Source organism: Salvia miltiorrhiza, unplaced genomic scaffold (assembly GCF_028751815.1).
Source record: "Salvia miltiorrhiza cultivar Shanhuang (shh) unplaced genomic scaffold, IMPLAD_Smil_shh original_scaffold_414, whole genome shotgun sequence".
Lineage (NCBI taxonomy): Eukaryota > Viridiplantae > Streptophyta > Magnoliopsida > Lamiales > Lamiaceae > Salvia > Salvia miltiorrhiza.
In genome coordinates, this window is record NW_026651544.1 from 57,535 (window position 1) to 121,357 (window position 63,823).

General features: G+C 37.3%; 4 protein-coding genes and 2 long non-coding RNA genes across 15 annotated transcripts; 4 read left to right on the forward strand and 2 right to left on the reverse strand.

Annotated features, from left to right (window-relative positions):
• The first annotated feature begins 1,115 nt into the window (after nucleotides 1–1,115).
• Nucleotides 1,116–9,802, forward strand: LOC131004510 (uncharacterized). Of its 10 annotated transcripts, none has more exons than XR_009095045.1 (5): nucleotides 1,116–1,385; nucleotides 3,240–3,304; nucleotides 6,898–7,087; nucleotides 8,870–8,934; nucleotides 9,568–9,802. XR_009095045.1 is itself a non-coding variant. In XM_057931214.1 (3 exons), the coding sequence occupies exon 3, from the start codon at nucleotides 5,006–5,008 to the stop codon at nucleotides 6,068–6,070; it is 1,065 nt and encodes a 354-aa protein (XP_057787197.1). In that variant the 5' UTR covers nucleotides 1,116–1,458; nucleotides 3,240–3,304; nucleotide 5,005; the 3' UTR covers nucleotides 6,071–6,294. The 10 variants fall into 10 exon arrangements, 2 of the variants coding, with proteins under 2 accessions (XP_057787197.1, XP_057787196.1); XR_009095043.1 differs by having other exon boundaries at nucleotides 1,118–1,458; nucleotides 6,898–7,014; XR_009095040.1 differs by having other exon boundaries at nucleotides 1,123–1,385; nucleotides 6,898–7,014.
• Nucleotides 9,803–11,662: 1,860 nt separating this feature from the next.
• LOC131004511 (uncharacterized) lies at nucleotides 11,663–12,679 on the reverse strand. The gene is made up of 2 exons (XR_009095048.1): nucleotides 12,025–12,679; nucleotides 11,663–11,918 (listed from the first exon to the last, which is right to left on the reverse strand). It is a non-coding gene; the product is annotated as an uncharacterized LOC131004511 (long non-coding RNA).
• Nucleotides 12,680–15,661: 2,982 nt separating this feature from the next.
• LOC131004512 (E3 ubiquitin-protein ligase ATL42) lies at nucleotides 15,662–17,364 on the reverse strand. The gene has a single exon (XM_057931216.1). The coding sequence runs from the start codon at nucleotides 17,074–17,076 to the stop codon at nucleotides 15,910–15,912; it is 1,167 nt and encodes a 388-aa protein (XP_057787199.1). The 5' UTR covers nucleotides 17,077–17,364; the 3' UTR covers nucleotides 15,662–15,909.
• Nucleotides 17,365–25,943: 8,579 nt separating this feature from the next.
• Nucleotides 25,944–28,516, forward strand: LOC131004513 (uncharacterized). The gene is made up of 5 exons (XR_009095049.1): nucleotides 25,944–26,521; nucleotides 26,659–26,875; nucleotides 27,173–27,220; nucleotides 27,822–27,898; nucleotides 28,254–28,516. It is a non-coding gene; the product is annotated as an uncharacterized LOC131004513 (long non-coding RNA).
• Nucleotides 28,517–42,187: 13,671 nt separating this feature from the next.
• LOC131004516 (pentatricopeptide repeat-containing protein At1g08070, chloroplastic-like) lies at nucleotides 42,188–50,277 on the forward strand. Its single transcript, XM_057931218.1, has 3 exons — nucleotides 42,188–42,325; nucleotides 43,257–43,318; nucleotides 47,789–50,277. Exon 3 carries the CDS (start codon nucleotides 47,876–47,878, stop codon nucleotides 50,090–50,092), a length of 2,217 nt encoding a protein of 738 aa, XP_057787201.1. The 5' UTR covers nucleotides 42,188–42,325; nucleotides 43,257–43,318; nucleotides 47,789–47,875; the 3' UTR covers nucleotides 50,093–50,277.
• Nucleotides 50,278–56,522: 6,245 nt separating this feature from the next.
• LOC131004514 (uncharacterized) lies at nucleotides 56,523–57,515 on the forward strand. The gene has a single exon (XM_057931217.1). It carries the CDS (start codon nucleotides 56,523–56,525, stop codon nucleotides 57,513–57,515), a length of 993 nt encoding a protein of 330 aa, XP_057787200.1.
• Nucleotides 57,516–63,823: the final 6,308 nt, after the last annotated feature.

Below are 63,823 nucleotides of genomic sequence, written 5' to 3' on the forward strand. Positions count from 1 at the left end.
TATAATTATATGAAGGATTTATAACATATATAAATATGAATATATATATATATATATATATATATATATATATATATATATACTCTCGATATAAGTTTGTTAGGGAAATTAATTCTACCCATTTCCCTAGCCTAATTAATTGAATCAATCTATTAATAGATCGTGTTTTTAAACATTTCTTAAATTCATAACATAAATTACAGAGAAGTGCATGTAATTGGAAACAAATCTTGCTCCGTACACGTAAAGATATTCTAAGGGAGAGTGACACGAGTTTTTAAAAAAATTATATTGTTTATTTAGTGAGTGGAGAAAGGGGTCCCAAAATTTAAAAAAGTGAAAAAAAATTAATTAAGTTAGTGAGTGGTGAAAGGGCCCACAAGTTAGTGAGTGGAGAAAGGGACCCATAAATTATTATTAAAAATAGATTATGACATCTTTTTGTAGACGGATCAAAATAACAAATTAGGACTTATTTTCGTGAACGGAGTGAGTATATCTTTGATTTTTTCTTCTAAAACTTAAAGAAACTACTCCCTCCGTCCACAATATCGCCTTTGCCACTTTGGTCCTGTAGTAGCCCGCTCTTTTATTTATGATAAAAACTAGTAAATGCAATTTTTTATAAATGAATCCAGTTTATGGTTCTGATTTTTTTTATCAGAGGCAGAGTTATTATTTTAGCGTTATATTTTTATAACGTATGAAAAAAAAAAAAAAAAACGCGACGAGGATTATTGAGCAATCAATAATTATTATTTCCAAGTTATAACTGACTTAGCAAAGTCATGTTATTTATTAATCGAGAAACAGAAGCAGTTATATTTTATTAGTGCTACTAGAAGTCGAGAAATTATTCCGACTGCAACGCAAATTCAATCTACGGATTTAATCTAGATTCATATTACTGTATTAGCATCACCAAGGCATGAGGATATAATTCATTTATTCATCAATCTCATTCTCATACTTTACAAACTCTTATAACCAATTACAGTTTCACCTATCAATGCTATGAAGTAGATACATGAATATGCTAGACATATATGTAAGCATACAATCATCATTATTTTTTTCCACTCCCTAATGTCTCCTACACTATACACGCATAATCTCCACTCCACCAACTATCTCCACCACCTTTTGCTTTCTTCCACTACATTTTTTTCTCACCACCCTTTCCACTCCACTAATTCCACTACACCAAACTTTCCACCTACTCCCTTCCCCACCACACGCAAGAATGCATCTAACATTCCATTATACAGGCAACAATCTTTTCATCATCTTCATTCTTCACTAAGGAACCGAAGAGCAGCCACGAGTTCTGCCATAAGCACACTGCTCCGGCAGTGTTTTGCAAGGCGATTCCAGCCATCCAAAAGGTTCCCAAAAATTCCCAAATTAATTGTGTATCATCTTTCATATGTTTTCTATACTTTGGCAAAATTTCAGAAGGTTTGAAGCTCTTATGATTTAATTATGAATTTGTAAACATCACTGCCCATCTGGAATACATTTTTGGTAAACAATCTTTGGGAGGCCATAAGTAAAGTTTCAATCGGTGAAAACCTTTGAAACTTGAATATGTCACTCTAGACTCCCGTATCTTTCTTTTGACATCGGCCTCACCATTTTTGAATAAGGGAAACAACCGGTATAAATTCTTGAAATCTAGTTCTTATTCCATGTACCATCCAGTAGATTTTACAAACCTACGACTTTGAGGTGGCAAAGCCCGACTTAAATCTTTGATTCTCAAGCCTAGCTTTCTACTGAATATTCAATGACATGTTGGGAACTTACTTGCTTAGTTTTATAATTTTTGGTGAAGCCTAAAGTTGGTTTTCTGATTTATGTTATGAATCTGCCAAACTTGAACGCTTTTTGTGCACTGAACTTTAGACAGTCATATCTTCTAAACCATGAATGTTCTTAGAGTAAATCCAACTGGAGAGTGTTATGATCTCTCCCTAGTTTCCAGATTGACCCTTGGGGTTCCCATTGGAGTTTTGTAAAGGGAGATATGAATTTTTAAAGAAAGCCCACTGACTTGGTTGTAATCTGGAAATCTGAAATTTTCAGATTTTTGCTTGTTAAATACCCATCTTTGAGAGGGCATATCTTGCTCGTTTGAATTGTTTTTCATTCGATTCAAATTGGAGAATGATCCTTGAAATGTCTAGTTTCCAGAATGTCTTTTGGAGCATCATTTGGAGATCCGAGGCAGATTTGGTGTCTGTTGCAAAACAACCCCTTAAGAGCTCAAGTTGTTGAATTATTTTCTATGTATCAAAGTTTATTTTAAAGGATGTTTCATGAAAGATTTCGTATATGTGCGTAACAAGTTTGGGACTATTTATTTTAAATGAGGTCCGTTCTTTATTTAAATTATGATGGACTTTTAATGAATATTTTTGGGATTAAACTCTTATTTCTTGATTTATATAAATTATTTTTTTAAGGACTTATAAATATGAATTTCGTAGGCCTACTGACCTACTGTGATCGACGGTTTGTCGATGTCTAATAGCTTTGAAAATTTTATAGCAAGTCCTGACATGAGTCTTGAGTACCCTGGTAAAATTTCAAGCCATTCCAACTTCGTTTGATACTTATTTAAAATGCAAAACCTAAACTGCACATTACTACCGAGAATTTCAGAGAACAGATGAAAGAGTCATTTATTTCAGTAGCTTCCTGTGTGATCTAGCTTTCCAAATTTTTATGGTATTAACCTTATTGTGTTAGCTAGATATCCACCAAAGTTGAGCCCAGTTTGACAACGTTTACTATTTTTCAAAAATCCAAGTTTTCGATTGTTCAAAACTGCCGAACATGGTAGATCGTGGTAAAAACGTCATATCTCTCAAACCACTTGGAGTTTTCGACTCTACTTTTTTTTATATGAAACTAGATTCGAAGATCTTTCTTTCGGTATGAGTTTCGAGTCCAGGAGATGTCGGAGTCAGAACAGATTAAATTTTGAAGTTGAGTCAGTGTAAAAACAGAGCATGTTTTGATGATGTTTGATTGTGATTCTTATGTGCCTTATGTGTTTGTGTTGCCTATGTGTTTGAATGAGATTAGACGAGGTATGATTGATTTTTGACTGTCTTTAATGTAACGAATTATGGATGCTAGAACCCTAAAACACTAAAAGATACCCTAGGCACGTAGAATTAGACTTTGTCTTATGACAATTACTTCACGAACTTATCGACTCTTCATCAATGAAGGTCCGGGCGACAGAAAGTGAAGCCGAAGAAGAAACGACTCCACGCCAGCTTTAAGAACAATTGAGGTGGGCAATTTCTTACGCGTAAATAAAATGCTATGCATGTGTTATGCTTTATAATGCAAATTGGATCTTCAAGTATGGTATGCTTTATTATGCTTTACGCTAAATGATTTACGCTTGATTACGCTTATTTACGCTTGAATGCTTTACGCTGATAAGTTTATGCCTGTGATTGATGATTGCGTCTGTTGGGGGAGGCCTTCCTCAACAGTACGATGCCGTGTCCGTTGAGGAGGGCCTTCCTCACGGCGCGATGCCCGTGTCCGCTGAGAGAGGCCTCTCTCGCGGCGCGATGCCAGTATGCCAGTATGCCAGTGTTACAGCGTCTATTGGGGGAGGCCTCCCTCAATAGTACGATGCCGTGACCGCTGAGGGAGGCTCCCCTCTCACGGTGCGATGCCCGTGTTCGTTGGGGAAGGCCTTCTCCACGACACGATGCGTGTTTATGATTGTTAATGATGAAGAATGCGCTCATCCTGTTTATGAATATGGAAATGTTTAATGAGCAAAGGATTTGAAAGAAACTCATGCCTCTTATGCGATATTGTGAAATTGTTAATGATGTTATGTTATATGCTTGGCACTGCCCACTGAGTACTCTTGTACTCAGCCCTTCGTATGTTTATGTTTGTGCAGGTTGAGCTGTGATGGGCGATGAAGTGTTGTTGCTGAGTGGAGTTTTTGTTGAACTTAAAGTAGGCTCAGAAAGGATACATGTCTTCATACATGTATCTCAGTTATGCATTCCGCTGTAAACACTGATTATTTCAGTTACACCTTCCGTTGCAAACTCTGATAATGTTTTAGCCAAGCCCCTAACGATGCCTTTTTCCTTTTAAGGAATATAACGCTTATACAAGTTCGTTGAGTACCCTTTTTATGCGAACTATGCCTTTTTCCTTTTTAAGGAATATTTCACGCGTATTCAAGCTCTTTGAGTATTCTTTTATGCACCCCTTTCTAAACCCGCTTCTTAATTTCCCTTCCCCAGTCATGGTTTTCCCGGATTAATTATCCTTAATTAAGGCCGGTCGTGACAGAGTGGTATCAGAGCAGTTCGTTTGCTCTGAGCCTAAGAGTTTATTTAAGCCAAACTTATAATGGATCACTAAAGTGTCTAGAATTCAATCGACAAAGCTCAGCACTTCATCGCATCACACTCAACGAAGCAGAATGGTAAGCTATTTCAAGTTTTGAGATAATGTTTACAAAAAGTGACAAGTGTGTAACTGTTAATAGCTATGTTATGTTGTTGAATGAAATGATTTATGCAAACACGATTAAGTATGCCTATGGAATGAATTCCTATGAACATAGAGCTATTAAGTTATGAGATCACCACTACGACAGAACATAGAAGCAAACATAGAAGAAATTCGACTGTATCTTTTGGTGGCTATAGTGAAGGCAGCAAGATAAGTGATACGTATAGAATAATTTTTAAGCTCATGATTTTATAGCCGCTATAAATTTCCATGACTTATGCCTAAGTATCCAATTTAGATGATGTGATATTATATGCTTAAGAATTGTTATGACTCATAGATTTGAGATGCTAAGGACCCTTAAAGCTTACTACATCAATGCTGTCATTGGAGTTATGACTTGTTTACAAGTTATAATAAGTTGACCTTACAAGAATTCTTTTGAGGTTTGTATTAGATTATGCTAGAGTGTACTAATTGGCACATATTTGCTACCAGAATGCCGCCTAAGAGAGGACGCCCTGTGAGAAACAATAACAATCGCAGAAACCGTAACGCTGTACCCGAAGAACCACAAGATGCTCGAGGACATAACCCATCCCCTCCGCCTCCGACTAGGAGAGTCGAAGAACTTTTTTTAAGGCAAAATCCACCTACGTTTGACGGAACGAGTGAACCGGCTGAAGCTGAGATTTGGGTGCGTGCAATGGAACGCATTTTCAACTTTCTACGTTGTACTGATGAGGAGCGCCTATCTTGCGTCTCTTTCCAACTAACAGGATCAGCTGACTTCTGGTGGGAAGCACGTCGAAAAATTCTGACACCTGAACAATGGGCAAGTTATACTTGGGAAGATTTTAAGACGGGATTATATGATAAATATATTCCGAAAAGCTATAGGAAGAAGAAAGAAGCTGAGTTCTACGAGTTGAAGCAAGGAAATAAATCTGTGGTTGAATACGACAAGGAATTCTGCAACCTGTCTAGGTTTGCTCCGCAACAAGTGGACACAGATGAGAAGATGGCAGAGAAATTTTGTGCCGGTCTACGGTACGAAATTAAGATGGCTCTAGCAAGCCACGGAGGACTCTCATACACGGAGTCTCTGAACAGGGCACTTGACGTTGAAGCTGCAATGCCGTCGGACAAGTCAGCCCCATTGTTGATCTCAACGCCAAATGATCCACCAGTAGCCTCACATACTCTCAAAGGGAAGCGCAAGTGGGACAACAACGAAGACAATATCAATCTGACTAGTAAGAAAGTGTGGCAAGAATATGAACGGGCCGAACAGTTTATTCAACCAAGGCACGAGGCACAGACTAACCTCGAGCGAACTGGGGGTAACCAAGGTCAGAAAGGAGTTTTACCTTGCCCAAATTGTGGTAAGATGCATAGGGGTATTTGTCGGGCTGGAACTAACGGTTGTTACAATTGTGGCCAAAAAGGTCACTACTCCACGCAATGCCCCAATAGACAACGAGGTTCAACAGTTGGGAACACCCGCACCCCCTTGCCAGCAATACGTGGACACTTGCGAAATCAGCCTCAATCACATCAGTGAAAATCTTATGGAGACACCGCAGACAAGAAAAGCTACGTGGGAGCTTGAAAACAAGATGAAGGAAAAATACCCCGAATTGTTTTAGCAGAGATATGCAAATTTCGGGACGAAATTTTTGTTAAGAGGGGTAGTATGTAGTAGCCCGCTCTTTTATTTATGATAAAAACTAGTAAATGCAATTTTTTATAAATGAATCCAGTTTATGGTTCTGATTTTTTTTATCAGAGGCAGAGTTATTATTTTAGCGTTATATTTTTATAACGTATGAAAAAAAAAAAAAAACGCGACGAGGATTATTGAGCAATCAATAATTATTATTTCCAAGTTATAACTGACTTAGCAAAGTCATGTTATTTATTAATCGAGAAACAGAAGCAGTTATATTTTATTAGTGCTACTAGAAGTCGAGAAATTATTCCGACTGCAACGCAAATTCAATCTACGGATTTAATCTAGATTCATATTACTGTATTAGCATCACCAAGGCATGAGGATATAATTCATTTATTCATCAATCTCATTCTCATACTTTACAAACTCTTATAACCAATTACAGTTTCACCTATCAATGCTATGAAGTAGATACATGAATATGCTAGACATATATGTAAGCATACAATCATCATTATTTTTTTCCACTCCCTAATGTCTCCTACACTATACACGCATAATCTCCACTCCACCAACTATCTCCACCACCTTTTGCTTTCTTCCACTACATTTTTTTCTCACCACCCTTTCCACTCCACTAATTCCACTACACCAAACTTTCCACCTACTCCCTTCCCCACCACACGCAAGAATGCATCTAACATTCCATTATACAGGCAACAATCTTTTCATCATCTTCATTCTTCACTAAGGAACCGAAGAGCAGCCACGAGTTCTGCCATAAGCACACTGCTCCGGCAGTGTTTTGCAAGGCGATTCCAGCCATCCAAAAGGTTCCCAAAAATTCCCAAATTAATTGTGTATCATCTTTCATATGTTTTCTATACTTTGGCAAAATTTCAGAAGGTTTGAAGCTCTTATGATTTAATTATGAATTTGTAAACATCACTGCCCATCTGGAATACATTTTTGGTAAACAATCTTTGGGAGGCCATAAGTAAAGTTTCAATCGGTGAAAACCTTTGAAACTTGAATATGTCACTCTAGACTCCCGTATCTTTCTTTTGACATCGGCCTCACCATTTTTGAATAAGGGAAACAACCGGTATAAATTCTTGAAATCTAGTTCTTATTCCATGTACCATCCAGTAGATTTTACAAACCTACGACTTTGAGGTGGCAAAGCCCGACTTAAATCTTTGATTCTCAAGCCTAGCTTTCTACTGAATATTCAATGACATGTTGGGAACTTACTTGCTTAGTTTTATAATTTTTGGTGAAGCCTAAAGTTGGTTTTCTGATTTATGTTATGAATCTGCCAAACTTGAACGCTTTTTGTGCACTGAACTTTAGACAGTCATATCTTCTAAACCATGAATGTTCTTAGAGTAAATCCAACTGGAGAGTGTTATGATCTCTCCCTAGTTTCCAGATTGACCCTTGGGGTTCCCATTGGAGTTTTGTAAAGGGAGATATGAATTTTTAAAGAAAGCCCACTGACTTGGTTGTAATCTGGAAATCTGAAATTTTCAGATTTTTGCTTGTTAAATACCCATCTTTGAGAGGGCATATCTTGCTCGTTTGAATTGTTTTTCATTCGATTCAAATTGGAGAATGATCCTTGAAATGTCTAGTTTCCAGAATGTCTTTTGGAGCATCATTTGGAGATCCGAGGCAGATTTGGTGTCTGTTGCAAAACAACCCCTTAAGAGCTCAAGTTGTTGAATTATTTTCTATGTATCAAAGTTTATTTTAAAGGATGTTTCATGAAAGATTTCGTATATGTGCGTAACAAGTTTGGGACTATTTATTTTAAATGAGGTCCGTTCTTTATTTAAATTATGATGGACTTTTAATGAATATTTTTGGGATTAAACTCTTATTTCTTGATTTATATAAATTATTTTTTTTAAGGACTTATAAATATGAATTTCGTAGGCCTACTGACCTACTGTGATCGACGGTTTGTCGATGTCTAATAGCTTTGAAAATTTTATAGCAAGTCCTGACATGAGTCTTGAGTACCCTGGTAAAATTTCAAGCCATTCCAACTTCGTTTGATACTTATTTAAAATGCAAAACCTAAACTGCACATTACTACCGAGAATTTCAGAGAACAGATGAAAGAGTCATTTATTTCAGTAGCTTCCTGTGTGATCTAGCTTTCCAAATTTTTATGGTATTAACCTTATTGTGTTAGCTAGATATCCACCAAAGTTGAGCCCAGTTTGACAACGTTTACTATTTTTCAAAAATCCAAGTTTTCGATTGTTCAAAACTGCCGAACATGGTAGATCGTGGTAAAAACGTCATATCTCTCAAACCACTTGGAGTTTTCGACTCTACTTTTTTTTATATGAAACTAGATTCGAAGATCTTTCTTTCGGTATGAGTTTCGAGTCCAGGAGATGTCGGAGTCAGAACAGATTAAATTTTGAAGTTGAGTCAGTGTAAAAACAGAGCATGTTTTGATGATGTTTGATTGTGATTCTTATGTGCCTTATGTGTTTGTGTTGCCTATGTGTTTGAATGAGACTAGACGAGGTATGATTGATTTTTGACTGTCTTTAATGTAACGAATTATGGATGCTAGAACCCTAAAACACTAAAAGATACCCTAGGCACGTAGAATTAGACTTTGTCTTATGACAATTACTTCACGAACTTATCGACTCTTCATCAATGAAGGTCCGGGCGACAGAAAGTGAAGCCGAAGAAGAAACGACTCCACGCCAGCTTTAAGAACAATTGAGGTGGGCAATTTCTTACGCGTAAATAAAATGCTATGCATGTGTTATGCTTTATAATGCAAATTGGATCTTCAAGTATGGTATGCTTTATTATGCTTTACGCTAAATGATTTACGCTTGATTACGCTTATTTACGCTTGAATGCTTTACGCTGATAAGTTTATGCCTGTGATTGATGATTGCGTCTGTTGGGGGAGGCCTTCCTCAACAGTACGATGCCGTGTCCGTTGAGGAGGGCCTTCCTCACGGCGCGATGCCCGTGTCCGCTGAGAGAGGCCTCTCTCGCGGCGCGATGCCAGTATGCCAGTATGCCAGTGTTACAGCGTCTATTGGGGGAGGCCTCCCTCAATAGTACGATGCCGTGACCGCTGAGGGAGGCTCCCCTCTCACGGTGCGATGCCCGTGTTCGTTGGGGAAGGCCTTCTCCACGACACGATGCGTGTTTATGATTGTTAATGATGAAGAATGCGCTCATCCTGTTTATGAATATGGAAATGTTTAATGAGCAAAGGATTTGAAAGAAACTCATGCCTCTTATGCGATATTGTGAAATTGTTAATGATGTTATGTTATATGCTTGGCACTGCCCACTGAGTACTCTTGTACTCAGCCCTTCGTATGTTTATGTTTGTGCAGGTTGAGCTGTGATGGGCGATGAAGTGTTGTTGCTGAGTGGAGTTTTTGTTGAACTTAAAGTAGGCTCAGAAAGGATACATGTCTTCATACATGTATCTCAGTTATGCATTCCGCTGTAAACACTGATTATTTCAGTTACACCTTCCGTTGCAAACTCTGATAATGTTTTAGCCAAGCCCCTAACGATGCCTTTTTCCTTTTAAGGAATATAACGCTTATACAAGTTCGTTGAGTACCCTTTTTATGCGAACTATGCCTTTTTCCTTTTTAAGGAATATTTCACGCGTATTCAAGCTCTTTGAGTATTCTTTTATGCACCCCTTTCTAAACCCGCTTCTTAATTTCCCTTCCCCAGTCATGGTTTTCCCGGATTAATTATCCTTAATTAAGGCCGGTCGTGACAGGTCCGTCCATAATATCATTTCTACTTTCATTTATAGCAGTAGAGTCTACAAATTACACTTACGACAATAGTGGAATCCAAACTCCATTCACAATAATACCCATTATTATTAACTATTATTCACCATTATTTTAAAACTTGTGCCGTTCATATAGAAGAAACGATATCATGGACGGAGGTAGTATAAAATTAAGTGGGAAGCTATAGCATTTTCCAAATGTTGTTATAAAAATAAAGATTAAACACGAGACACGGAAACAAGCAACAATATAATGTGCATTAAGACCTGCAAGGATTCCTAATCCTATAATCAAGATGAGTAAAGCACAAAATAGACGCGATGCTTCTCAATAAAAATAATAATAGTCTATACATTATTAGCTAACATGGACAAGACGTGATCTTTATTTAATTATTTAGAGTATTTATTTTGTTGACAAATGTATTCAACGGAATAGACAATTTTGGGTTAGGTTTTGTTTTCGCATCACTTTATCACGATTAGGAAAATCATCACGCAACTTCTTGGACAGCAAGCTAGATTTATTTATTGAGTATTTGTTTTTTCTTTTCATTTTTACATTTTCTGACAGGATGGAAGTGTCATGGTAGATGAAGTTTTACTTGCTCTGGGAGTCGGCGGCGGATTTAGGGGAACTTTTTTCAACAAAAAAAAATATACATATATATATATAGGGAAGGGATCAAAAAAGAAAGCTAAATGTAGGAAGAATAAAGAATTAATCACAAGCTTCCATTTCAGTTAATCAAACGATCCATATATTTAGGGATTAAATTATTATATTAATTTCAAAAGGGCTATAGTGTAATCCTTTAGCTTGAGTAACGGATTCTGCATTGATTCACAAAAGACCATATCTTTTTTATATTAGGTAGGATTAATCTATCCATAAATATATTTAATTATTATAGGTCAACATTAGTTACTTTCATTCACCATGTGCCATTCATAAATTTACTTTTATTATTATTATTATTATTGCATTTTGTATATATGTGTGTTGCTGTATTTTTTTCGTTTCTATGTATTTTTCATATTAGTATTTAAAATTCGTGAAATAATATTTATCTAATTCATCATAATTATTTATTTATTTAACTGAATTCAAATTATTATTCGCACAATTTGAAAGTTTATTCAGTTTAATATGTTAAATTATTTAGATTAGTTAAACGTTAATTCAACAGAGTCTGTATTTCATATTTTGTAACATATTCAGTACATTTTTCACTTTATTCGCAAACATTGAAAGTTTATTCACTAAGTACTGAATAATATTGAAAATTAATCGAATACCACTTTATTATTAATCGAATAAGTTCTGAATAAATAATGTGCAATTACGACATTATTTCAAAAACAAACAATTAGATATGTAATGAATTTTTGTATTTATTTATTATATTTGTATCATTGAAGAATTGAATCTATTCATTACATTTATTTATATATTTATTCATTATAATAACTTATTTATTCAATTAAATGTAAACAATATTCAGCACGTATTCATTAAATTAACAAAGTGTATTCATTAAGTAAACGCTTCGATTTCAAGCATTAATAAGTACTGAATAATCTAGTGTACCTTTCGAATAACTACTATTCACTTATGAATAAGTTTTGAATAATCTAATGTACCTTTCGAATAACTACTATTCAATTCCGAATAAAATAAATAAGTTCTGAATAAATAGTATTCAGTAATGAATATCATTCAATAAGTTCTGAACATAAGTAAACAAAAGTAATCAAATATCTACTTTAACACTCTGAATAGTTGTTCAACTCATTCTGAAGACATAAATCCTGCTTGCATATCTTTTTTTTTCGCACGATCACGCATCCCACCTTGATAGCTTTCACTAAACCAATCATTTTGTCTTGCTCACGGATTTAAATTCTTCCATATACACCAAATGCAGCCTAATCAATAAATCACAAATTAGAAAAAATCGAATTCAAATACATAATAAGTTAATGAACAAAGATCAAATCTATCTGAATAAACTAAAAAAGTTAAAGAATATACTTAGGAAATTTATGAATAGATTTATGGTGCATCATGTGCAGCCTCAACTGTCTGATTCGAGATGTCAAACACTATGCACCAGGAGCTTGGTGAATCTCCTCCTTCCTAGACCCCATTCTCTTCAATACCCCTGGGTCCCTAGATCTGCAGAGAACTTCTGCTATAGCTGGGTCCCTAGATTAGCAGATAACTTCTGCTATAGCTTGCTCGGTTTTCATCCCCTCTATTCGTCTAACCATAAAGCCGGTGGTGGCGACTTCCATTATTCCTGAGCAAGAGTCAACCAAGTTTGCTTCTCAAGATCAGATTGTCTTCAACCAGCACGTGAATCGTTTTTTTGGACGTGAATCTGAGGTACCAGAAACGAGAATTAAATCTAGAGGTCTCCTCCATTATTCAATACACCACCAGAAAAATTCAAATTTTATCAACAAATCTTCCATTATTCTACAAAAATGAGTCGTCGTTTCCAAAAAGATGAAATTGCAGGTTGCTTACACCATTTTCATTATCCAAAATATATATAAAATAAACAAGCAACAAAATAGAGTAACAACTCACCCTCTTTTAACGGATCGTCTCCGTAAATCACATGAATCAATTCGTCGTCGAAGCTTATGGGGTGGGATCGCCGCAGCTCTGTAGGTTTGGCGAGGGGGGGGGGGAGGAGAGGGTCAACGCGGCTAGGGCTAGAGACGTTGATGAAGGAAGATTTGTGGATAAATTCCTTAATTACCGCCGAGTTAATTTAGAACGGTTATTCAGTGAATTTCCTATCCCATTTTTGCCCCTCAGCGTGAAGAATTATAATTTTCTGGATTTTTAGTTGATTTTTTCTCTTAATTAAACGGATCTGAATTTGTAATCTAGTCCGTTGATTTCCTCTAAATCAATGGTTAAGATATGTTCCTTATTCTCTACTCTAAGAGCCTTCTCCATAGATCTCAACCCTATATATATATATATATATATATATATATATATATATATATATATTTAAATGAGAATTTTCATTTAAAATGAGAACCGAAAATTATTATCAACTCTTCAATCATGAAGATCTACGGTGGATACATCATCTTGATGTATGAATTCAGCATAACACCTGAATTCAAATTTCGGATGAAACAAAAATTTCATTGTTTTTCCATCGAGCGTAATTAATTTCATAGTGAATGTTGTAACTTTATGTATCATTGAAATGTTCTCAATTCTCACGATAAAATATGGTTTTCCCGATAATCAATCCCAGAATTATATGTTAGTCTTGTGATCCTTTTGACATATCAACATTAGAATATAATTCAAATACTATCAAACACCTTCAAAATCATAAATATGCATGTAGTAATATATAAATTTGAATCCAAATATTTGATTGGTCTGGCGTATCTTAACCCGTCAAACTATTTTACATAAGTATATGTTACAAATTGTTGCTTAATTATCTACTATAAATCCAAGGTATGATTCCATTGAATGTGGGCAGTGTAGGTAGTATCCCAATTAAGTTTGTCTAGGTAGTGGTACATCCTATCAATGTGTGGAATAACAATGTAGACACTTAATTTTATAGTTTCGTAAAATAGAAATATATGGTAATAATTAATCCTGCTAAATTTCAAATTTCAATAATTTTAGTGATTTTATGGGGGAATTAAAAGGCTGAAACTTTTGCCTTACGAAGTTTGGGACTAAATTTAAAAATGGGAAAAATAGCAAATAGCCCCTATTATACAATCCCCTAACACGTTTACCTTCGTATGTTTTGATTTTGGGCTGTTAGCCCCTCAACATGTCATAAAGAGTGCAAAATGCCCCCTGCTCTTAACGGACACTTAATATTGTTAAGTATTTTTCATTTTTTTTATTTCTTCCTAATATTTCTTACTAGCTATAACATATATATTTTTTTTAATTTAAATTTAAATGATTGTAATATTTTTTAAAATAAAATCATTTTTGAATACACACACACACTTTCACTGCATTCTTGTAACAATTAAAGTTAGATGAGATTTAATATACATATATATTACAAACAAAAAAAATAAATCGTACCAATTAATATATAGTATATAAAAATAAAATGTAACAAAGATAACCTTGTACTATTAATTAAGAACGCAGTGAAAATGTGTGTGTATTCAAAAATGATTTTATTTAAAAAAATATTACAAACATTTAAATTTAAATTCAAAAAAAAATTACATGCTTATAGTAAGAAATATTAGTAAGAGATAAAATCAAATAAAAAATACTTAACGATGTTAAATATCTGTTAAGAGCAGGGGACATTTTGCACTCTTTATAATATGTTGAGGGGCTAACAGCCTAAAATCAAAAGATAAAGAGATAAACATGTTAGGAGGTTGTATGATAGGGGACTATTTGCTACTTCTCCCTCTAAAAATTGCCACAAACTAATTGATCATGTGCTACATTCCAAGTGCAGCTTCTTTCGATTATTTATGCACCACCAAAACTACTAAAATCGTGTTCATATTAAATAAAAGTAATAAATTTCAAATCTATAATTATTTTTTTGAGGTTGGAATCTGTAATAAATTCAATCCAAATAACAACCTCCTTAAATTGTTATTGTGCAATGTGCATTATACACACACACATACAATCATATAGCATTTGCTCTTTTTTTTTTCTTCTTTTTTGATAAATTAACGATATCCAACACACGCACACATTTCCCCACTTTTCTTATTTACTCTTTGGCGAGTTTTTGAGTTAAATATGAATGATTAACTATTGCGATATTTGTCTCAAAATTCACGAAGTTTGGATCGCAAACCTTAAATTCTTTTTTGGTTTTGCACATACATACATTAATTTTAAAAATTGTCTAGAAATATACAGACTATTTTATTTATTTTTGAATAAAATTCTAAATTGAATTGAAATTGACATGGCAACTAAGTAAGAAATCAAGATTATTTTTATTTTTTTAGGGGAAGAAATCAAGATTATTAATTGTATGGATTTGGACGTTGAGATAAATTCTATAAATTCATACGTCAAACCAGAAACGATTCAAAATAAACCTTAATTATTTCATCCAAGAGAGAAGCATATTAAATAAGCGATTAAGAGGTGAAACTATAATTAAACATAAATTTATAAGCAGGCTTATTTAAGAAGACCGTAGAATTGCGTGCTCAAGTTACTTGTAATTTACTGAACAGAAAGTTAAATTGAAGCAATATTCTCAAATATTCTGATTCGCTTTTGTCAGAGCCAAAAGAGATTCTTCAAAAACATGTCCTAGAATAATAGTAAATCTAAAAATTGCTCTCTGATTTACATAATTAACTAAAAATGTAGTAATAGATTAAATATAGGGGGAAAAAAAAAACAGGTTGGCAGAGATTGGTGCATAAGTTCAAAGTTGCCCTCAATTTAATGCAATAATGTCGTCTTAACTGAAAAATTAAAAAAATGTAGCTTTGCCAGACTTGCATCCGAATTATTAAAATTAATTCTTTTGATAGCTCGGTTGTTCAAATAATCAAAAACTGAAAACAGGTGTGCTAAATTCCAATCTTGGATTTTATTCATCTGCAAAATGAAATGAAAAAAGGTCTCTCATAAGGCATAATAATCTCGTAAGAGAGAGGCAAAGTATCGAATCTCATTTCCTTTACATGTAAGAAAATGTACATCAATATATATTTGAAGGGGCCGCTGCCCCCTCCGTGGACTTTTTTCATGTACAAAAATGGTATATTAAATTTGTCGTATCCTTATGTCAAACAGTAAAAATAAAACAACTCATCCCAGGATATATTTGTAACTGTAGAGAGAGAGAGAGAGAGAGAGAGAGAGAGAATCCTGTTGATGGAATGGAAGTAAATTTGATTTTCGTTATGATCATATATTTAACCTTAATTCTTGAGGCTGCGGAGATCTTCTCTCTCTATTTGCAAACCACTGGACTGTTTTTCGTGCAATCGAGAGCCAAAGCCTTCTGGTTGTTTCCTCCTTCACATTAATTTCTTCAGACGACGAATCTTTCCTCCTCAACTCTGTGAATCTCGGATGAACTACGATTTCGGACATGGATCTCTTGTCGTTGGATTCAAACCCTAGTTTCCGCCGATTAGAATCCGTTTCGAGAATATTCCGGTCATCACCACGCGACGCTTGATTGATTTCTCTGACCTTGCTCTCCAACGCTCTCTTCCTCTCCATCTCCTCCTTGATGCTCGTGATCGCCTCCGCCGCCGACGACATCATCTCCGAATTCAGGAACATGATGTCGGAGGAGCTCACGTTGCTCCACCGGTTCTTCAGCACCGCGTCCGCCACCAGGATCTTGTGGTTGAATCTGTGGAGCGGCGGCGGCGGCGAGGAGTCGCAGTCCATGCTCTCCGGTATGGGCGCCTCCTCCTCCTCCTCCATCTTCCGGAAGCTGCCGCCAATGCAGAATCGGGAGGATCCGTGGCGGCTCTCCTCTCTCTCGACGTAGAGCTCTAGATTGGAATCCTGGCGCCCTAGCTCGGGATTGCATAAGAATCTCAAACTAGTGGAAAACTGCAGCTGCGAGAGGTCGTCGGCGCTGACCTTGCGGCGGCAGAGGGGGCAGGTGGAATGCTTCTCGAGCCACTGATCGATGCAGTCGATGTGAAAGGCGTGCTTGCATTTGGGGAGCAGCCGGAGGATGTCCACGTCCTCGAATTTGGCGAGGCAGACGGCGCACTCGAGGCCGTCGCGGGACCCGCGGAGGTAGGAGAAGCGGAAGAAGGGGAGCGACTCCACGACGGTCTTGTCGACGCCGGCGGCGAGGGAGCGGGAGCGGGGGAGGCCGTCGTGGATTTGGTGGCTGTGGACGGAGGCGGCGCGGTGGCAGAACTTGGCGTAGAGGAGGAGGACGAAGGTGAGGGAGAACATGATGGCGAGCATGCCGATCACGACGGCGAGGCTCGGCTGGAAGTTGCTGACGGAATCCGGTGTGTTAAGGTCGGTGTTGTCGGAGGGGCTTTGGGCGTTGGCTTGAATGGAGAAGAAGATAAGGAGTAATGGTGGGATGATTTTCATGCTTGATGGGGAGTTTTGGGAAATTTAGGCCATGGGGGTATGATGCCAAGTAAATACTTATCTTCTATAGACAAGAATCCAAATTTGTGTATGTGGGCACTTTGACAATGCCTTTGTATGTAACTACTCAAAGAATATATATGTGTGTATATATTAATTTAAACAAAAGCATGCGTCACTTTTCTATCCATCAACTCACTAGCTTTTGGGTTGTTTAGAAACACAACTCTTGGTTTCATAAAATATACCAATCATGTATGGAGAGCCTGTGTTACAGGTTGGAATATCTAACACAACTTCTTATGTTTCAATACATGCATAATTATTTATTAATTCTCAACGTATACATTACTTTTAACGTATTCTTATATTTCATCAAGTGCTTGAAGGTGGAACGGAGGTCTAGTTATGCATTGGTATGAGTTGACTTAATAAATTAGTCACATTAAACAAAAATGCTTCTGCTTCTATTTTTTTTATTATTATTACAAATTTTCTTTATAAATTACAAATTATTATATAATTATGAATTCGTTGGCAAAGATAATGAATTTATCATAAATAATAAGTTCAAATCATTTAATTTTCGCCCTACGAGATTTGAACCTGAAATTACGAACATTCAATAAAGTGATGAATTTATCATAATTTTTTACGATTTAAGTAGTAAGAATGATTCATGTTTTAAAATATATTTTTATTTATATATAAATGTATATGAGTGATAATAGTAAACATGTATAGATAATATTGAAATAAAACTCAAATTGATATGAAGGATTTTTGAACACATGCAACATTTATATTAGTAGATGAGACGAGAACATCAAATGAAAGTATGAAACACAACGTAATTATGAAGCACATCCGCAGCTTCCTATACTATAACTTATTATGTGTCATCATGTTCATTCTTAATCTCATTATTTTATAGTAATTAATTGTTTGTAAAATAATAAAAAATATTACTACTCCGATTCGCTCAATCTGCGCCGATGATTCTCTGAGTATTTGGAGTTGAAAATGTAGCATCTTTTGTTGTTAATTTTGATTTGTATTTCGAATCTGTGGATGTTTCTCTGCATTTTGATTCTCTGAGTACTTGGAGTTCGGATCTGTGGATGGATTTGGGGGTGGAGGGTGAAGGGAAGGCGGCGCCGACGGCTGCAACGGATAATTTTGGAGGAACAAATGTCTTTTATTAACAATATTCAAAACTAATTAACCATAAATTAAATATGTGAAGCATACAACTTATCTACTAATATAACTCTTCTTAATACTTGTGTCGAAAAGAAATGGGCCATTAATACTAGGATGGAGGGAGACAGGGAGTATTATATAATGACTCCAATTAATAATTATCACTAAATGTCATACAATGAATTTCAATTAATTATATATATATATATATATATATATATATATATATATATATATACCCTATCTTTGAATTAATTAATCTAAATAATTTATTATTAATTTAAATAAATATAAAAATAATTATCAATTCTTATTGGACGAGTAAATTCAAATTAATTAATATAATAACTGAAAATATAAATAAAAATTACGACTAATTAAAAGTGGAACTCAATGCATTATGAGATTGGTATCCCACCGAAAAGTCTTATCGTCAATTAACTAAGAAAAACAATTAAGAATTTGAAACAAATGGACCTTGATTTGTGCATTTGTCTAACGTCAGTAACGTGTGACATGGGCAGGCATCACCACTATTTAAAAAAAGTTTTGCTATGTTGTAATCTACAAACAAGTTTCCTTTATTATTTTTTTCAACCGACTGAAAACTAGCTCTATACGCAACCGTTTGATTAAGAAGACTTAAATAATTGCATCATGTTTTGTTTATTTTGTGATGACTTTACTTTAATTTTTTGGGGTAATTGCATAAACTAGATGCAGATATGCAATCAATCAAGTTGACTTGAAAGAAAACAGTCCGTCATCATACAATTACCCCTAACCTGCCTAATAGCTAAGAAAGTCGATCGTACTACAATGGTATTTAATTTAATGTGCATCTTATTTAATGTGATTATTTATTTCTCACATAACCTATAAGTCAGTTGCAGTCCATTCTATCTATGTTTATTTATTAATTAATTTGTACCACTATAATTAATTAACACTTTCCATTCCATAAAATTAGTCATCTTTCAATTTTCACACAGATTAAAATACATTTAATTTTCTTTAAAAAAATATTTACAATTATTTTATTTTATCTTTATTTACTTCACACATAATTTTACAGATATTAATAAAATAATACTTTAATACAATTTTAATTAAAAACTTAGAGTGTATTTTTTAAAATTTTCTAAAAGAAAAAGAAATAACTAATTTCGTGTGACGTACAGATGAGCATTGATTATTGATCAAATTAATAAATGCTCTTACTTTTTTTTGGGTACATATCCATCAATTGAAATCAAATTGGGGGGAGGGGTGGGGGGTGATGGTAATACTATAAAATAAATATGAGATTCGATAGTTATAAACAAAAATAAAAGGGCAGCTACAACAGGGTTGGGTCGAGAGGCTCGAGTCGGCTTTCAAGAAATGTGGGACGCATGTACTGCACGTATTCCTTTAAACATTTTAATTGTTTTTTATTTTAAACGAGTCTTAAAATTTATTTTTTTATTTAAAAATAATAATTTTAATTTTAATTAAATGTAGCTTTTGTCAAGAAATCTACAATTTTCGATGTGGGATTCAATTACAAAATTAAATTAATGTAATTTTTCTCTTTATAGTACACTTCACATTGTAGAGAAGCATACACTCTTTGATGTAGGACTCAAAGTGTATGTTTTTAAATAATTTTCAATTTTAATATTTTGCTTGTTCTAATGAAATTTTCTATTTTATTTTTTGATATTTAATTTAATTTAATTTTAAAATGTATTATTTTAATAAAATAGAAATTAAACTATAAAATCCTCGTTATAGTGAGGGTAACTCTAAAGTGGGGCTCATCTTCATAGAGCCGCCGAGAGTGCTCTCCATCTCCATCGTAGAGCTATATTATTTTGTAAGGATACAAAGAATTCATAAATAAGCATCGTTATTCAGTAAAGGGAAAAGGTGCAGATTGACACTCGAAGTAGTAGCCCCTATAGCGTATAACCCCTCTTACTGACTGCGTGTGCAACTAAACCTCTGAACTCCAAGAAAAGGGTGCAGATTCCCCCATCTGACCTAACGCCGTTAAGTGTCCGTTAACGTTTGGGTTTAATTGCACCCTCTACTTCAGGGGTGGATTTGCACCTTAATTTTTTTTTGTTTTTTTATAATTTCAGCAACCCACCTCCGGCATCAACTTAACCGCCCCCGTACTCATCGATTCTGACTTGCACCTTGTCAGCTCGCACGCGCCCAATCTCTTGGTTGTCGACTGCCCACTGCTTACATGCAGCAACGCCACCAGCTTCTTCACCGCCCCGCACAACAACATCTCCTCCAACACCTTAACCTTTTAGGCTTATCTTATGATATTAATTGTGTATATATTTATCTATATAATATATATTTAAATTTTATTTCTTTATTTTTGAATAATTATTAAAACTCTAGATAATAATTATGACTTTATTTTTGGTTAATTTAATATTTGTAAATTTATTTTAAAAGAGAAAAAAGAATGGATCCGGGTCAGGACTCGAGACCCTGTGAATCTAATGGATCTGGACATGAATCTCGTTTTTTTGGACCTAATGGATTTGGACCAGATCATGACCTAAGTAAAAAAATACGGATATGGATTTGGACCAAGCAGGATTCGATCCAGGTCCACATCTAGAGTTGGTGATGCTGCTGCATGTCGGCGGTAAGCAGTTGACGATCAAGAGATTGAGCGCGTGCGAGCTGACAAAGTGTAAGTTGGAGCTGATGAGTACGGGGGGCGGTTAAGTTGATGCCGGAGGTGGGTTGCTGAAATTATAAAAAAAACAAAAAAAAAATTAAGGTGCAGATCCACCCCTGAAGTAGAGGGTGCAATTAAACCCAAACGTTAACGGACACTTAACGGCGTTAGGTCAGAGGGAAGAATTTGCACCATTTTCTCGGAGTTCAGGGGTTTAGTTGCACACACAGTGAGTAAGAGGGGTTATACGCTATAGAGGCTAATACTTCGGGAGCCAATCTGCACCTTTTTCCCTTCAGTAAAGCAAAACTTACATATTGTGGAAGTATGAACATATTTAATTTCCTACTTATTATGGTGTGATGCAGATGTGAAAGTGATTTAGTTTTGGGGTGGGTCCCACTCCAGATGACATTTCTAATATAATCCAACGACTCGGACACATATAAAAACAGTAAAATCTTAGATTAGTTGGACCGGACGTATATCCAAACCGACAGCATATGTATAGATAGAACTCAAGCATCTTTTATAAGTATCGCTCGCTTTTAATCCTTATTAGAATCTTTTATTATTTTATATACTTATTTTAATAGTAGTATTTTGAAATTTTTTTATTAATAAAAATTAAAACTCGATTTGTTGTTTATTTCAAATTAAAGAGAAAATAATTGAGTACGTTATACTATAATATATAAATATTAATAATCTCAATAACAATTATTGATATATTAAAATCAAAAGACATACTTAGTATATAAAATAAAAAAGAGTCCAGTTAAAATAGAAGACTAAATATGAGCGACATATCAATTCTCATTATATGTGAGGAGGTTCAAATGAGAACCCTTATATTAAATTGAGAATGTGATAATCATTTTCTATATCATTCAATCAAGAATATCTAAGTGAATCCATTACATGTGTTTGAACCTCATGAGAAGCGAAATTTCATATTTATGGTGTAGTTAATTTTACGAACATTAACTTTATACGTTTAATGTAGTGTTATCATGTTCTCATAAAAAATGTTGTTTTCATATATATATCATTTCTCTATATAGTGTTAGGTTATAATAAGAATGATTTCTGTGAGAAATAAGAATAACGAATAAGCCAATATAAATTTATGAATAAACTATTTATAATGTACGAATAACGCGTTCTTCCAAGATTCAAACCCAATTTGAACAATTATTCATCCATTACATGCGGCTTATTCGTGGACTCTTTCTCTATCTATGTGTGTGTGTGTGTGTGTAGGAGGAGGAAGTTCAATAGGAAAATAAATTCTTGCAAAGAAATAAGAAACAATATCAGTCATTGATCATGATCCATCGAACAGTCAATAATTAAAATTAAATTTTGCATCCAGATTTTTTAGGAACATATCGGTAATTGTGTTGAACGTATTCAGGTTTCAAATCCCAAAAACCTCAAACGTTCAATAAAATTATTAGTATGTTCAACCGCATTACTGACATGTTCAATATTTCTTAATTTCTTGTATAAGCTCATTTTTCTTGTAGAATGTGACCTTAAATATATATATATATATATATATATATATATATATATATATATAGGGTATGGTTCTAGAGAGAACTACATTATTTGTGAGAACGTGAGAACCATCAAATCTAATGCATTCACTGTAAAAATTAATGCATTCGCTGCTAAAATTAATGCACTCAAAAAAATAAAAAAAAATGCTCCCTTCAGGATTCGAACCCAGGATCTGCATTCATCCAACAAGATGATACATCCACCGTAGATCTTGATAATCGAATGGCTGAAAATGGTTCTCCATTCTTTTTTTATTTATGGTTCTTTCTTGAACTTCTCCCTATATATATATAGGGAATGGCTAAAATAAGAGCATTTCTTAAGATATAAAATAAGAATCATTTTCAGCCATTGGATCATCAAGATCTACGGTTGATTCGTAATCATGTTGGATGAATTTATGGTCCTGAGTTCGAATCCCAAAGGTAGCAAAAATTTATTTTTCACAATTCATATCTTTATACAGCGAATTCATACGTGTTCTACATAAAATTCATACATTAAAAATTGCTCTTATTTTTTATTTTAAAATGTGCTCTCACGGTAGCCCACCCCTATATATATATGAAACAATAGGGCCGAATGGCCCTATTCAACATACAACATCAAATTTTGTCCACCATTTGAAAAAACATAAATTTTGGCCATTTTTTGTATGTCATGACTATTCTACCCTTCTCTTTCTCTCCTCTCTCTTTCTCATCTCCCTCTCTCTCTCTCTCCAGCTGCTCCTCTCTCTTTCTCATCTCCCTCTCTCTCTCTCCAGCGGCTGCGCGGCAGCGGCGCCGAGCTTGGAGAATTTATCGGAGCTCTCGCGGCAGTGGTGGAGGAGATCCTCCCTCTCTCTCTCTCCAGCGGCTACCGCTCTCTCATCTCTCTTTCTCATTTCCCCCTCTCTCTCTCCAGCGCGCCGCCTGGGCAGAATTCGTCGGAGTAGAGGATGAGGCGGCGGCGGCAGATCTGGTCTAATGAGGCGGCGGCGGTGGATCTGATCTGATCGTTGGCGCCGCCTTCTCCATCGGCAGATCTGATCTCCGCCTTCTTCGATTTCAGCCATGGCAGATCTTATCTGATCTGTGTGCTGCACGTATGGCACTTATGACACTATTAGTGCCATAAGTGCACACTTCCCCCTAGGGTTTAGATATTCCATTTAGGGTTTAGATTATCCATTTAAGGTTTAGATGTTCCATTTAGGGTTTAGATTATCCATTTAGGGTTTAGATGTTCCATTTAGGGTTTAAATGATGTTGTTGTTTCTGTATTTGTGCTGCACATTAGTGCCATAAGTGCCCAAAATGATTATTTTACTTGGTTTTATTTTGGATTTCCGTTGGCACTTATGGCACTAATAGTGCCATAAGTGCCAACGGAAATCCAAAATAAAACCGAAAATTTTGGCACTTATGGCACTAATAGTGCCATAAGTGTCTAACCCGACCCGGCACGCGACCCGCGTGCCAAATCCTACCCGGTCCGCCTCATTAAGGGTTAAAACGTTCAAATCAATAAAAACGGCCAAAATTTGTGTTTTTTCAATGTGTGGCCATAAATTGTGTTTTATGCTTCATTTTGGCTTCTTCAAAATTTTACTCTATATATATATATATATATATATATATATATATATATATATATATATATGGTTGGGATCCAGTCAGAATATTATCTTTCGTAAAAATTGAGAATAATGAATAACTTAATAAAATTCATGAATAAATCAATGTAATGCACAAATAGTCATCATATTCAGTTAATTAATGTGGTGAAAATTTTGTTCCTTTTAGAATTCAAATCCATGTAAGAATGGATATTTATGCGTTATATTAATTTATTCGTATATTTTATTAACTTATTCGTTATTCTTATTTCACATATACGATCAATTCGAATAAATATTTTATGTTCCAAATTCATTATCATTTCTCAAGAAAAAAATATTTTCAATAAATATTTTTTTATCTTTATATATATATATATATATATATATATATATATATATATATAGGGAAGAGTTCAATGGAGACCACTCTCATATATAGAGAATGAAGACCAAATCCTGTGCGTCGATTCTAGAATATCCTACGGTCTTGATTTGGCTGAAATTTTTTATAATTTTCGTTTATTTTATTGCCATAAGGTTAAGTTGGTCATTTGATTTTCTCTCTATCTATTAATTAAATGCTCATATCTCTCTCTTTCTATTTAATCAAATCGTATGATTCTTCTCTCTCTCTCTCTCACACACAAACACAAACACACACACACACACACACATACTTGACAATGGCGATGCTGCTCCTTCTCGATGTCCTCTCCTCCACCGCTGTCATAGGAATTTTGGAGTGAGGCAGGCCGTCGCCGCTGTCACAGGAATTCTGGAGGGAGGCGGGTCGTCGCCGCCGCTCTTTCATTTTTTCAGATCTGCGCCGATCTCCTCCTCCACCTGCTGCTCCTTGCCTCCATCTCCTCCTACGTCTCATCCGCCGTCCCCTCCGATACCGCCCCCATCCCCTATATTCCCCTTTCCCTCCCCTCCCTCCCCAACGTCCGAACCCTAATCCTCCACCTCCAGCCTCGATCCCCGAAATCTACTTTCCCTATTTTCGATTTTGTGAGATGATTTTTTACTATTTTGGTGGTTCTGTACTACAAATCAATGTTGCTAAATTATGTTGGTTTGTAAAGTCCAGTTGGGTATTTAAAGGTAGAACCTTTGTATAAATTATGTTGGTTGGTTTCTGCAAAAATAATGCAACAATTTGGTTGATTAAGGAGTTTGAACCTAGTGTTCGTAGAAAATACTAATGAATGTACTAATGTTCGTTGATATATTCGTAGAAAAATGAATGAACATACTAATGTTGGATGATATGTTCGTAGAAAAATAAATGAACATACTAATGTTCGTAGAAAAACAAATGAACATACTAATGTTCGTCAGAAAACAAATGAACATACTAATGTTCACCTGTTATGTTCATTGACGGATTAGGTCCCAGAATGGGAAGAGAGAAATTTTCGGGATTTGTTCAACATTATCCCAGATTTCAGTGGATTTGAGTGGACATATATGCCCTTTTCGAATTAAATAAATGTAATAAACCAATATTTAATTACATGAAAAATCAAATCAGGAAATTATATGAACCGTTGATTAGAGTGAGATGAATGGCCTTGATTTGGTCTTTATTCTTTATCTAAGGAATGGTCTCCATTGAATGCGACCCTATATATATATATATATATATATATATATATATATATATATATAAGAAAATGAATCATCTATCTCTCTGTATATGCATTAGTATCTATCAATTCTATAAAGCAATACATATTCCAGCCCCCATATTATTTCTCTCTCCTACATGACACACTCACAATGCTTTATTTTACATTTTCTGAAAAGGCTTTTTACTCACAATTTGAGAGATGTAACGGCTGAAGCCTAAAACCTAAAACCAATTCCCTAAACCTAAAATCAATTCCTCTTCCCCATTCTCTCACAACACAGTCCGCCGCCTTCCTTGGGGACGGCGAAATCGCCGCTCCTCCCTCTCTTTCACGCAATCCGCCCTCTCCTCCCTTCCTGCAGTTCCCGGCGAGCAACGTCTAAGACCGCCACCGCCGTCTCAACCCCCGATTCTCCCTCGCCCTTCCCCCTATCTACAGAACCCTACGCCCGCAGTGGCTCAAGACCACGGCCATGTCGTCCGCCACCGCGCCGCGCCGGCACCCTCCGCATCTCCCCCCTCCCGTCTCCACACAAGCTCTCCTTTCCCCCGACCATAGCCATGGCACAGCCGCCGCCAATGGCTGCCCGAGCCTGTCACCACCGCCGTCAATGGGTGTCTCGCACATTTGGACTAAAGACTTTTCGTTGGTCCTCCCGTCTTGACCCGCAACATATATTTGTCAATCTCCGTTTCATATTTTTTTGCTCATTGCAGGCGCAAATTTCTCAGTTTCCTCGAATTTCTCAAGGTGATCTCCCTCCCCCTCTCCTCTTGTGGCATAATGAATCTCAACGATACATTTACAATTCATTCATTCTCATAATCGTATTATGTTGAATTCCTCCTTTTCTTTTTCCGTTTTCTCAATTTTCTGTTGTGTTGTAGATAGGGGATTCAATGATTGCTTGATTCTGGAGGGAAATTAGGGTTGATAAGATAGTGAGGAAAGGGAAAAAAAAGATGGGTTATTTCAAGCAGGCGCTAAGAAGCATCGATGCGTCGCACTCCAGCCCTCTCTGCCTCGCCCCGACCTGTCCCCTTCAATAAGTCGGCGCCGCCGCCCCTCAGTCCGCCGCTATCCCCAGCAGATACGTCAGCCACGGTAAGTATTCTATTAGGAAAGATTGTGTTTTTGTAAATATAGAATGATTAGTGGTCGATTTTAGAAGACATAAATTTTGGAAAGAATGAAAATATATACAATCGTATAATTTATTTACATATAATCAACCATTTTTTAGGTAAAAATTTAATAGTAATAGAAACTTTATAACCTATACTTTCAGCTATAAATTAATTAGTTCAAATGCTAAATATTGTGTTTCTTCTTCTTCTTACTATTGAAGATTTTTTGTACTATGTTAATATTTACTTTAATTCTTTTTCTTTTTTTTTGCAGGAAATCGTTTCCAGTTTTCAGTGAATCCATCTGCCCTGGCTTGCAATGGTAATCTCTCTCCCTCTCTAAGTTGCCATAATTTTCCATCCTTAATGTTAAAATTGGTCAAATGTGAAAAGTTTCCAGCTTTATTGAGCATGTTTATTGTGTGGATTTTGGCAATTGATGTATGCTATTGGAATGAATCATGTATAAATCTGCCATTAAAATATGCTTTGATTTCTGATTTTGGCGATTGATGTATGCTATTTGAATGAATCATGTTTAAATCTGCTATTAAAATATGTTATGAGTTATGATTTTGGCGATTGATGTATGCTATTGGTATGAATCATGTTTAAATCTGCCATTAAAATATGTTCTGAGATCTGATATTGCTTGAATCCAATTCTAAGATATATTGATTGCTCAGGAAAATATAGTGATGATGAGTGAAGAAAATTACTGAAAAGTTGTCTTTAATAGAAATAACATTGGATTTTGATATGTTTGCAAATGACAGGTGAAATTTATTGGGTAGTAGATTTGATGTCCTAACTTTTGAAAAGTATCTTAATGTAATTATATCTTTGAAAAACGGTGGCGTATGAGATTAAGTTATTAGGGTTAAACTTACTTTAATTTCACATTCATGTGGTTGTTTATGTAGACTCTGAGCGACGTGGTACGGTATTTTGAAAATAGTTGTTGCTCGCTGCCTATGGCTCATGACCAACTATTGTTGAGGTGAGCTTGCATTAGCTTTGGAGTTATTCGTTTTTCTGCAGTGTCGATGGGTTGTGCTTAATTTTCTTATTCCACAACATACTGTCGTTTTACATCAAAATAAATTGATAACTCAGCTGGGTTGGTTCTTTGGAGTTCGTATATGATTTCAGTTCTTGGTGAAATGAAGTATGGGATGAAAATGCAAGTCTCTCATTCTGTACAAACTTTTTCCATATTCTTATTAATTTATTATGGGTGCATGCCCTATTAAATTGGATTTCAATATTTTCTTCATGTATAATTTTGTTGCCTGTATTTCAGTTTAGAGTTTCCATCGCATAAGCTGTTATAAGACGTGCTTTTCCTTAAACAGATATGAGTTACAGGAAGATCATTCCTTATTAGGGGAAGATGAATTCGAGTGATCTGGTCAAGGTTCAAATTAAGTCATGTCTCGAGTTTTGGCTGGGCAATAGAGAAGCCAGTTACCCTCCTATGGAGGAGCTCTGGAAATGCAAGTTCTGCAAGTTTGCCTCTGTATGTCCAATTAACTTAGACCCAGATGATTCTCCAAGCAAAACGAAAAGTGAAGGCATTCCTTCGCCTGATCCGACTCCTAAGTAAGCCATTCTTCATACTCGGCTTCTCCTCAAAGAAAAGGAGCAGTTTAATTTGTTGATCAGTTTAATATTGTTGTATAGTTCATTATTGTTGTTGATTGTTATAACATTAGGATTAAATGTCAAATAGGAAATTGCGAAATTGTATTGCATTTACTGTTGCATCGTAAAGTTCAGCCCATAACTTATTTATGTATTATTTGAATTTTGAAGTGTCCGATAATTGAAATTCGACGATGATTCTCTATCCTACATATTGGAGAGCCCACGATGATTCTCTATCCTACATGGCGCTCTAAAAAATCTCCATTTCGTGCTCTTTGAAAATCTCCATTTCGTGCTCTTTGAAATCTTCTGCTTCACGCCTATTATCTCCTAATCTCTTAGTAATCTACCGTTTAGTTATCTATTTAATTATTTAAGGCAATCTTAATCATTAATTAAGATTTTCATATCAGCGTTAATCACTCAAACGCTGGAGTATATTTTCTGTGATTTTCTGTTTTTTATCTACGAGGGGAAGGTTTTCAGTCTTTTGTTTTAACTTGGAGTATATTTTTATGGCTATTTTTACATTTCACTCATATTATATCTTCTTTTTCGTTAATTATAAAGTTGTGTAGTCTTAGAGCTTTCGATTAAAAATACATCATCTGTGGGTGATTGGTTGGTTATAAGGAAAATAGATTATTGTAGTGCAATTAATTAAAGGAATGTGACTAAATGCTATTTTTTTTTTTGATCGGGCAAAGTCAAGTTAGATGTTAGTAATAGAAATATATGGATGGAAATTACATTGAAACGTAAGTATTCATATTTATTGGAAAATACTATCCATGATTCATGAATATGCTTCTTTTAAACTGGTCGAATTTAACTAAATGCTAAATAAGTTTTGTAATTTAAAAATCGCCGTTCAAATTCAAATAGAAATATATGAATGGAAATTACATTGAAACGTAATTAATCATCATGGTTAATTTCTCAGTATTCATATTTATTGGAAAGTACTATCTATGATTCATGATTATGCTTTTTTTAAACTGGTCGAATTTAAATTTTAACTTATAGAGTACCACTATAATTTAAAATCTGGGATCATAACATACACATAGAAAAAAATCCTAACGGACTCTTTTTTTTTTTCAGCCGAAATAAATTTAGTATTTTGCACAGATGAAAATGACGTTACTGCTAAAATAACATAAATACAATAAATTCCTATTCAGTGATTAAGAAATAACACTGCTGATCTTTACAAAATCAAATAACACTGTTGATAAATAAAAATACTCTTATATATTTCAAGACTTCTTGTTTCTTAAATTTTAACTGCATTTTTTTAAATAACAAATTCCTATTCAGTAATTAAGAAATAACACGTCTGATAAATAAATAAAAATTGCAAGACTGTTATCTATTAGACGAGATGATTCTCAGAACTTAGTTAACTCCAAACGAGATGATTTTAATATGGTCTTTCAAATTTCAAACAAGATGATGCTCATTAGCCAGTTTTATTTTTTCAAACTCCAAACGAAATGATGCTTGAAACTCAGTTATGGTATTTTAAGCTTAATATGAGATGATGCACAAAAGCATGTTATAGTTTTTCAAGCTCCATACAAAATGATGATTAGAAGTTAGTTATAATCTCACAATCTTCAGATCGTGTAATCTCACAAGTCAGCCTTGGTCTTTCAAGCTCCTAATGAAAATACTCCCTCCGTCCCACCTTAAATGTCTTGTTTCTTTTCGGCACGGAGATTAAGAAATGTGTATAAAGTAGATAAAGTGGGTTGGTGGAAATTATTTAAATATTAAGTATAGAGAGAGAGTGTATTGCCAAAAAAGGAAACAGGACATTTCAAGTGGGACAACCCAAAAAGGAAAGCAGGACATTTCAGCTGGGACAGAGGGAGTACTATTTAAAGCATTAGATAGTGACATTCAAACGATTCACGCATTAAATCATGTATAATATTTTAGGGTCCAGACGAGATAATGCTAAAAAGTTTCGCGTTCAAAAGTCAAATATTGTTTTTTAAGTTCTTGATGATCATATGTTCTTACAAACTTGAGATGAGATGATGCTTAGATTACAAATGAGATCTTATATTAATTCTTATCCGTCAATACAGAAAAATTGTACTCCCTCCGTCCCAACCCAATAGGCTCATGATAAACATGCATTTTTACCTCTTGGTGTGTCATATTTGATGGTTAGTTATGAGGTTTGTGTGTGTTTGTTGATTTATTTTGAGCTTATATTGGTTTTTGGTCAAGAACTTGTCACTCGCTTGTGTTTGAACGTATTTTCAGAAATAAAGAAGCAGAATTTGGAAGATTTTTCTGAAATATAAGTTGTAGTTCATCTCGAGAGGAGTTCGTGAGCGCAAACGGATCGTAAATCGGAGTTCGGACGAGGGAGAACGAGCCAAAACAAAATCGCTGCGCAAAGCTGTCAGAAGTTCTGTTTCGTCACGCGGGCTGGACGCGCGGCCGCGCGAGTCGCCGTATTTCCGCCCAAAATTCGTTTTTTTTAGCGATTTTGGGTATTTTTGAGTCCTACTTGACCTAGGGCATATAAATACTCCCCAAGAACTTATTCTCTGCACCTTTTTATCATCTTTTATCATATTTTACTTTTCCTGAGAGCTGAGAGAGACGGAGAACGGAGCCAGAGCAAGATTGAAGATTCTCAACTTTCCTACGGTTTTATTGTTGAATGATTATTTGTATTTTTGAGATTTTGATTTCTAGTCATATGTCTATGTGTGGCTAGAATCATTTTTCCCAGGGTTTAGGGAGTAGACATGATTTGAATTTCTGACTGTTTGATTCAATTAATTGAGATTGTTTTTCCTTTTTATGTTCTTGTTACAATTGTTTGCTTTATTGATTGGCCACCAATTTAGCATAATCATAGGTTTTAATTTGAGATCGGGAGATGATAATTATTACCTGAACTAAGAACATAGAACACATATATTTAATTCTAAAGGGAATTGATATTTGTGAGGGCGTTAATCCTAGGAACTTTTAGGAGTTACATGTTAGAAGTGCGATCCAGGGATGGTAGCCTTGCATGTAATCAACGGTTTGTATGCCACGGGAGTGGGTATAGACTAGTTTTGAGATTGCCTTAGGAATCATCTTATTAATTGAATTGAACATGTTAGTTAGGAGAATCTGTTGAAACCTTTGCCTTGGGAAATCTTCTCTTATCTGTTTCTCTGTTTCACAGCTTGATTTATCTTCTTTCCCGCTGTTTATTTATTTAGTTTTAAAAACTAAAACTCTTAATTTCGTTTGTCCAGATAGAGTAAAATAATTTAGGATAGGAATTGGTAAATTCAGTCTCTGTGGAATACGACCTTGCTTGCTACTGTACACAATTGCACCCGTACACTTGCGGCGTGTTAAATAAATTAGCGAACAAGTTTTTGGCGCCGTTGCCGGGGACTGATTTTTATCAGTACTATCTGTTAATTGTTTGATACTACTCTGGATTTTTATTTCTGTTTATTTTTTTTTCTGTTCTTTATTTTTCCTGCGGTTCTGATTCTTGCGTTGGAGTTTTCTAGGTAGTGAATGAACACACGATCTCAGAATCTTCCTCTTGAAGATTTTGATCCTGAGATTGAAGCTACGTGCCGCCATAACAACAGCCAGACGACCAAAGCCAAGTTGGATCACATGGCTACTGCGGAAGAAGTCCGTGCTTTGAGAGAACAGCTGCAACGCCTGTTAGATGCTCAGAAAAATGCTGAAGAGCAGAAGCAGGCGCCTATTGATGAGGCATTTACTCCACTGTATCAGTACCAAGAGCCGCCGAGAGTCAACGCGAATAATTTCGAGCTTAAGACTGGTTTGATCACGATGGTGCAGCAAAACCAGTATGGAGGTAAAGCCGTGGAGGACCCAAATGCGCATCTGGCGCAATTCTTGGAGTTGTGCAGCACTGTCAAGATGAACGGAGTCCCAAATGACATCATACGACTCCGCCTTTTCCCATTCTCACTCCGGGATAAGGCAAAGTCATGGTATCATACTTTGCAGCTGGGAGCTAATCCTGTATGGGGGGATTTGGCTGATCTTTTCCTGCGGAAGTTCCATCCTCCCGGGCTCACATTGAAGTTAAAGATGGAGATTCTCCAATTCCAGCAGTTCGATGGAGAGACACTAGCAGAGACATGGGAGAGATACCAGGAGAAGTTGAGGAAGTGCCCGTCCCATGGCTTCGATGAGGGGACTCTGGTGGTCATGTTCTATAACGCTTGTGGAGAGCGCACCAGAATGTTCATGGATACAGCTGCAGGGGGCTCATTGCTCAAGAAGGGGAGCTCGGAAGCGATGGAGATCATAGAAAGTATGGCAGCTACTAGCTATCAATGGCCATCTGAGATAGTTCAGTTGAAGAAAGTTGCTGCTGCGTCTAGCTCAGATCCTATGGCATTGATTTTGACTCAGCTGGCAGAGATGAACTCGAAAATCAAAGCTATGACTGTTGGAAATCCCGAGCCAGCTGTAGAGATCCCAACAGGCGCAGAAGACGCCAACTACATCAACGGCAGAAACTATGGGAACTTTCAACATGGACAACAGTTTCATCATGGAGGACGTCCACATCCGAATTTGGCGTATGGAAACCCAAACAATGCAATCCAACCTCCATCAGGCTTCTCTGTTACGAATGGAATCATTAATGAAGAGAAGAAGCCAAATATAGAGGAGCTGATGATGAAGTTCATCTCCAGGGCAGATGAGAGGATGGAAAAGCTGGAGTCCAATGCCGTTGCTGTGGGGACTCAAATGAAGATGTTTGAGACCCAACTGGGTCAACTAACTACCGCCGTCAACAAGCTCCAACAGTCGGGAAATCTCATAAACAATGCCAAGGTGAACCCAAAGGAGCAGTGCATGGCCATTGGGTTGAAGAATGAAGCCACCTCTGAAGGCAGCCATGGATCTCGTGAGATGGAGAGACCAGAGCTATCGTGGAGAGTCTGGGAGGAAGGCCGACGACTTCCACCTCATCTGCGTCCTCCTGGGTGGTTGCCGTTTCCCCAACGTCATTTTAAGATGGTTGATCTGCCGAGCGGGACTACACAGGCAGGGGCCATGACGGCAAAAGATGAGAGTGCACGGCTGATTGAGAAAAAAACTGAGGAGGTCACTGTTGAGGTTTCTGGCAGAAAGAAGGAGGAAAAGCAGAAAGCTACTTCGCCAGCAACTGTGACTATACCATTCCCTCAGCGGCAAAAGAAAGAGAGGATGAAAGAGCGGCTCTCTAAGTTTTTAGAGATCTTTAAGAAGGTGAACATCAATATTCCGTTGGTGGAGATGTTACTAGAGATGCCGCAATATGCCAAATTTCTCAAGGACATAGTCTCACGAAAGAAGAAGTTGGGAGAGTTTGAGACGGTGAATCTCAATGAAGAATGCAGCGCAATCTTGCAGAGGAAGCTGCCGGCGAAGGTCAAAGATCCGGGCAGCTTCACACTTTCCTGCATTATTGGAGGCCAGCATTTCGGAAGGTCACTCTGCGACCTGGGGGCGAGCATCAATCTCATGCCGTTATCTGTTTTCAAGCAGCTGGCGATTGGGGAGTTGAAGCCGACATCAATGAGGCTGCAGATGGCGGACAGGTCGGTCACCTACCCTCGTGGAATTGTGGAGAACGTACTCGTGAAGGTGGGGGATTTTATTTTCCCTGCAGATTTTGTGGTTCTAGACATTGAGGATGAGAACAAAATTCCGCTGATTTTGGGGCGCCCGTTCCTTGCAACGGGAAGAGCTTTGATTGATGTGGAGAAAGGAGAGCTCACACTGCGAGTTCATGATGAGAGCCGAACTTTCAATGTCTATGAACCATGCCACATCCACAAAGATGAAGCGCCAAAGAAAGCCAAAGATCCGGGCAAGGTAAGTGTTGATGTTTTTAATACATTTGATGCGGATCCTTTTTCTTGGCAGGAGAAAGGTGATCGGAAGTTTAAAGGAGGAGTGTTGGTTGAGAAGCATGAAGCAGGGAGCAGCTGTTCGCAGCACTGCTTGTACCAGCCTCCTTGATGAGTTTGCTGTTCTGTCGAGCTAACGACGTTAAAAATAGCGCTTATTGGGAGGCAACCCAATTTCTGGTTAGTTTGTTCCTTTTCGTTTGTTTGTTTGTTTGTTTTCGTGCCCCATAAATCCTTTGCAAACTTATTCTCCTTGGTGGTGAATAAGTTTGGGGGGATGTGTCTTTGTGGGTGCACTGTTTGCTTTGGTTGTTTTTGTTTGTTTTGTGTTGAGTTCGTTAGTTTTGCTTTGGTGGTTTCTCTGTGATGATACCTTGTTGAAGATGTGAGTTGTGTAGAGTTGGTTGGATAACTTGCTTATGATGATTTCTGTTTTAAAATTTTGTAATCGCATGCGTTTGTGTTGATATTGTTGAGATTGAGCATGAATGATGAATGATAAGCATGGTCTCTATGTGTTTGCAATCAATGAAATAAGCTGTGAGGATTTGAGCCTTGACTGTCATTATTTTACAGTCTTATTTCTTATTCTTGAGTGATTGTTCGAGCATGCATGTTTCTCACTAGAACTTGTCTTGGTTTCTCCCTCGAGGTCACATAGTGTGCTTAATAACTTTGAGATGATAGAAGGCCATCTTTGCTAGCCTATTTATCCCATATTTGTCCTATATCTTTATATGATCCTAGTTCGCCCCCTTTGAGCCTTATTGTCCATTTTATTTGGTTTAGCCTTGGGTGGGAGCTTGGAAATTGTTGATATGAGATAGTGGGCGTTGTGGAGATGTGTAACTATGAAGTATGAATTTTGTTCTTGATTGAAAATCCTAGTACCCTACAAGTCGTTGAAAAAAAAAAAAAAAAAAAAAGAGAAAAGAGGAAAGAAAAGAAAAAAAAAGTGAGAAAATTGAAAAAATGGGTACATAGGATGCATTAGAAAGTCATAATGTCATGAGAAATAATTGTTGTGTTGTGGTGGATTATATATTGAAAAATTTGGTTTTGTGGAAGGTGGAGGATAGATTTGAATAAGAATGCTATAAGGTTGGTGATGATGTTACTTTGATTTGCATCTTTGAGTCACTTAGCCAAATATATCCTACCTTGCCAAAGAGCCTACATTACAACCCTCAATAAAGACCTTTTTGATCTTGGTTATAGGAGCACACATTTAGTGGTGGAGAGGTGAGACGATTGACAAGCTTATGGATGAGTACTTGTTTAGCTTAAACTGAGCGTATACACGTCCTTTTTGATTGATACACTTGAGAGTTGAGAGTTCTTATATTCTTTATCTTTTTGGTGAGGATTGCAAATCATTGATACCATAATTTGAGTTTGTCATGAGTGTGATATCTTGATGATAGGAGATACAAATGCATGTTGGTATTTTTCTTGACAAATCTGAAGCCACAATGTTATCCACTTTTCTCTACGCTCTTATTGATTCATTCTTGGTTCATCTTTGTTTTGTCCGAGGACGGACAATGGTTTAAGTTTGGGGGGTTGATAAACATGCATTTTTACCTCTTGGTGTGTCATATTTGATGGTTAGTTATGAGGTTTGTATGTGTTTGTTGATTTATTTTGAGCTTATATTGGTTTTTGGTCAAGAACTTGTCACTCGCTTGTGTTTGAACGTATTTTCAGAAATAAAGAAGCAGAATTTGGAAGATTTTTCTGAAATATAAGTTGTAGTTCATCTCGAGAGGAGTTCGTGAGCGCAAACGGATCGTAAATCGGAGTTCGGACGAGGGAGAACGAGCCAAAACAAAATCGCTGCGCAAAGCTGTCAGAAGTTCTGTTTCGTCACGCGGGCTGGACGCGCGGCCGCGCGACGTGGCCGCGCGAGTCGCCGTATTTCCGCCCAAAATTCGTTTTTTTAGCGATTTTGGGTATTTTTGAGTCCTACTTGACCTAGGGCATATAAATACTCCCCAAGAACTTATTCTCTGCACCTTTTTATCATCTTTTATCATATTTTACTTTTCCTGAGAGCTGAGAGAGATGGAGAACGGAGCCAGAGCAAGATTGAAGATTCTCAACTTTCCTACGGTTTTATTGTTGAATGATTATTTGTATTTTTGAGATTTTGATTTCTAGTCATATGTCTATGTGTGGCTAGAATCCTTTTTCCCAGGGTTTAGGGAGTAGACATGATTTGAATTTCTGACTGTTTGATTCAATTAATTGAGATTGTTTTTCCTTTTTATGTTCTTGTTACAATTGTTTGCTTTATTGATTGGCCACCAATTTAGCATAATCATAGGTTTTAATTTGAGATCGGGAGATGATAATTATTACCTGAACTAAGAACATAGAACACATATATTTAATTCTAAAGGGAATTGATATTTGTGAGGGCGTTAATCCTAGGAACTTTTAGGAGTTACATGTTAGAAGTGCGATCCAGGGATGGTAGCCTTGCATGTAATCAACGGTTTGTATGCCACGGGAGTGGGTATAGACTAGTTTTGAGATTGCCTTAGGAATCATCTTATTAATTGAATTGAACATGTTAGTTAGGAGAATCTGTTGAAACCTTTGCCTTGGGAAATCTTCTCTTATCTGTTTCTCTGTTTCACAGCTTGATTTATCTTCTTTCCCGCTGTTTATTTATTTAGTTTTAAAAACTAAAACTCTTAATTTCGTTTGTCCAGATAGAGTAAAATAATTTAGGATAGGAATTGGTAAATTCAGTCTCTGTGGAATACGACCTTGCTTGCTACTGTACACAATTGCACCCGTACACTTGCGGCGTGTTAAATAAATTAGCGAACAGCTCAGTTGCTTTAGGCACGGAGATTAAGAAACTTGCTTTTTGATAGATAAGTAGTGTGGTTCATTAAAGATTAAGCTTTTAAGTATTCCCTTATTTTTCCTTAATCATTTTTTCTTCCTTATCTCATTTATACCTTCTTCATTAAATTTAAGTGAATTAAAATAAAATGTGAATTGAAATATGCGGCTGAATCAAACACTTCAATCTGAATTCAATCTGAAAATTTTAAAAAGGCGGCTAATTTATTAAATTTTCACCCAAAATTGGCGACTGTTTACACCAAAAAAAAGGCGCCATATTTTTAGTGAACCGATCTACAATCCTCTGGAATCGGTAGGGCGGAGGCTCCGCCTTTTCCTCCAACTCAGGCGCCACCACTTCATCTTCTACAGCCACCACCGCATCAGGTGGCTCGGACTCCGGGACGAAGGTCTCCGATAGATCCACAGGAACCGCCTTCCTCTTAGCCTGTCGACCGCGCGCCTTCCTCCTAGCCTGTCGATCCGCCTTCCTTCTACCCTCTCGAGGAAGACATGGGAAGTAGCCACCAAGATTTATACGAGAGTCACAACCATCAAAAAATTGCGAGTCGGAGACGTGACCACTGCTCGGAGACTCGGAATCGACGAATTCAACCAAGGATTGGTTGAATTCTGGACAAATCGAAGGGGGGTTTTGGAGTACACATCACGGCGGGAGATCGAAGAGGTGGGTTGCGGTTGATCGGTGGAGGAGCAGCGGCGGAGGTTGAAGAAGGGGCGGCGCCTTTTCGATTCTAGGGTTTGAGTAGAAAGAGAAATGATAGAAAAAGCTTGTGAATAAGTTCGGTGAATGGGCTGAGTGTGTAATGAGCATTTTTAATTAGGAGTATATCTCCCTTAATTAATCCTCATACTTACACTTACACAAGCCCTAATTATTTCTATAATAAGATTGGGCCTATTGGAGTGGGACGTCCCAGAAAGGAAACTGAGCCTATTGGACTAGGACAGAGGGAGTACAAAATTTATATAAAAAGTATTTTTATTATTCTAGCAAAAAGTTATCATTTAATTGATGAATATAGTTGAGATTAGTGCAACGTAAATTCTATTACGTCAATTTAAATTAATTAAAAATTAATTATATTATACAAAAATAATATAAATACTACTATAAATAATTTAAAGTCCCGTCGAATTTCGACGGGTTATACACTAGTTAATTTCTATTATACGACACCAAATGATGAGACTGGGTGCGACTCGATTTGAGATTGAAATTTTATCGCTTTTTACTTAGATTGATCTGAACCCTTATATAAACGATCACCACAAACGATACTAAAATGAACTGAAGTCAATTGAATTTCATTCTTAGTATATTGATATAAATAAATAAATCATAAATGTTACTCCCTCCGTCTCACAAAAACATGAACATTTTCATTTTAGTACATCATGGCCCACCACTACTTTTCCTTAATTAATTCATTACTCTCACAACACTTTTTAAAGTGTGACCCCTTTTCCACTCACTTTAACTCTCACTAACATTTCTTAAAACCCGTGTTATTTCTCTTTGTTCATGTTTTTGTGAAACGGAGGGAATAGTAAATAACAATTTGTTGGTTCTGTTTCAAATTGAAAAATTTTCAGCGAAAACCAAACGTCCTGTGAATCGAAATAAAATTCAGCTTCTTTTAACTATAAACCCAAATCAAAATTAGCTAACCCCAAAATATAATTGAAACGAAGTTATTATCCTATTCGATTTTTCTGAGCTAGTTAGGTTCTTTTATAGTCGCGCCTCTAAACCATGCATTTATATAAGTAACACACTTCAGCTGTCAATTTTACGTCGCAATTCAAAAGGTTATAATTTAATTAAACTAGCATTTGCATCCCGTGCAATGCACGGGAAAATATTTTTTATTTTTTATATTTATATAAAAATTAATACTAATTTAATTATCATACTCATAAATATAATAAAATTTAATTTTAACTAAATATATTTGAATTGAATATTAAAAAATTTAAAAATAATAAGAATTTACAATTATAAAATTTGATATTATGAAAGCAAAAAAAGTAAAAAAATAAAAAAAATACTAATAAAAAAATTTAAAATATATTTTTTTTTCAAAAAGATGAGAAATGCGAGAGAAAATTATAAAATTTTAATATTTAAACAAATTTAATTTTTACATTTAAATCAAATATTTACATAAAACATATCAAATTAAAGCTCTTATCGTGATCTTTAATTTGATATGCATATTAAATATTTTATAATTAATCGAATTTCACAATTTTGGTAAGAAATAAAACAACAAATAATAAGTTAAAGAGATGAAAAATAAAAAGAAAAATATAGTTTAAACATAAACCTTTAATTTTATTATAACTAATTTTTATTTAATTTTATTTTATAACAACATATTAGTAGTTTATTTGTTCAGTTGACCGTGGATTGTATAAATTCATTTGAATGGTTTTTTGTCTAATTAATTAATAGATAATAGATTTGGTTTAATTAGTGAACGTGTGAAATGAATGGGACATGAATAATATATTTATAACCTTCATATTAAAAGTATTTTCAAAATTGCCATTGAAATCAATTTCAAATTGATTTGAAATCAATTTCTAATTGAAAACTGCTGTTTTAATATAGTATAGATTAGATGGGTCAATGAAGAGAATTCATGCATGTTCGGGTCCATATTCCAATATAAAGAATAATCAATTTGTCCATGATCAAGCGTCTAATGTTTCAGATTTTTGGCATTAGAATATATATGAATAATGTGTGACACATAAATAAATATGGAGTAATTAAGCGTCTAATGTTTCAGATTTTTATTGAGTAATTAATGTGGATCATTTAATTTTTTTTTAAAATATATTTTGTATTTGTTTATACTTTAATATTTATATTTATTTAATTAAAAATAGAGTTTAATTAAAAATCCCCTTCAAGCGTTTTACTCTATGTGTGCGCGTTGTGCCATAGAGAGGGCAAAATTTAATAAATTTCGGGGAACTTTACGAAATAAATAATTCAGCTGGGACTATTTTGTAAATAATCATATTGGCTCCATTAGGTCATCACAACATCACAATTTCATCACACACATTCATCATGACGACGCATGCTGCTGATCAATGGTGATTCCATTTCCCCCTTTTTGATTATGCTGATCTGATCCATTCATTTTTTGTTACTTTAGAGTACTTCGTCTGGTCTGCCATAGCTATACAAATAGCCTTCATCTTGATTGCCGCCTACTTGTGCAAAAAAGTAAGCTATTAATTATGTTTTGGTGTGTTGAGATTATTCACATTTTTATTTTTATTTTTTTTCTAGATTTGCTGTGGTGCTTCTCAAGTCATGCCAGCTACGGCTGATGATCTTAATCAGGCCATTGCTCCGCTGGTGCAGCAGGGTGAACAGATTACTGTAGCAGTCGAAGAGTTTCAGAGAAGAGTGAAGTGAATGGGGGGTTTGGTAGGTCTTGAAGCAAAGATAGATCATACAAAAGAGATTTGAAATGGGGCATGTTCAATTAATAATAGTTTTAATTTAAAGAGCAATTAATTTATATTAATTTGTTGTTACATTTTGTAGGTTAGCGAGGCAAGCTCCGATGTTGAAGTCCACAACACGATGTTTTTGCATAAAGAAAAGGCCAATATGAGAGGCAATTGGCACCGCCGAGTTAAAAACATGATGTTTTTGCATAAAGAAAAGGCCAATATAAGGCAATTGGCGCCGCCGAGTTTTGAATGCTACTGTGTTTTTATTGAGCTTACCTTACCGAAGCAGATTGGAGTCGTTTTCTATTCATTTTCTGGGGACTGCTTATTCTTCCAATTTTGCAAGCGTGCAGGCACAGTCTTTTGCAGCGCCAATTGCCTCATATTGGCATTTTCTTTATGCAAAAACATCATGTTTTTTTTTTTAGTTTGATCATGCAATCAGTTCATCCCGTGGGAAATATTTTCTATGTTTTCCCCATCTTTGGTACCGCTGGTACCGTCTTCAATGAAATTTTCACTCTTTTCTGCTCAAAAAAAAGTTCATCCCGTGGGAACATGCAATCATTGTCCACGTTAATAAAATGGAAACACATATGATCAAACATTCGTAACTGAAAGTCGTTAATAAAATGAAAACACATATGATCAAACATTCGTAACTGAAAGTCGCACTGTGGCATACCAAGGATCTTTACCATCCTGGACCAATTATGCTGGCCCTTGGCGACTATGATTGCAATTTGTCACAACCCAAAACTGTTTACTTCCTTTGCAAATTTTATTTGGAAATTATTATATTTTTGAGTTATTATTATATACTCCCTCCGTCCATGAAAGAACTTCCTAGGAGGGAGTGACACAGGTTTTAATAAAATGTTGTATAGTGTATTGAGAGTGGAGAAAAAGTTGTAAAGTGTATTGGGAATTGTGAAAAAGTATTAATAATTTATTGTGTTGTTTTAATTAATGTTATTTGAGTGGTGGGAATTGTCTTAAAAGGGGAGTATTTTTTAAGGGGTGGGGTATTGTCCCAAAATAGGAAAAAGTAGGAAATTCTTTCGTGGACGGAGGGAGTATTTATGAGTCGAATTTATGAACATATCTAGTCGCGCCTCTAGTTAGATAGATAATTTTAAGTTATAAATTATAACTTTAGCAAATAAAAACTCTTATACTCAAAGATTGGGCCATAAAAATATATTAGCAATAATCTCTATAATGGGCCTTATGTATTTATTTATGTTTCATTGGGCTTGGTTTGAATTAGAGCCCGTAAAATCTTTTGTTCCTCAGCGATTTCATTTTTGTTCCTCAGCCACATGTTTTTTTTGCATCATTTTTACTTAATAGTCTTATCTTATGCATCATGAAATTTATTCCATTTAAAGTTTATCTACTAGACTCCACCGCCTCATTTCAGCTTATTAAACTCTCATTTTCTGAAAACACCACCAAAACCCAGCAATCAACTTCTTGTTCTGTTGCTTTCGATTCAAGTGGTAATTTTAATTCTTGTACAGAGCTTATGTAATTTTATTTCAGCATCTCAATCATTTCTCCAATTTCAGCCCAAAATCAAAATTTCCAAATCCAAACATGCATACACACATCATTAAATCTAGTGTTTGTAATTCATAAGAAATAGAAATAGAATGCATATTCACTGAATTTTACAAGAAACTCAGATTTAGAAACTTAGATTGATAAGGGAGTTGGGATGAATTGGGGTGAGAAGTTGCTCGCCGGAGCAACGACGCCGCTACATGTGCAGAGGCGGCGGCGCGGTGGTCTCGGCCACTGCTGCGCTGTCCGGCCGGGAAGAGGGAGGAGGTGACTGGGCGGTTGCTGCTGTCGCGAGAACGGCGATGGCGGCGCTGCTGCCGGGCAGGAGAAGGTGGTGACAGGCGGCGCGAGGGTCGCCGGAGAAGGGGGAGGGGCTGCGGCTGCGGCTGCGGCTGGGGGCAGTGAGGGAAGAACAGGGAGGATGGGGAGAGATGAGGGAGAGAGGTTGAAGATGGCAAAGGTGAGGCAGAATCGCCGGCCTCCGGCGACGGAGGGGAGGGAGTGGAGTGAGGCTTGTGTGTGTGGTGTGCGTGAGTTGTGTGTAGGTGTAGGTTTAAATTGGGGGTTTTGAAATAATGGGTTGGGCCTAGTTTGATTTTAATTTGTCAATGGGCCCATATACATTTAAGCATTTGGGCATCATTTTAATTACTTTGGGCTGCAGATTTCTTTCTAAATAGGTTGCAATTGCATTTGATTTTAAATATCAACCCACATTTTCATAACAAAATATATTTTACTATTAATCTATTAGACCAATGATTTTTAAAGGGTTTTATGATAATAAATTCTTAAAATTTAAACTACTATTAGTATTATTTTAAAATTCAGTTAGGCCTTTATATTTTTATTTATTTATTTGACTAGGTGCGGCGCGACTAGGACGTGAACTTTAAATTCTCGCAGTTACTTCAAAGCTCAAGTCTCAGGTGTGGGATTTATTTCAGTACATATTGTGGCTAATTTTTGTCCATTTTAATATTATGTGTTTACCATATGTGAGTTACATTAAATATCGCTAGGGGCCAGCATAATTGGTCCATGATGCTATTATATGTTGCAACTTTGTGCCAACAAGTAGAACAAGCTGCAATTCAAGACAATGCCGTTTGAATGAAGTAATCTTGTACTATTTGGTCCCATTTCTGTATGCAACTTATTGAGTACTAAACTAGTCCTAAGCCCTAAGACACGAAGTACCAAAGCGAGAAAAATGTGTCTAGCTAGTGAAAACAGATGTATCTACATTTATGAAAGTTGTGCCTAGCCCTTCATAGAGAATTATCTTAATACATCAACTAGTTTGAGCAAATATTTGTTAATGAATGGACGATAAGAAGTTAGCTAGTGAAAATAAAAAAGTAGTGAACCTACCACCCAAACAAGAAAGTTGTTCCTCTGCATAGGAGTTGATGTATGGACTCTCACAAAAGTTGATTGTCTTTGCATTGTCATTGCTCTCTGGTATTTTCTGCACAGATGAAAATGCACGAGGAAATATTAAAGATACTGACTCAGTGATAGTCAAAGTTGATTGTCTTTGCATTGTCATTGCTCCGTGAGGTGGCCATCGTTGTCTTCATGACGAGACCCGATGAGCCGCGACACAGAGTGTTGCTCCATGTACTCGCCCATGTCGAGCCTCACCATGGCCTCTTCGCACCTAAAATATACCTCGACATACAATTCAGCCATCTCCTTTTTCCCGATTCCGGTGGGCCGGCAAATTATATTCACTTATTGCGCCCATGGTAGATATTATCTTCGCAGTTAAGAGTGGATCGGTACGGTATATCGAAATTTTTTCGTCATACCGTATACCATACCGTAAATTGCGGTATGAGAGTTTCCATACTGTTGTCGTACCGTACTTTTCGGTATATCGAAAATTGGGATACCGAAAATTTTGATATGAGAATTTCCATACCGTTGTCGTACCGATAGTGCGGTATACCATACCGAAAGTCAGTATACCATACCTTACGGTATTACCGAAATTATTATTATATCGTTTCATGTCTAAATTGCCATTAAGATGTACCGTATATTTGTACATATTGAAATTTCATTAAACAAATACAAATAACTTTCTAACAATTAAACTCCACATCATCAACAAAGCAAAAAAATAATTTACCACTAATAATATATATATATATATATATATATATATAATTGATTCCGACGGCATACGAATTTTTTCGGTATATACTATCGGTATATACCGGTGGTATATACCGATTTTTCGGCATATACCGCGGTATCGGTATATATCGGTATACCGCGGTATGAGGAAAATGATACTGTTGTCGTACCGAAAATTTTTGGTATACCGAAATTTCGATATTTTCAATATTTTTTTGGTACGGTAAGTGCGGTATACCGATTTTTCGGTATTTTGCTCCACCCCTATTCGCAGTAGTGGAGTTCGCCAGGCCACAAAATGAATGAACAAATTAATATAAATTAATTGCTCTTAAATTAATATTATTATTAAATAAACATACCTCAGTCAAATTGTCTCTTGAAATCTCTATCCCTCTTCTAGTTTAACATCAATTGTATCCAATTTCTGTTGAACCACGGTGTCAAGCGCTTGCAATAACTTTAGTTATAGGTTCACACGCCTCTACCAATGAGGTAGAGCATGATCTAGGTCACGCGTTGTAGCGGGGATCATTGCAATAGTCATTTCAGTAGCGCGAGTGCACATCTGATCATTTTGTAGGTTGGCTAGGTGAACTCCACTATTGCGGAGATAATATCTACCATGGGCGCAATATGTGAAACGTTGTCAAATGTCAATGAAGCAATATGTGAAACGTTGTCAAATGTCAATGAAGTAGCCCATAGATTAAAAAGCAAGCAAACAGTCGCATCCGATTCTTCAGATGCTGGACCAAAAAATTCCTGAATGCTTTCTAATCTATCGGCTACTTCATTGGCGTTTAACAATGTTTCACTTATTGCGCCCATGGTAGATATTATCTTTGCAGATGTTTAACAATGTTTTACTTATTGCGCCCATGGTAGATATTATCTTCGCAGTAGTGGAGTTCGCATGGCCAATCTACAAAATGAACAAACGAATTAATATAAATTAATTACTCTTAAATTAATATTATTATTAAATAAACATAACTCAATCAAATTGTCTCTTGAAATCTCTATCCTCTCTTCTAGTTTACATCAATTGTATCAAATTTTTGTTGAACGATGGTGTCAAGAGCCTGCAATTCTTCAGTTATAGGTTCACACGCCTCTGCCAATGAGGTAGCAACATGGTCTAGGTCATACGCAGTAGCAAGGATCATTGCAGTAGTCATTTCAGTAGCGCGAGCGCACATATGATCATATTGTAGATTGGCCAGGCGAACTCCACTACTGCAGAGATAGTATCTACCATGGGCGCAATAAGTTAAACGTTGTCAAATGTCAATGAAGTAGCCGATAGATTAAAAAGCAAGAAATTGGTCGTATTCTCGCACTTGGTCGAATCTCTTGATCAGTTCCGGCTTGAAAGCGTCCCGGAACTTCTTCTCCCTTTCCATATTCAAAGTTAGTATCACAATGGTGTTGCTCAAATCAACGGTCTTGCCCCTGCAGTCGGTCAACCTCCCCTCATCTAAAATCTCGAGCACCACATCCAAGACCTGCAACATTCCATTGATTAAGATTTGATCAATAACATTATGTCACAATAAACTAATAAAACTAATACCTGCATATGGCACCCAATTATACACCTCGGCATACAATTTATCCATCTCCTTTTTCCTGACTCCGGTGGGGCCGGCAAACAAGATACAGCCCATGGGTTTCGTCTCATCTTTGACTCCTCCTCGGAGGAGAGCGCCGCCGCTCAAGGCCACCAAAGCTTCTTCTTGTCCGATCAGACTAAACTTAATAGTGTTGACATCCACCAAAATTCCCGTGGGCGTGGATATAACAAACTGGAAGTCGGTTGCGCCGGCCTTGAGTCTCCTTTGTACGGAACCGCAGATCAAGGCGCAATGGGTCTCATCACGCACATGTATACTCTCAAACCTGAGCTTTAATGCTGCATCCCCTTCTATGTATCTCGTGTATTCCTCCATTCTAGTACCACCAATGCACTATATATACAACATCACAATTACAATTAATAAATATAAATTGAGGATTGATATTCATATTGTTGGACATATCGAAATAAAAACACAAGATACATTAAATCATACCATAAAATCTCCTTTAGAGAGAGCTGGTTTTATAATGTTGGCAACGCTCTTAATCATAGTATGCAGCTCATCCATGAACAATATCACCCTACCTTCACTTCGCCTCACCTCCTCCAACACACCTCTCATCATTTTCTCAAACTCCTCTTTTGTTCCGACAACCAAACGATTCATGTCGATCGCGAAAATTTACAAAATTCAAACCAACATTAATTGGTTTAATGAGTTTATGCATTAATAGATTACCTAAAATTAATGAATTAATTTTAATACCACAAAATTAATCTAGGAAAATACTTACCCTCTCAGCCATCAAAGTGAGATCAGTTGCATGATTATTCAGCACGCTCCCAGTAAACAATGGCTTGAATATCTCCATCACCGCAGCCATATTATCAAAATAATAAAAGTTGGATATATAAGGATTAAGGAAGAAACCATAACCATCTACAATTCTATACAACCTAACCTATCTTTTCAATCAATATATATCTTTTGAATTAATAGAGTTGAATTAAAAGCTGCGTCAAATATTTATTTGGCCCAATTTCTTTCTTCCAAGCCCAAGTCCACATCTTTTATTAAGATAATAATCTTGGTGAATAAATAGGATAGGAGCATTTGACAGCCATACAACAATTTGGCTATTCATCGAGGTAAGCTTCTCTTTTATCATTTTGAGTTGAACCTTTGAATCGTGTATGGTGTGTTGAGAAATGCATCAAGATGAACTTCCTCTTCAATCTTGACACTCATCTTCTCAGCTATATTCAAACATGACTTTGTTTTGTTTTCATCTCCTTTTCAACTCAGCATAAACATGCAGTGTTCTTCAATTCCAACTCCTTTTCATTTTCCAAAATCTCATCTTTTAGTTTTCCAAAACAAAAGTCGGCCTTGAACAATTATGAAGCCACCATTGCTCTTGTTTACCGGAGCAAGGCCGAATTCAAACGGAAGCAGAGCGTGTCAGCCCTAGGTGATGGTGAAATCGAGCAAGATTTTTTTTTTTATATATAATGGGCTGTGATTTTGTTGTTATGTGCTTATTTAGAGGCAGCTGAGAATTCGAAGTTCATTGCTACAATTCTTGGTTGTTTTGCAAGTGTTGAAGTAATTTCCCACTCTTACAATTTTTGGTTCCCACTTAAATCATGTATTTATTTGTGTTTTTTGCAGGAATTTGGTAGCCTAATTTGAACATGAAGAAACTATGTTGAGTTGTTAAGACTGTAGTGAAGTAAGAGTGGATTTTCAAGATATGATATGGCTAGTGTAGCACCATTGCTGCCCTCAGATCCCTTACATTTCCTCCCCGGCTCGTTTGATCCGCCCTACAAGCTCATCCACGCCCACCCGTCCCTCGCCCTCCTCTCCAAATGCAAGAGTCTAGACACCTTTAGGCAAATCCACTGCCAGTTCATCAAGTTCGGCCTCCACAACACGCAGTTTGCGCTGAGCAAGCTCGTGGAGTTTTGTGCCGTTAGCCCTCACGGGGACCTCCCCTATGCCGTCTCAATCCTCAACTCCATCCACAATCCGAATCATGTCATATACAACATGATGATCCGTGGATACTCGCTGAGCTCTTCCCCGAGTTTAGCCCTGAATTGCTATGCAAACATGTTGGTTCTCGGCCTTCAGCCGAATTCCTACACATTCCCTTTCCTTCTCAAATGTTGCACGAGGCTCCCGGCGTTGGATGCAGGGAAGCAGGTTCACGGGCAGGTGCTTAAATTCGGGCTCGTTGATGATGTGTACGCGCACACTTCATTGATCAACATGTATGCTCAACATGGGGTTTTGAATGATGCGAAAATGGTGTTTGATAAGGGTGGTTACAGAGATGCAGTGTCGTTCACGGCCTTGATAACGGGGTATGCCTCGAGGGGCTGTGTGGATGAAGCACGCGAGCTGTTCGATGCCATCCCTATCAGAGACGTGGTGTCGTGGAACGCCATGATGTCGGGGTACGCCCAAACCGGCCGATTTGATGAGGCTCTTAGCTTGTTTCATGAGATGATGAAACAGGGAAAACAGGGGAAACAGAGTGTGAGTCCTAATGTGAGCACAATGGTGACCATTCTCTCCGCCTGCGCCCACCGGGGTGATATGGAAACGGGAGGCGTGGTTCGATCTTGGATTGAGGAACACGGGCACGGTTCAAACCTCAAGCTTCTCAACGCCATGGTTGATATGTATGCCAAGTGTGGAGATCCGGACACGGCCCGTGGCTTGTTCGACTCTATGCGGGAGAAGGATCTCGTCTCGTGGAATGTCATGATCGGAGGGTATGCTCACACGAGCAAGTATAAGGAGGCGCTGCAGGTGTTTCGTTTGCTGCTGCTGGACAACGTGGAGCCTAACGACGTCACTCTGTTGAACATGATCCCCGCCTGCGCGCATTTGGGCGCGCTCGATCTTGGCAAGTGGCTGCACACGTATGTGAAGAAGTGTTGTGTGGAGTTCCCTAACGAGGCTCTGTGGACTAGCCTCATTGATATGTATGCCAAATGTGGGGATATTGAGGCTGCAAAACAGATCTTTTATGGTATGCAGGGGAGGAGTTTGGCTTGTTGGAATGCGATGATTTCGGGTTTAGGTATGCACGGGGACGCCGCCGGAGCTATCGACCTTTTCACGGAAATGGCGGGCGAGGGCGTCGAGCCGGACGACATCACCTTCGTGGGCGTGCTGTCAGCGTGCTGCCACGCCGGTTTGGTGGATCGCGGGCGTGAGCTTTTTGCCTCGATGATCCGGGACTACGGGATCGCGCCGCGCGTGCAGCACTACGGGTGCGTGGTTGACCTCCTCGCCCGAGCGGGGTTGCTCGAGGAGGCGGTGGCGATGGTCGAATCGATGGAGGTGGAGCCGGACGGAGCGATCTGGGGCTCCGTCCTCGGAGGGTGCCGGCTCCACGGAAACGTCGAGATCGGCGAGTACGCGGCCAGGGCCCTCGCCGAGCTCGAGCCGGGCAACCCGGGGAACTATGTGGCGCTCGCGAACATCTACGCGGGGGCCGGCCGGTGGGACGAGGTGGCGAGGGTCCGGACGTTCTTGAATGATGCCGGGCTGAGGAAGGTCCCCGGGTCGACCTCCATCGAGGTGGGCGGGGTCGTGCACGAGTTCCTCGTGAGCGACCGGGCGCACCCGAGGAGCGAGGAGGTGCACCGGATGCTCCACGAGGTCGAGGGGCTGTTGAGGGCGGCCGACACGTCGGGAGAAACCTCATCCTCCTCCGACGCGTCGGCCGATCGAGAGGAGGTGTGTGAGCATAGTGAGAGGTTGGCGATTGCTTTTGGGTTGATCAGTACTAAGCCGGGAACAACGTTGAGGATTGTGAAGAATCTAAGGGTTTGTGGTGATTGTCATGCTGCGACGAAGAAGATTTCGAAGATTTTCAAGAGAGAGATTGTTGCAAGGGATCGGAGCCGGTTTCACCATTTTAAAGATGGGGAGTGTTCTTGCATGGATTATTGGTGAAAATTTTTGTTAATTTTTAAAGTATTAATCTACATTATTTTTTATTAAATTTTGAAGTATATGTTTGTGTTGTAACTTGTAATGTAGTGTTATCGATTTGTTTTTTAAAAGATTGAGAAGGATATGAATGTAGAAACAATAATGAAGTTGGAACCACGCAAAATCACAATTAAATTATTCCTATTTCTTTCACTTTCCCTATTTATTATAAATGAATTAATTTTAAATAAAGTATATTTTTTTCAAAAAATTACATTAAAGAAATATAAAACTAAGACAATCATTATATACATATATATTTATGGGGAGGGCTATAATAAAACACTTTTAAGTGTATAAAATATGGATGAATCTTGTCCATTAAATCAATAAAATCGGATGGTCAGAATTTTTTCTATTTTTAAGCACTTTAATTCACGCTAGGACTTAATAGTAAATTTAGTTTTGTAGATTCAATTAGACCAAGATTTAAGGGATTACATTAGTTAATACAATATTATTTTCCATATTAAATCCAATAACTAAGACTTGCGTTTTTCTGAAACGCAAATAAAGAAAATTACAGTCAAAACATAAAACATAAATCTTTTCTTAATATTCACACATTGAAGATGGAGAAAAACATAGATTGGCTGCTAAGCTTATTGATTACTATTATTCATCAAAATCCATTTCCGTGTTATTGTACAGTAGTATTATCAATTCATATATAGAGTTGTTATATTTTCATTTCTGAGCAACCTTGAATTCATATATTTTTACTTATGAAAATATAGCGAAATTCGTAACAACAGTACTTATAATTCGTGACAACATTAAAAATTTGTTACGAATTTGTGCAATGAAATTTTTCATGAATTATAATTAAATTAACTACTTCACACCTCTGAAATTCGTAATAATATTACTTATAATTCGTGACTACATTAAAATAGGAGACGTGAGAAGGTGTAGCTAGTCTCCACAACAAAGCTCGCGGTGTTGAATTTTGCAATTGGCATTAATTAATAAATAAATTATGGAGTCTGTGAGAATTCAAATACGAAAATAGAAAGCATACGCATAATGCATGCGCCTTGATATTCTATTTAGGGAGGAATTTGTTAGACATTGAAACCGAATGGCCGGCATGCTTTCCTCAACAAGCACATGCAACATCTAATACATTTTCATCAACAAATTATTCCAATTCCAAATTAAACTCAATCAACAAATTGGGGTGACACAAGCTTGACTTTTTAATCATGCGTGTTTCACTATGAATGATGCATTTCTAATAGAGTAAAATTTTGAAGTAGCCAAAATGAAGTATAAAACACAATTTATGGCCACACATTGAAAAAACACAAAATTTGGCCATTTTTATTGATTTGGACGTTTTTACCCTTAATGAGGCGGACCGGGTAGGATCAGGCACACAGGTCGCGTGCCGGGTCGGGTTAGGCACTTATGGCACTATTAGTGCCATGTGCCATAAATGCCAAGATTTTACTTTGGTTTTATTTTGGATTTCGATCCGTTGGCACTTATGGCACTAATAGTGCCAAAAGTGCCAACAGAAATCCAAAATAAAACCAAGTAAAATAGTCATTTTGGCACTTATGGCACTATTAGTGCCATAAGTGCCAACGGAAATTCAAAATAAAACTAAGTAAAATGGTCATTTGGGCACTTATGGCACTAATAGTGCCATACGTGCAGCACAAATACAGAAACAACAACATCATTTAAACCCTAAATGGAACATCTAAACCCTAAATGGATAATCTAAACCCTAAATGGAACATCTAAATCCCAAATGGATAATCTAAACCCTAAATGGAATATCTAAATCCTAGGGGAAAGTGTGCACTTATGGCACTAATAGTGCCATAAGTGCCATACGTGCAGCACAGATCAGATCAGATCAGATCTGTCGATGGCTGAAATCGAAGGAGGCGGAGATCAGATCTGCCGATGGAGGAGGCGGCGTAACGATCAGATCAGATCCACCGTCGTCGCCTCATCAGATCAGATCCACCGCCGCTTCATCAGATCAGATCTGCCGCCGCCGCCGTCTCATCCTCCGCCACCTGGCCAACCCCTTCTCCACGCCGCCGATTTTAGAGGACCGGATCTCCTCCACCGCCGCCGCTTCATCCTCTACTCCGACGAATTCTGCCCATGTCGCGAGAGCTCCAGTGACTTCTGCTTCGGCGCCACTACCGCGCAGCCGCTGGAGACAATGCTGGAAGTGCCGATCCTGAAGGAGATGTTCGCGGCGCTGGGCAGAAACGACACCCAGCGGTGGCAGGCCATGGCCGCCTGGATGAAGGCTCAGAGGAAGTATTTCCATAAAGATGTATTATTATCATTTAAATATGCATAATTTTATCATTCAGTAAGTCAAGATCAACTTATCAAACTGAATTTATTGCTAAGAACCAAATGGACTTTTCGGCATAAAGGAAATGAGGTCTTAGTGAAAGTTGTCATCCAGCCGATACCGTGCAATGTTTCGGATTGCTTGAGTCAATTATGGAGAATATTAATAAGATGTGTGCAGGATTATGGGATTTGGAAATTTGAAAAGCTTTAACAAATCACTACTAGCCAAGCAAGCATGAACCCAGATTCCCTAGTGGCTCAAGTTTATAAAGCCAAATACATTAGGAATGGCAATATTCGGAGTGATTATTCGTGATTCAAAGGGAAGCGTTGTTGTAGGTATTGCAAAGAAGACAACCCGGCCCATCGTCTAATATTTTAGCTGCTGGCTGTGTTGGAACACCAATGCATTCCGTTTGGGCTCTGGCGGCACAAAACTATGTCTAGACCGAAAGAATGTGAAGCGCTATCGCCAGAAGATGTAGATAGCCGTGCGTGAAAATGGATTAATTGGAGTCAAACATATGTATAGAATGACGAATATATATGGCAACTCATACATTAGTGCTTTATATTGCGGCTGAGATCGTGTCAGTCTGTTGGACTGATGTCTTTCCATTTTGGCGTCAAGACATTGTAAGAGATGATTTGAAGGAATAAAGCTTCCCCCTAAAAAAAAAAACTTTCATCGGACATCTATTCAGTGCCAACACATACACACATATACATTGATGTGTGTATTTTAGTTACTTAGTTAGTGTGTTTTGCTATGGTTTTATATGATTTTACATGATTTGTGGTATTTTGGATGTAGGAATTGAGCATAAATTGGAGATGATCTTGTGAATGGAAGAAGTTGAAGGAAATCGAGTTTTTGCATGGATTTGGTAAAGATGGTGGACTATGAAGAAGAAGTTTGGAGATTGGGCTTGAAATTAATTGTCTAGAATTTAATTAGTCCAAAACTCTTGATTTTAATTATTTTCTTATGCTTTAATTTTTGTAAGGGGGGCCGAAGCCCATTTGTGGGGTGATTAGCGGCACCTTAGGTTTCTTTTATTCATTGAATTAGTTTATTTCTAAGAACCTAGCCGCCACCTTTAGTATAAGTTAGGATTAGTTGACTTTTGGAAAAAAAAAACTTTTGATTCTGTACTTTTCTAGCACTTATGTATAGCTTAGTTTGATTAGGAGAATTTTAATTGTTTTAACTTTTGCTTGCTTGGAGATTGGCGGCTATAGCAATAATCAAGGCAGACGAGTTTTTATTGTTTAATTTAAGTTGTGACTTTTATTTTCTTGCAATTTATTTTATTGTTCTATGTTCATTTTTATTTATTTTATTCTGTTTAGTTTGATCATGAGTAGCTAATTCTTTAATTCAGTGAGAATAATGAAACACTAATTTATTAATCTGTGAGACCTAATTGAGCATAAAATTGGTTCCTATTGATTTCGATTTATTCCTATGGTTTAAAGAAAATTCTGATTTTATTTAAGTCTGGCCAACTTAGATTTAATTGGATTACAGTCAATTAGCACCTCCAATCCGTAATTGTTGGAATATGGCTGATTAATGATAAAACTACCGTGTTCGTAGTAGGAATAAATTGGTAGATTAATTATTACTAGCGTATCTAGGATAATTGGTTTAAACTGGGTTCCTTCATCTTAATAATATTATAATATTAAATCTATGACTGGCGTATCCAGCTAAGTTATATTTTAATAAGGGAAATAGGCAGGATTGGCGTATCCAGCCGTCTATCAACACAGTAAGTATGAATCAAGGTATGTCAGTGCGTATCACGGTATCCTATAACTAGTTGGTTGATAGGGATAAATTAATCTTTGTGCCGATGATCAGAGCTTTGAATTAGTGTGGATTTATTCGAGCCGAGTTACCTTTTTATTGATTAATTTCTAGATTGTTATTTGAGTTATTTGATTTCTTAGTTATAATTAATTTTCTCAAGTTAAGGCGTGGTGGCATCACAAAAAATATAGATTTTAGGGAATTGAATGATTTTACCTGCTTTCTGTGGGATCGACCCTGCTTGTCATTATACTAATTAGTTCTTGATAATTCTGCAGGAATTATTTGGTGAAAAACGACGTCCACCAAATTGGCGCCGTTGTCGGGGAGCGGTGTTAATTGAATTCTTTTCCCTTTTGATCATTTTTCTTTTTATTTTTCTTTTGGTTTATGAGCAGATCTTCTCGGTCGAATCTCCTATTCGATTGTGAGATCGAGAAAACTGCAAAGAGACTGAGAAAAGAGGCCAAGGCACGAAAGCTGCTGGAACTACTAGATTCGCAACTCGACCTGTCTGCCTACACGGAACAGTTCATCAAGGCGAAACTCAGTGCTGCCGCTGCTGACGAGACTTTGTTTGCCCAAACAGACCTTGAGTCAGAGGCAGAAACAGATTGTGAGGATGAAGTTGAGTCGAATTTCGACAAGAGCACCGGAGACGACATGTCGGCTAACGATCCTAGACTATGTGTTCTCTCCAGCCACGAAGCTGATGACCCCCCAACACCGATACGGATGCTGGCGGCTGCTACCGGTATTGAGATTAAGCTTGGTCTGCTTAATGTTCTCCTGAAGTACTATGGCAAGAAGGGAGAAGATACGTACAACTTCTTGAGCGAATTCATCAAGATTTGTAAAGTGCAAAAGCGCCCTACTGGAGTAACGGAGGAACACTTCAAACTAGCTGCTTTTCCCTTCACTATGACAGCAGAGGCGAACTCTTGGTTAGCGAGTCTTCCACCCAATTCTATCACTTCATGGGCAGAGATGAAAAAGCTATTTCTAGAACATTTTTTCCCTCCCACCAAGACGAATGCGCTGAAAAGAGAAATTAGTGGAGTGAAGCAGGAGTACGATGAGTCATTGAGCACATACTGGACTCGATTCAGGAGGTTAGTGGATAGCTGTACGAACCATAAGTTTTCCGAGGGAGATTTGCTACCGTACTTCTATCAAGGGATGACCGTTGATACTAAAATCTTGTGAATTCATCGAGTGGATGAGGGTTTTTCTAGAATACTGTAAGTGAAGCCAAACGGTTAATTTAACACTTAGTGGAGGCCACGAGAGAGTATGAGGAGCCGCGCATCCAACTGCTCAAGAAAGCTGCTCAAGCTAGTTCGTCGGACATTGAGGATAAGTTTGAAGAGAGGATGGGTAGAATGGAAAGATTGCTCAATACCGTGGTAGAGAAAGTGGCAAGTGCTGGACAACCGATGGAGAAACCATGTGGAGCATGTGGCAACTTAGGCCATACGAGCTTGCAGTGCACAGGGGGTGAGGAATAATATCAAGCTCAAGTGAATTCTTCCCACAATTTTTACAGCTGCACTGACCCACTGCCCCCTTTGCCCAAACGGAACCTTTACTCGAATAACCATAATGCACCATGGAGAAATCATCCCAACTTTCGATGGAGGGATCCCGACCAGAAGCGGCCACAAGCGATGCAGCAGCCACAGCAGCATAATTACTATCCTCCACATCAAAGGACGGGGTACCAAGCCCCACAAGTTCAACAATTTGTTCCAGAAAAGCAAGGCAAGTCACTCGAGGAGATGATGGCGGACTTGATTGGTAATCAACAATTTTTGCAGAATAATGTGCAACAACTCCAACAATCCCAAGCCGAGCAGAATGTGCAGATCGAGGGGCTGGCCCGTCAGATGTCCCAACTTGCGACATCCATGAATCAACTTAAGGGCAGCAATGGAGCCTTTCCATCTCAAGTTCAATTGAATCCTAAGGAGAATGTCAACAAGATCACCTTGAGGAGTGGTACAGAGTTGAATGAACCAACACCCCAGAAATCACAAGATGGTTCGAAGGCAAATTCTAGAGTCAAATTTAGTGTGGAGAAATTCGAGAGTTCTGTTGGCACGACATCCAATCATTCAGCAGGTAGAACAGTCCGGTCTGGCCAAACAGAACATGAGGTCGACCGTTGCGCAGAAAGGGAAGTGAGCAACACTTGATTCCACCGAGGAGCAGATCAAGGTTCCTACACCTTCAAGCCTACATGATCCCATGGTTGAGATATCAGTTCCCTTTCCAATGAGGTTGGCGAGGAAGAAGCCGGAGGAGGAACTCATCAATTTCGTGAAGATATTCGGCAAGCTTGAGGTGAGTCTTTCGTTCATTCAAGCACTGAAAATTCCTCCATTTGGAAAATTTGTGAAGGACTTCATTGCTGGTAAGTCCAAGGTAAATGGAAAAATTCTGATGGGTGAGAACGTCTCAGTAGCAATCAAGCAGGAATTACCACCCAAATCCAAATATTCGGGTATGTTTTCTCTCCCCATTTACATAGGAGATACTAGGATCGAGCATGCTATGTGTGACCTAGAAGCCTCTATCAATGTTATGCCTCTCACTGTTTATAATAGGTTGTCGGGTGTAGAATTGGTAGATACTAGAGTGGTCATTCAGTTAGCTGATAGGTCATGCGTGTATCCCGAGGGTTTGCTCGAGAATGTTCTTGTGAGTGTGAGGATGAGTGGAGTGCAATCCAAGGGTTCATCGAGAGTCCTTTTAGGTCGTCTGTTCCTAAGGACTGCGATGTCAATCATAGATGTTAGTAATGGCACAATTTGTCTAGATTATCATGGGGAGAAATATACTTTTAGTATGGATGATGCCATGAAAACTCCTAATGATGCTGAAAATGCTTATTCTATTGATGTGATTGACCCTCTCATCCAAGAATTTCTTGAGACCGAATTCATGCAGGATAAGTTGGAGCTCACCATGATCAAAAGCTGGACAGAATTTGATGCTCAAGGGATGAACAATGCAGAGATCAAAGAGGCCATCATGTCTATTTATACACAGCCGGAAGTGGTCAGTTCAGGAAGCCAGTTCTGTTTGCCCAAACAGACATCGTATGACAGACCGTTGAGATCCGATGAGAAGCCGCCGGAGTTAGAACTTAAGCCTATTCCTGTGAATCTGAAGTATGTCTATCTTGGGGATACTGATACTCTTCCAGTCATCATTAGCAGCGAATTGACCGCAAGCTAGGAGAAGCAGTTAATCACCAAGCTCAAAAAGCATAAGAAAGCAATTGGGTGGACTTTGGCGGACATCACTGGTATAGGTCCCGACGTGTGCCAACATTACATCTTGTTGGAGTCGGATGCTAAGCCTGTTCGAGATCCACAGAGGAAATTGAATCCGAACATGAGGGAGATTGTGCTTAAGGGGGTCCTCAAGCTCCTTGCTTTGGGAATAATTTATCCTATCTCTGACAACAAGTGGATGAGTCCGATTCACATGGTTCCAAAGAAGTCGGGACTGCAAGTGGTTGAGAATGAGAAAAATGAGTTGGTGCTGATGTGTCTTGTTATTGGATGGTGCATGTGCATCGATTACCGGAAGTTAAATGCAGCTACTCGCAAGGATCATTTTCCTCTACCATTCATTGATCAGATGTTGGAACGCCTCGCTGGACAATCCTTCTTTTGCTTTTTGGATGGGTACAATGGCTATTTTCAAATTCATGTCAACCAAGAGGATCAAGAGAAGACTACCTTCCCCTGCCCGTTTGGTACATATGCATGTAAAAGGATGCCGTTTGGATTGTGCAATGCGCCCGGCACCTTTCAAAGATGCATGGTGAGCATCTTTTCAGATTTGATCGAGAAGTGCATCGAAATCTTTATGGATGATTTCACAGTATATGGAGCATCATTTGAGGACTGCCTTGACAACTTGGAGAAGGTTTTGACACGTTGTATGGAGAAGAATCTGATCTTGAACTTCGAAAAGTGTCATTTTATGGTCAAGGAGGGCATCGTCTTAGGCCATGTTGTTTCAGAAAAAGGGATTCAAGTCGACAAGGCAAAGGTGAATTTGATAGCGAAGCTGCCATACCCTACAAATGTGAAGGAGATAAGAGGTTTTCTTGGTCACGCTGGATTTTACGGACGATTCATCAAGGATTTTACAAAGATTGCGCAACCGTTGACACATCTTCTGCAGAATGACGTGTCGTTTGCCCTAACAGAGGACTGTAAGCAGGCGTTTAATTGACTTGTTAAAAACCAAGTTGACCACGGCTCCTATTATGCAACCACCTGATTGGAAGCTTCCCTTTGAGCTTATGCGTGGCGCTAGTGACCATGCTGTGGGTGCGATTCTTGGACAAAAGTTGGGAAATGAGAGCCGCGTGATTTATTATGCTTCAAAAATGTTGAATCCGGCTCAATGCAATTATGCAACAACGGAGAAGGAGATGTTAGCAATTATTTTTGCTTTTGAGAAATTTTGTTCATATCTTTTGGGAGCAAAAATCATTATCTACACGGACCATGCCGCGTTAAAGTTTCTACTCTCAAAGAAGGAATCAAAATCGCGCTTGATAAAGTGGAATCTTATGTTGTAAGAGTTCGATTGGGAGATTCGAGACAAGAAAGGCGCGGAGAACCATGTTGCTGATCATATAAGTCGTTTGGTCCAGAAAGATGAAGATTCTCTTCCTATCAACGAAGCTTTCCCGAAGGAACATTTCTACGCTATCCAGAACTGTTCAGCCATCTGTTTGCCCAAACAGAACCTCCTTTCTGAGTCAGCATCATATTATATCGTTGATAAAGGTGCTTCCGAACCTTGGTTTGCCAATATCGTCAATTATTTGACCTCTGAAAAATGTCCACCCCTGTTCACAAAAGCACAGCGGATGAAGCTTAGGAGTGAGTGCAAGTATTATTTTTGGGATGAACCTTATTTGTGGAAAGTTAGAGCTGATCAGATTATCCGACGTTGCATCCCTAAAGCAGAGCAGCGATCAATTCTTGTGCACTACCACTCTCTAGCTTGTGGTAGTCATTTTGGTCCAAAGCGTACAACAAGGAAGGTACTTGATTCCGGTTTCTTTTGGATCACGTTGCATAGAGATGCTTATTTATTTTGCAAAAGCTGTGATCGTTGTCAATTGACCGGAAATATCTCCAAGCGAGATGAGATGCCCCAAGTTCTTATGATGTTTTGTGAGATATTTGATGTGTGAGGAATGGACTTCATGGGACCGTTCCCAAGCTCATACAACAATCTCTACATCTTGCTCGCCGTTGATTACGTGTCGAAGTGGGTAGAGGCCAAGGCTACAAAGATGAATGATGCCAAGGTGGTTGCTGCATTTTTGAAGTCCCACATCTTTACTAGGTATGGAGTACCTCGAGCAGTGATTAGTGATCAGGGGACTCACTTTTGCAACCGCACCATCGAAGCATTGATGAAAAAATATGGTGTTCACCATCGTTTGGTCACTCCTTATCATCCTCAAACAAATGGGCAAGCCGAAGTTTCAAACCGAGAAGTTAAGCAAATTTTGGAGAAAACGGTGAACCTTTCTCAGAAAGATTGGAGTTTGAGGTTGGAGGACGCATTATCGGCGTACCGAACTGCCTATAAAACCCCAATTGGTATGTCACCCTATCGATTGATCTTTGGAAAGATGTGCCACTTGCCGGTTCAGTTAGAGCATCGCGCCTATTGGGCCGTGAAGGAGGTGAATAAAAATTTGCCTAAGTGTGAGGAGGAAAGGAAATTCCATCTTCAAGAATTGAAGGAGATTCGTCTTGAAGCGTATGATGCAGCCATGTGGTATAAAGAGCACACCAAGATGTGGCATGACAAGAATCTGCGAGGGAAGTCATTGAAGGTCGGGCAAAAGGTACTCTTGTTCCAATCGAAGCTGTGTTTAATGCCCGGCAAGTTGAAGACCAAATGGGTTGGTCCGTTTGTGATCCAGTCTGTTTGCCCAAATGGGGTATTTGAGATTCGCACTTTAGACACGACTAAGACATTTACCGTGAATGGACAACATTTGAAGCCGCACTATGACGCCTCTTCTTTAGTTCCAGCGGAGTCTGTTTCGCTGTTGGTTTCGAGCACCTTTTGAGCACTTGAGCAGTCGAGCCGACGACGTTAAATAATGACGCTTATCGGGAGGCAACCCAATTTTCTTTCCCTTTTAATTTTCCGCTTTGTTATTCTTTTCTTTGATTTTCATTTTTTTCGTTAAGTTTTTTATAAGCTTCTTAGTTACCCTTCCTTAGTTTTAATTTTTGTTATGTTTCAGTTTATTAAAAAAGAATAGATCGACGGGAACGTGGCTGCACTACAGGGAAGCCTCACAAATTGAGCGCCACCAATTCGGCAGGAGCTGCGGTGGCAGCACCAACACGGTGACTTCCTTTCTTTTTTTTCTTGCTTTAGTTCGTGTGTTTTTGTGTTGTTTTTTGTCTTTATCTTTTCGTTTGTGTGTCTCGTTTGCTCATTTACTTATACTTTGTTTTGTTTGCTTGAGGGCAAGCAAAATCTAAGTGTTGAGGGGGGGCGTCTTTGATTTTGTCTTTTGTTAAAGTCCATTTTTATATCGTTTTTGTGTGTCTTGAGCCTTGTGATTATTGAAGTATTAGTGATAAGCATGCTGCCCCGGTTGAGTTATGTGACGAACTTGAGATTTGATACTTGATAATTGGGATTTAGTGATTGAAAATTTGTATTTTATTGGATGAAATTTGGGGATGACAAATAAAAGCAACATTTGAGAAGAAAAACCACATATATATGAGAATTGAGCTACTAGAGTAGAAACACTCTCTACTATCTTATTCTTGTTGAGTGGTTTTGTTTGGTCATGAAGTTGTGATATGTTGTGAGTCATTGGTGATGCATGATAGAAGGCACTAGGTTAGCAATTTGGCCTGCTTTTTGAATTCTTACCTGAACAGTAACCCCTAGTGAGCCGTGTTTGAAGCCTTGAACCTTTTTGTTCTTAATAGTCACTAAATAATAAACCAAGGCTTTTTTGGAATGTTTCTTTAACCTTGTGTTTACATGTTTTCTCTTGGAGCGTATTCCAATCATTTATTAGAGAGAGTGGAGTCTATTGATTTTGCCCAACTGCAGTGTTGTTGTGTTCTATGTTGAGAATCTGATTCGTTTGGCCAAACAAGGGCCACGATCAGATTAGTCTTGATTAGATGCATGATTGGGAGATAGAATTATGGGGGAATGTTATATTTGGTGATCATGTGCTGGAAGTGAGAATAAAATGGGTGTTGTTGTATGCTGTAAAAAAAAAAAAAAAAGAACGAGAGAAAGAAGTGCAACGCCAAAATTTTGAAACATGTTAAAGTTTTTGATCAGTTTCCTCCTTTAGTTTTGTAGTGTTTTCTCTCTCTCTAGAGTCTTGATTGTAGGGATGATGATTTGGATTGAACATGTACACTTTGAGTTTCAATGCTTAAGCCTAGGACCCATAGGATCTTGCCAAAATCATGAATGGTTCTTAACTCCATTACACCAAATGAGAAAAGACCTTGTTGAGTTACTATGTGACCATGACATATCACGACTAAGTGGATTTTTCTTCTTGCGTGTGAATTTCCAATGAATTCTTGAGTGAAGAGTGAACCTTGAGAGAAGCTCGTTGTTGCTTGATTTGGATTGAATTGACAATGAAAACACATGTTTGATATCCTTTTTCTTGATTCGAGAGTTGAGAGTTGATTGTGAGTTGCAGGGTTCGACTTGGCAGTATGTTCTGTTACTGGTGTTTTGATGATTACTTGGCTGTTGTTTTTAATTGAGTTTGTCGTTGTTTAGTGTCCTTGTTCTCTTCTGTTTTCTTTTTGTTAGTTGTTGTGTCCGTTGTTTTGTTCTTTTATTGTGAGTCTTTAGTGTCTTGTCTTTAGTGGCTGATTTTCACCATTAAATTCTTCTTTCACGTCATACTTGAGGACAAGTATGATCTAAGTGTGAGGGGATTTGATGTGTGTGTATTTTAGTTACTTAGTTAGTGTGTTTTACTATGGTTTTATATAATTTTACATGATTTGTGGTATTTTGGATGTAGGAATTGAGTAGAAATTGGAGATGATCTTGTGAATGGAAGAAGTTGAAGGAAATCGAGTTTTTGCATGGATTTGGTAAAGATGGTGGACTATGAAGAAGAGGTTTGAAGATTGGGCTTGGAATTAATTGTCTAGAATTTAATTAGTCCAAAACTCTTGATTTCAATTATTTTCTAATGCTTTATTTTTTGTAAGAGGGCCGAAGCCCATTTGTGGGTGATTAGCGGCACCTTAGGTTTCTTTTATTCATTGAATTAGTTTATTTCTAAGAACCTAGCCGCCACCTTTAGTATAAGTTATGATTAGTTGACTTTTGAAAACAAAAAAAACAAAAAAAACTTTTGATTCTTTACTTTTCTAGCACTTACGTATAGCTTAGTTTGATTAGGAGAATTTTAATTGTTTTAACTTTTGCTTGCTTGGAGATTGGCGGCTATAGCAATAATCAAGGCAGACGAGTTTTTATTGTTTAATTCAAGTGGTGACTTTTATTTTCTTGCAATTTATTTTATTGTTCTATGTTCATTTTTATTTATTTTATTGTGTTTAGTTTGATCATGAGTAGCTAATTCTTTAATTCGGCGAGAATAATGAAACACTAATAAATTAATCTGTGAGACCTAATTGAGCATAAAATTGGTTTCTATTGATTTCGATTTATTCCTAGGGTTTAAAGATAATTCTGATTTTATTTAAGTCTGGCCAATTTAGGTTTAATTGGATTACAGTCAATTAGCGTCTCCAATCCGTAATTGTTGGAATAGGGCTGATTAGTGATAAAACTACCGTATTCATAGTAGGAATAAATTGGTAGATTAATTATTACTAGCGTATCTAGGATAATTGGTCTAAACTGAGTTCCTTCATCTTAATAATATTAGAATATTAAATCTATGACTGGCGTATCCAGCTAGGTTATATTTTAATAAGGGAAATAGGTAGGACTGGCGTATCCAGCCGTCTATCGACACAGTAAGTAGGAATTGGGGTATGTCAATGCGTATCACGGTATCCTATCAGAGCTTTGAATTAGTGTGGATTTATTCGAGCCGAGTTACCTTTTTATTGATTAATTTCTAGATTTTTATTTAAGTTATTTGATTTCTTAGTTATAATTAATTTTCTCAAGTTAAGGCGTGGTGGCATCACAAAAAATATAGATTTTAGGGAATTGAATGATTTTACCTGCTTTCTGTGGGATCGACCCTGCTTGTCATTATACTAATTAGTTCTTGATAATTCTACAGGAATTATTTGGTGGAAAACAACGTCCACCTTACATATACATATTCTAATAGAACATTCATAATATTCTATTAAATCGTGTAATAGGACATTCGTGAGTGTTCTATTAGAGAGTGTGAGTATGTATTCTCATACAGACGTCTACATAAAAGACCTCCTCTTTTTTTGATAAATTAATAATATTAGATAAAAAAATTTAAAGGCCGTACCACAGGGGACTCG

Coding starts and splice junctions, on each gene's coding strand:
- LOC131004512 (XM_057931216.1), bottom strand. CDS start 17,076: ATGAAAATCATCCCACCATTACTCCTTATCTTCTTCTCCATTCAAGCC.
- LOC131004510 (XM_057931214.1), top strand. CDS start 5,006: ATGCCGCCTAAGAGAGGACGCCCTGTGAGAAACAATAACAATCGCAGA.
- LOC131004514 (XM_057931217.1), top strand. CDS start 56,523: ATGGTTGAGATATCAGTTCCCTTTCCAATGAGGTTGGCGAGGAAGAAG.
- LOC131004516 (XM_057931218.1), top strand. CDS start 47,876: ATGGCTAGTGTAGCACCATTGCTGCCCTCAGATCCCTTACATTTCCTC.